This window comes from Phragmites australis, chromosome 4 (assembly GCF_958298935.1).
Source record: "Phragmites australis chromosome 4, lpPhrAust1.1, whole genome shotgun sequence".
Lineage (NCBI taxonomy): Eukaryota > Viridiplantae > Streptophyta > Magnoliopsida > Poales > Poaceae > Phragmites > Phragmites australis.
The window spans coordinates 44,624,218-44,695,787 of NC_084924.1; the positions used below are offsets into that span (position 1 = coordinate 44,624,218).

A 71,570-nucleotide genomic window follows, 5' to 3' on the forward strand; every position below is an offset into this window, starting at 1 on the left:
GATTAATAAATAAACTATTGTCATTTACAATTCCTGGCCATGAATCATGGGCTGTCAGTTGCATCAATTTGGTCCAAGAACTCAAAAGTCTTTGTGACAAGAAAGTAGGCCGAATCCACTAGTTCTTCAGTCAGATCCACACATGCAAATGTGATAAGATGACGAGTTGGAATGTTCTAAAGCATACAGCAGCACCGCATTCTCTGCCTAACAGATTCCTGGCACTCTTGATGGCTCTAATAATTTGCTTACAAAAGCATCCCAGATTACACTGGCCTTTCTCTCTCTATCTTTCCATGCCTGTGAGGCAGTGCCTCGCATTGTACTGTACCGTTCAGTACAGATCAGGGCATCAGGATAACCTAGAATGTTCAGTCAACTGCTCTGACAAGATCGAATTTCACTCACGATGAAACACATTGTTTTACCTATTTTTTCATGACAACACGCCAAGGAATCATAATTTTATGGATACAACCATTGGTCTCTAGTTAAAAGTTCGAGGATATGTACAGCTGAAAATGGCAGCAGGGAGTGGGTCTCTAAAATATCAGTCTGCTAAACTTTTGCGGAAAAAAAGAGTTCAATCTGCTAAACTTTTGGGGAAAAAATTTCAGTCTGCTAAACTGATCGAAAGAATAAGCCATGCTCATTGGCAATTCATCTTAACAACAGCAAATAAGCGATCAACACTTTTTTCACACCTTTTGCGTGATTGCATCTTGTCCAATCGATCTGGTCGAACCAAACGACTGGTTAAAAGTTAAAACGATCACCGAGTTCAATAGAATAACCCTATTGAATAAACCTAAGATTAGTTCTGATTAGCATTCGCAAAGCAGCTTCACTGAACACAAAGAAAGCAATCATCTAAAGAACAGCGAAAAGAAAATTAACAGGGCATGAATTAACCATCTATAACTGCGGTTTTGCCACCCATCAACAAAAGTAAGTTACAACAAAAGAAAAGAGAACAAATGTAAAAGAACAGAGATTTTCTTTTTCTTACTGTGATGTTCTTCTCGATCACTTTGGTCGACCTTGGGACCTTTCCTCCTTCCTTCTTTTCCTTTTGAGTTCCAGGGTCCCACCAATGGAGTATTGTATTGCCTTCCTGATTGAATGGCCGATGGTTGTTTAGAATGTAGACGCAATTGTGGGTCAGGCGATGTAAGTTCCGCTATTTTTTTTTAAAAAAACAAGATGAATGAGAAAGTAGACGGAACTGAAAGGCCGGAGGAGAGAGAAAGTCAAATGTGTCCAGGTTCAATGAATTATCATGGCTGTGTATCTGCTGGCCACGTTGACCTTGCCCGATTATAAGAGGGGATTATGCTGTATTTAAGTGTTTTTAATGGCGTCATCGTAATTAATTACAGCTTCAAGTTGGAAAAACAATTCTGATACACAATGTGCACGTGAAAAATTCATGCACAGAGATGACGGATTCTTGGATGATTCTTGTCTCTATTTAGTGTCCATGTTCACAGTGTTGGTATGGTTCACGGACCATTGACCGAATTAGGGTCGGCGGTAGTAGAGGTGGGAAGAAGGATGGAGACGTTGCGCTCGTTGCTTGGCAATGTCTACGGGGCAAGAATTATGGCCGTCGTTGTAGTCCGCAGGCGGCATTCATCATCCAATCCACAATCCATCAAATGAAAACAAAGTTGGCCCAAGTGTGCTAGGATCATGGATTTTTTCCCGGAAATAGACAGAAGCTCTGCCGATCTCAATTAAGAAAGGGAGTGTAGGAAAGTTACAACATGAGAACCCAAGTTGAGGCGCTCAAGGCTCTAAGTAGGAAAACAAAGAATTGCATGGGCGGAGCGTACTGGAACAAAGGACGTTAGCTCTCTAGAAACAAAGCACTCCTCCGGATTATATCCTCCACAGTGAGATAAGACACTTCTCCCGGTAGCTTTGCCGAGTTATGGAAGATGTGTTGATTACGTTCCTTCCAAATATTCTACAAAATGTAAATCAAAAGGTCATTTACAACATGGCTGCATTGTTTGGACATGACCTTTGAAATCTCGTCCAACCACTCTGCCAACGTGGAAAGTCTAGGCGTGATGTGTAATGGGAGATCGATACGAAAAGCAGATAACACTTGCGACCGAACAAGGATGGAAAATGGGCGGTCGAGTCAAAGATGATTGGCTGTCTCCGGCACCAATTGACACAAAGGCATTGTGGATGATGCGGCCAGCCCCGAACAGCCAAGATTATTTGTGGTTAGATTTTGTTTTGGATAAGGGTCCAAGCGAAAAATCTGCATTTGTTTCGGTCTTAGATTTCCAAACTTTTCTTCAGTTCTTTCTAGTTTCAGTGAGCATCCAACATTGTTCGTTCTTCATAATATGCTACAACTTTCTGTTTTAAATTAAAGTGGATCAACATGTGATTTGGTTGGAAATTCAACTTGTCCAGCCACAAGCCTACAAGTTAGTTTGGCTTTACCAGATAAGTGTGGGGTAATCCACGTTAAGTCAGTCCTACAAAGAGAAGAAAAAGGTTGCAACCTGAGGGGCAAAGCAGAATTTACCTCTTGTGTCAATGGGAAAAAGAAGAAGAGTTCGCCTTTTGCATTGTTGCAAGATAATAAGGGTATATTTGTGCAAATACCAGGTTGGGATAAGGAAAAACCCGGTTAAGTACGGGTCCAAAATCTCCGCCTAAGCCCAATAATGGAAGTTCCATAGCTTGCCAATCCATTCAGTATTTTCCCATGTAACGTGTAAACAAAGCTAATTATCAAGCCGGTTAGAGTCGAGCACATCTTATTTCAAGCTTATCACTTGCCGCACAATCATAGCCCGAAATGCTTGTCACGCTGCGCTAGATTTGCTCAATAATATCACGGGGGCTTTTGGATAAGAGGACTTTAATTTGAAAACTTTCTATTTGGTTTAAATCTAAATTAGATTTGAGAACACTCCCGTAAAATACCATCAGTTCAAACCAACCCTGAGGTCTCATATATTTACCCGACAAGTGGAAGTAGAATAAAGGATATTTCGATCACTTTCTGGATCAAGTAAAAGAAATATACATATTGTTATATAATCGTGGTTATATATATGCTTTCTAAATTAAGGTCTTTATACTATGTATAGGAAGATTAGCCGAACTAACACATTTTTTTGATAAATGTGTCATTGATAGAATTACCAATCGAGTAGATCTTGCTGATCTTTTTATAGGAGAAAAAAATTAAATATGTTGGGGAGGGCGAATATTGTCTTTTTATTCTTTTGTTGAAGTTATGTATCCTTGTTCTTATTCTTTTGTTCATTATTCCATGAATTCCTCAAACCGAAGCTCATCAAAATGCAAAATCTACCATCCAACCTTAAAAAAAAAAGAAAAAGAAAAAGTCTCATACAAATCTCATCCCCGACAGTCCTAGGAAAACAAGAATACCAAGGTGAAACTAGGTCATTTCGCTAAGGAAGAAGCAAAACACATTACGTGAAAAAAGTTATTAATGATGATTGATATTAGTGACGAATTATGTACCATCATTTTTATTGTGTCACTAATGATAGATCATTAGTGATGGATGATAACCAATTACTAATGAGATCATTAGTGATGGATCATAGCCGTGATCAATCACTAATGTTCAGTCATTAGTGATGAGTCGTAATCGTGATATGTCACTATAAACTTAACATTAGTGATGGATCGTTACCGTGACCTATTATTATCGACTGAACATTAGCGACGGGTTGTAATTTTGACCCGTCACTAATGATTGATGAACATTTTTCGTATTTTTGGATTAAAAAAGTCAAAAAAATATTTTTCACCCAAGCCATCCTAACACAGGCCCTTTCAATATGTTTCACAAGCCACACTTTTTTCACATTGTTTTCAAGTTTGCGTTCCATAGAAATCAAACCCGCAACCTCCTCGCACGTGTAGCCACCTTACCACCTCTACTATCACATAATTATAATAGAAAACAGATATTTTATCCTTCTAACATTCTTGGCCAAAAGTCATTAGTAACATGTCATAACCATGACCCATCACTAATAACTAATTTTGTCAAATTTCATCGAGGGTTATAATTTTGCTAAATGATCTTAAATAAAAAAAATTGTCAACTGCAAAGTTGTAGATTTCGCTAAGTTCTATAATGTTTATTTAAAATGTATCTTTATCTGACTCTGTATGAAAAAGTTTGTGTTCAACCCTTGCAATATTCAGTAAAACAGTCATAACTTTTGCATACGGAGTTCGATTTCGACGTTTGACCTCTACTTTCGAAGCTAAAAAGGAGACGCATCAAAAAAATATACATATTTAGACATGTACCTTTCTTCACCCAAAAAAAAGGCTTGAAAAACCCTCGACAGGATCTCTAAGTTTTTTTTTATCGAAAATTGACCTTCTCCGATTTGCCTGATTTTTTTGAGATATAGTGCTACATCTGAAAGTTAGTGTTGCCTAAACGTTTCATCAATCCAAGTTAGCAAACTCACGAGAAAAATCTTTAAATTTGTAATTTTCAACTTTGTGAACTTATGTTTATGTTTTTTTCAATGATTCCTACTTGTTTTACACTAGATCGAGCACTTAAGTTGTGGCCCTATGTGTGGTTTCTTCAATAGTCTTTATATATTTATTTGTGAATCTATATGGTTTTAAATAAAAAAGTGATTAACTACAAAGTTGTAGACCTCAAGCTACAATTTTCATATAAAGTTTTTTCCCATCTAAGTTAGTATAAAAAATTATAAATTCTTTACCGACCAGTAATGACTCGGATCCAACCACTTATTAGTGATGGGTCTTTAGTTAACCCATCATTAATGAGTGTACTTTCTTACCCGTCACTAATGACTCTATCATTAGTGACAAATTTTGAGGTCATCTGTCACTAATGAGTGTTGTCGGAGGATGAACTCCTCAAGCGGGGATCTGGAGGGACCCTTTTGAGATTCGGCCGGGGGATGATTTTGAATCTACCTCGTACATGAATTAAATGCGAGTATGAGGGATGCAGGCGGGACGGATGATCGGATGCTAGTGAGAGTAAATGCTCGAGGGATTTAGACAGGTTCGGACCGCACGGAGCGTAATACCCTACTCCTGTGTGTGCTATTATTGCTCTGAGAATGCCTCTCTATGGATCTCTTACGTTACAAGGATTTTTGTCTAAGTCTAGAGCTTCGGTCTTGCTTCGAGTTTCGTGTGCCCTGACTTCGTTAGCTTGTCTGCTTGTCTGAGTCTTGTTCGTCTTCAACTTGTCCTTCTCCGGGGGTGTCCACCCCCTTCTTATACCGTCGAGGGGGCTTGGCATGCCCAGAAAGGAGGGCACGAGTCCCTATTAGCCATAAATGGAAAGCAACCATCATGGGCTGTAGCTCGGCATTACAGGGGTTGAAAAGTGCGTCCCCGGTCGGTCTTGTCGCCCATTACGCACGGCTTTAGCCGTTTGCAGGAGGGGGCCCCACCGGGCAGCCGCTGAACCACCCCGCATGCCCGCTCGGTCAGAGTGGACCTGACACAACAGGGGGGCAGGTGATAAGCCTCGAGCCCAGTGACGATATCTCCAAGCCGTGCAGGATGACGTGCGATGGGACCCGTTGCATTAAATGCCCCCACGCCTCCCTGACGAGCGGTGGCAGGGACTGACAACAGGCGTGGGGGGAGTGGTTGGAAGTGACAGGCCACGCTCATTTTTAAATGCAGCATTGGGCCTCTCACTAATTGACACCTCACCGTTGAGCCCTTGTGGGGTCCACCGGCAAGGGGCTTCTCAAGTCCTCGGGGAACTCTGGGTGCTCGGGGACTACTGTTTATAGCCCCGAGTGCCCTCTCCCGGATATGTCTCTTCTCGGTCCTCAGGGGACTCGGGTACTCGGGGACCACTGTTCATGGCCCCGAGTGCCCTCTCCCGGAACTGTGTCTTCTTGGGCATCGGGGAACTCAGGTACTCGGGGGCCACTGTTCATGGCCCCGAGCGCCCTCTCCCGGAACTGTGTCTTCTCGGGTCCTTGGGGAACTCGAGTACTCGGGAGCCACTGTTCATGGCCCCGAGCGCCCTCTCCCGGAACTACCTTTCGGGTCCTCGGGGAACTCAGGGGGGGCACTGTTCATGACCCTGAGCGTCCTCTCCCGGAACTGCCTTCTCGGGTACTCAGGGGCCACTGTTCATGGCCCCGAGCATCCTCTCCTGGAACTGTCTTCTCGGGTCCTCGGGGAACTCGGGTACTCAGGGGCCACTGTTTATAGCCCCGAGCGCCCTCTCCCGGAACTGCCTTCTCGGGTCCTCGGGGAAATCGGGGAAATAGTCCCCGAGGGAAGGCGCCACGTGGCATTCTGCTGTCCTGGCCTCGGGACTCGGGGACCCTGGTTCCCATGTCACCGACAAGTGTGTTCTCTCTACCAGTCATTAATAACTCCATTATTAATGATGGGTTTTAAGGTGACCCGTCACTACTATATTTAATGATGGGTTATTCCTTCGTCGTCACTAATGACCCCTCATTAGTGACAGGTCTTGGCCGAGTCCTAACCCAAGCCACATATTAATGACGGGTCGCCATTTAACCTGTCACTAATAGTGCATTAGTGACGCATACTGATCAGCTATTACTAATGACTTGTCACTTCAAAGAACAAACTAAATTACAACAACTCTAATATAGTACAATTCGATAGTGGAGGAGAACAAATGAAAGTATTGATCAGCGAAAAATTCGTGTGTTATCAGGTGCATTTTGAGGAGAACAAATGCAAATATTGACCAGCGGAAAGACCAAAATTTGCGAAATTTCATAGAAATTTAGGATATTTTTCGTCATATGCTTCGTGGGTCCTATGTGTCAGTGAAAGAATATTCCTGAATTAGATATTTCATTTTCTTCCAAAATTCATGAAATTTTGGCAAAATTTTATTAATCCCTGCCGGTGATTGTATGATTGGAACTCAGCTATCAATAATGTTTGTGTAAGGACCTTGATCTCGGATTCCCCTGTACCTCTTGTATCAGTCCCTGAATCTACACAGAATTTAACATAACGATATCAAACTTCAAATAAAATAATTATCTAAAAGGAGCGAGCGATGGTCTCATGGACTAGGATCCACAACTTACCAGCCAGTCAGAAGATATTTATTTATTTATCTATCTAGTAGCTATATTGGTTATTTTATTACATTAATTATACTAAGATTAAATCTTATAGATTAAAGCATGAATTAATAATTTATTCTAAACATTAATTATAAGATTAATTCTTTAATTATTCTAAAACCAAAACTATTCTTTAATTAACATAAAGATTAAATCTACATTTAAGCTAGATTAACATAAGTGACTAATCTACGATTATAAACTAAACATGTCTATTGAAATAATTAAACTCAACTTTATTTAATAAAAGATAAAATCTAATTCAAGGTTAAACATTGAGATATGATTAAATATCAGATGAGAAAATTAAACAAAATTAAAAAATTACAAGGTTTGGAAGGGAGGTAGATTATGATTTTATAGGAACATCGGTGAAAGAATCACCGGAATCAGAGTTAAAACGAAGGAGTTATGGCACTCAGAATATTTGCCGAAAACAAAATCTTGGAAAAAAATGAGGAGCACTGTTTCATGGACTTTGTCTATAGAGCTGTGGACCGGAGGGAGGTTTGTGAGGGGGTCCATGGTGTACTGGATTGGTGGGCTTGGTCTGCATAGTGTTGTGGTCTTGGCCCGTGATTTGGTTGATCGAGGCTGGTGCCAAAGGGCGGCCCATGGTAGACTGCACCAGTGGACTGGTTGGACTGGCTAGTGGGGCCCACCATCAGTCTGAGGGGGTGGATAAGGCCGGAGGCTTCTGTTCGTGCGGCTCACAGAGAAAGGAGAGAGATTGGAGGGAGAGGAGGCTGGAGAGGAGGAAGAGAGAGGGAGGTGAGGGCGCGCCAGGGGAGAGAGGAGCCAGGGTGGGAAGGTGGTTGGCAGAGATGGGGCTCATCAGTAGCGTGCGAGGGCGGGGAAAGCCGGTCAGGGCGGAGGGATCTCTGGTGGTGGCTTGAGGTGCGGGCAGCAGGTGGTGCGGTGGAGCTTTGGGTTGGGAGTGAGCATGACGGTGGAAGGATGTGTGGGCGTGGGTGGCGGAGGGTGTTGCGGCGCGACATGTATGGCAGTGGCGCAGTGCGTGCGGGACACTCGGCTTCAATGCCCACACGAGCGGTAGCATAGGCGGAGCAGCGGTGTCACGGTGGCTGCGCGCGAAAATGACGCGTGCAAGTGATAGCCTGGCGCCATGGCGGGTTTGGCTCAGCACCAGGCAGGACAACGAGCGTGAGCAGCACAATGAGTGGCGCATGGTCGAGCGACGACGCATGAAGGACGATGTGGGTGGCCACACGCGCACAGCGGCAGTGGTCTTGCAGCCGAATGGCGGCAACGTGGTAGAGTGCTCCAGCAGTTGCGCGAACCGAGCAGCAGCGAAACAGCGGGAGGTGACACCAATGTTGGGCCACAGCCGGGCCACGCATGAGTTGGGCTAGCTGGGCGTCGCAGCGGGGCTCGTCGGCAATTTTGTGTGGCTGAATGACGATGTTTGTGAGGCAAGGAGAAAATAGAGGAGAGAGAGAAGGGGATAGAATGGCTCGACTGTGCAGATGACCGATGCTCATGGCAACGGTGCGCATGGCTACGCGCGGGAATGACGTTGGCGTGGCATGATGCCACTACCAAGTGGTGCAAAGGAGCACGACCGAGACTACTGTGCGTGTAGGGGTGCGAAGAGGAGCAAAAGGTGACGCTGGCACTATTGCTTGTGTGATGTGCTTGTGCCTGTTCAGTGTTGTGGATGCTTGTGTGTATGGTGGTGGTTGTGTGCTCTTTTGCAGGTGGATGAAGAGAGAGGAGCAGGAGAAGATGGCTCTTGCATCCCCGTGAAAAGATCAGAGGCGGGGGGGGGGGGGGGTGAATGGAAGAGGAGAGTGGTGGCACGGTGGCATGATAGTTTGGTTGCTCCGGTGAGAAGAATAGGGAGAGAGATGAGAGAGAGAGCGAGAGAGATGAAAAGATCTTGAGAGAGCGAACATATGGAGGTTAAATTCAATGAATATATTTGATTTGTAAAGATTCAATTTGAGTAAATTGAATCTAATTGGATTTGTGAAATGATTAAATTGGAATGTATTTGAATATATCTCAAATGATTCGAATACAATATCAACGAGAATTTGAATTAATCTGGCTTTGGATATGATTTGGTACTAATTCAAATAAGTTTATTTGAATTAGGATTTGGATTAGATTTGAGATTGATTTAAAAAGAATACTTGAAGTTGAACTTGAAATTGAGTTTGATATTAACTCAAATAAAGGTATTTGAATTAGGAAAAAGATTCAGACTTGGAGCCTCGGGATTTGAGAGAGGTTTGAATTCAAAAGAATTGAATTAAATTGACAGTTGAATGGAATCAAAGGAAAAAAATTGAATTCGAGAGACATTCAAATTCAAAACTCCACTCAAGAACCATGAAAACACAATAAACAAAAATACATATGATTCAAATTATTACAGGGGTTAAATTAAAAATTAATTTCGTGCTCTCTGAAATACTTGACCAAAATAATATATTTAGATGTATACAAACAAGTATATATATATATATATATTCAAATATACGTTTTCTTGATTTTATGTGATTTTAAATAATTAGATTTTTTAAAAAGAGTGAATTTTAGTATCTTCTAACTGCTAAAACTTATGATGTTACCATTGTTTACTGCTATTCCGGAGATTAAAAAAAAAGGTGTAACGCTTGAGCTAACTGATTGGCGTGGGGTGCAGGTGCAGTGACTGTGTTGGGGCCCACATGCAGTGGCTGCTGCTCGTCTAACCCACATGCAACGACGTTGCGCCTCGTGTCTGTAACGGGCCGGGAACACGCTTCCCTAGCCCATGTCCGTGTGGGCGGGCCTAATCTAGAGCCCATTTATCGTCATCACGGGCCAGGTTCTATTTGCTTTCGGTTTTAAGTGGCCGGACTTCTAGGACGACAAGGAAGGCCCGCAAAGACCCCTCCGCTAGGGCACCGCAAACCTCGCACTCGCCGAGCCGCTCGTGTGCGTGAGTCACCAGCGCGAGTGCGCCGTTGAGCCTGAGGGATCCCTTCCCCCGCCGCCGCCGCCGCAGGAGCCAGTGGGCACCGGCACAGCCCGCTGACAGAGGATCGCAGCCAGCACGGCGGTCTGCATCTGCGCCCCTAGTGCTCTCCTGCCACAGGTTCAAAAACCTTTCTCGAGCCGAACAACGCCGCCGCCTCTAAGGATCGCTGCCGGCGCCGGGAAGCCATCCAGGACAGGATGGGATACAATCGCCACAGGCGGGGCCGCGGATCCTCCTCGTCGTCTTCACGCCGCACCAAGCAAGAAGCCTCGTGGTAATAACACGCGACCTGTGGCTCTGCCTACACTAGATTTTGCCGGTGTTTAGGTAGTGTTACAGAGACGAATCAATTATAGAGTCCCTTGTTTAGAGACAGTTAGGAGTGCCTTTTTGTTAAATGTTAAATTTTCTGTTGGGATATATGCATTCTTTTGAGTTTATTTGGCATTCTTGTACTGTACTTGCTGCAGAGAGGATAATGTTTACTTCAATTTAAGCAGCTGTGGATTACAATTATAGTGTTTTTTTTAACAAAATGGGACTAAAATGACCCTTTTTATATTCAATTTCAGGGATGACAGTCCTGGGACATCACTTCCAAGGCAGGAAGGTACATATTTTCTGGTATTTATGGATGTTCTGTGAATTAAACATGTGTACGATTGATAAATTACTGTATGATGTTGAGATACGTTTACATGAAAAAACAAAGAACTGTTTGTCTCAACTGTCAATTATTTCAACTTTTGCCTTGTTGTGTGACTCCTGGAGCATAACAGTAAACATGACCAGAGTTATTTCAAGGCTACAAACTACTGGAATTTGGTTAAACTAAAGTAGACTTCCCTAGTTACAACTTTGTAAGTATACTATATAATTAATTCTCAAATCACTAAATCCATTTTAAGGATTCACCAGCTTCATGAAATCACCGTACATCGTTCCTCAGAAGTCAAAACTCGAAGTTTATTATTGATAAGATCATTTTGTTTTTTTATGCAGAAGAAACCGAAGAAGAATTTAAAGGTTCAAGAATCCAGATTGCAATGTGGGTAGGTGCAATTTGCATGCAATCATATGATGCTCATTTGACATTGTGAGTTGTGACAATGCTCTTGTGTTTGTTGTTGTATAGGACTTTGGGCAATGTGATGTTAAAAGGTGCACTGGTCGTAAGCTTTCAAGATTTGGGCTTTTAAAGGTAATGCACCACTTGGTTCACCAATATCCAAACCATTTTCATCCTCTCAGAGCCATTCTACATGCTAAATCTGACAAAGTACCTGAAAAAGTACAAATGCTGCAAACACATGGATATAGGGACATGGGAATCTGAATGTTCGATATCTTCAAGCTCATTCTGTTGGAACTAGTGGCTAATTTGTTCTCGTAAACACACATTTTGTCAACACTAGCACTCTGATATGAAAAATTTAACTGTTCTTGAGACGATTGCTATTTGTTTTCCAGGAGTTGCGAGTGACCAATGGCTTTGGTGGTGTTGTTCTCAGGTACTTCTATAAGCTATGCATTTAAAAGTTTTCCATCATGTATAGCTTTTAAAAGAAACTAATATAGCTCCAGTAAATTTGGTCTTTGTGATACATTTGTTTTCTTTCCTTTTCTTTCAGCCCTGTTGGGACACAATGTGTATCTAAGGCAGATCATCCTATTGTGCAAAGAAAGGGATTGGCTGTGGTTGATTGTTCCTGGGCACGTTTAAGTGATGTCCCTTTTGTGAAACTCCGCTGTGGCGCTCCTCGTCTATGTAAAATCATCTTATCTAAATAACTTTGATAAGACAATGCATCTTTGATGTTGATAATCATTTTTTTATGTGGCCCTTGGGGTTACTCTCCCCTAAGTCCTATCTGTTCTGCATGAAACCTAGCATTGGCATGCCAATAAGATGCTTCCGTAAATTGATTCTGTGTAATTTAAAACCAGCTATTATTTCTAGATTTGGTCATTTTGTGAATCTTTCCTTTGGTTTAAAGTATGATCCCATTCTTTTGCAATTTGGACTGCTACTTTGGCCTGTTTTGATATAAAGAGGTTTTTCCATGTTTTTTTAATCCAAATATCTATGCTCTCAAGAGATAACCTATTTGATTAAGTGGTTCCCGTCATAATATGCTTTACCTCTTGTAAATCAGAGTGGATTCATTAAATGGAATTAGTTTTATGCTTTAATGTTTGCAGTGCCATGGTTGGTTGCAGCAAACCCTGTGAACTATGGCCGCCCATGTGAACTGTCTTGTGTGGAAGCTTTGTCAGCTGCCCTCATAATATGGTAAATTTTCTAGCCTACCTAACAATATTGTTCGGAATATGTAGTTCTTATGAACTTGTAGCTCAGTATGGCAGTTAGTTACTGTCAGGTGTCAGCTTATTTTATATACATATTTGCAGTGGGGAGAAAGATACAGCACATCTGCTGCTGGGGAAATTCAAGTGGGGTCACTCGTTCTTGTCTCTAAACAGGTCAGTCAACTGGAATATTTGAAGTATCATATGCAGACTGGCAGTGAAATTTTTTGTAGTTACTGAAGTTATTGTACATCAATCTACCAGTTAATGATAGAGGCAGTAATGGATGCGTGAACAGTATAACATTTTTTTTCCGAGCTACAACATGTAAACTAAAATGAGGTAGATGAAGTTTTTCTTTTCTGATTCCACATGCTGAATGCTTACCTAATCAAGGATGGCGCCAGGACTATCCACTATGTCCTGTATACATACATCATTGTTCAGCGAATGTTAATGCAGTTAGATTGTCAAGCCTTGATTCTTCATATTAGATATGTCCCTTTTACATAATGTATTTAGGCCAGGCTTTCACACCCTTCCATTGTAATGATGTGCAGAGACCTCCTGAAAGCATACGCCCAATGTGAAAATGGCTCTGAGATAATCAATGTGCAGAACTCCTGGTTATCAAGTAGCTCAAGTGTTCCAAAGCCACCTGTAATTGGTAATACGGTTTTAGCCACAACTTATCCATCTGTAAAATAAAATTGATCGTGCAGGTAATGATTTACTTAATTATTTTGTGTGCCATAGAGGCTGAAAAATCACGCCAAAGCACTGAAGAAGGATCTGAAGGTGATTCTGACAGCGATTTGCCACCTCTCGAGGAGAACTTGAACCACCTGAACCTCAACCAAGATGAAGAAAGCGAGGAAGAAAGTGAAAGTGAATAAAAGGAAGTGCCAAAATGGTAGGATCTTGGAAACTGTTTTACAATAATTGAGCGAAGTGAATTGTAAGCGCCTGCTATGTAGGATCTTTTTGTTGTCTAATCAGAATAAATTTCAGTCGTCTTTACGTCTTTGATCGTGGATTCATGGTTCGAAAAGAATCCTTGTACTCATGTGGTGAATACCTGTGTAGCACAAGCTATGAAAAGAAAAGGTGAATTTAACTAAGAATTGTATCATCCGAACTTCTCAAATGACCGGATTTCCTATTTATTAGACCTCTAGTCTAGGTGTTTTACTTGATGAGCTAAGAGAGTAAGAGGTGTTACATGGATGTGGTGTATATAATTGATCACTTGAAAATGAAAATTTACCTGTGTCCTATGCACCCTGAGCTTGAACGTGGGTTCGCCCCTGTCGATTGGGATAATTTCGTGGATTGGGTAGGAGGCTTAATAGCAACCGACTTACAAGGCGGTACGTAGTTTTTCCCGTTTTTCAGAGTTCTTGAAGCACTAAATTCAGTTCTTCAGGCAATGGACGGGTTGACATGTGGAAAGTATGATAGTTCCAAATTAAGCAATGAACATACATGTGCCATGTATATATAGGACTTGCAGGTCGTGCAATTTTTTTTTGTACTAGTATACGTGTCAGCGCATCATCAGCGCATAGCAATGTTATTGATTACGTATATATGTATATACATACATACATATATAATCACGAAGTATATATATCGGCGTATACATCATCACAACACGATCCGTGACTAGGTATGTACGCATACGTGGGTCCTCAGGCGAGGAATTTCTTGAGCCTCGCGACGGCCTCCACCACCCTGTCCCGGCTGTTGAAGGCGCTGACCCTGATGAACCCCTCGCCGCCGGGGCCGAACCCGCTGCCCGGCACGGTGATGACGTGCGTCTTCTCGAGGATTTCAGCGAACACGTCCCACGACCTGCGCCCCGGGAAGCGCACCCACACGTACGGCGAGTCGGCGCCGCCGTACACCTCCTTGCCCAGGGACGCGAACGTCTCCACCAGCAGCTGCGCGTTCTCCTTGTACACACCGACCACGCGCTGCACGGCGCTCCGGCCTTCCTCCGTCGAGAGGCAGGCGAGCCCACCGGCCTGCGCGACGCTGGAGGCGCCGTTGAAGGAGGTGCACACGATGCGGTCGAAATCGCGGGCCACGGGGGAGCCGTCAGCGTACCGGAGCTCGTCGGGCACCACAGCCCAACCGAGCCGGACGCCCGTGAACCCGGCGAACTTGGAGAAGGACGAGATCTCGATGGCCACCTCCCTGGCGCCGGGCACCTCGTAGATGGACTTCGGCTTGCCTGCCACCTCCGACACGTACCACGCGTAGGACGAGTCGAAGACGATGATGGAGCCGTTCCGCCGCGCGAAGTCCACGAGCTCCCGCAGCTGCGCCGTGGACGCGACGTGGCCCGTCGGGTTGTTGGGCGAACAGAAGAAGATGACGTCGGTGCGCGGCACGCGGGAGAGGTCCGGGAAGAAGTTGTTCTCCGGCGCGCACCGCATGTACGCGATGCCCGCGTACTTGCCGGCCTCGTCCGCCTTGCCGGATTGCCCCATGATCACGCCGTTGTCCACGTAGCCCTGCACATGGAGATCACGCGCGCACACGTGAATCGAGCAACCGAATGCGGAATCTGAAAGCACGGCAACAGGCATCTGGCGACGGAGAATGGATTGTGACGTACCGGAAAGGTTGGATCTTGGACAGCAATGGTCACGTCTGATCCGAAAAGCATCTGCGCACACAGGGAAGGAAAAGGCGAGACTTTTAGCAATGGAGATCGCAAGCTGGGCTGTTGAACACCTCGTGCGTACGGTACCTGAAGGCGTGCAATGTCACACTGCGCTCCGTCCGAAACGAACACCTCATACTCTCTTATCCCCATGTTTGGGTATACTTTCTCCGCTATGGTCTTACGCAGATTCTGCAATTGTTTCGCAAAGCAAAGCAGATCTTGTTTCAGTGAACTGCCAAATGGGCTTGCTGTAGGTTCGTATCGTGTGATAATCTTTTTCTTCTACAGGAATAAGGTGATATGAGCTCAAGATTAACTACTTCAGAGTTTTTATATTACCATTTGACCTTGCTCTGGCCCATAACCCTGGTATCCTTCTGGAGTGGATAACGCAAGTGCATACTGCAAAAATAGGACAGGAAATTAACTTTTAAGCCTCTATAAATCCAACATGACATGGTGCAACCTATTTAAGAGAAGAAAAATATTCCAAATAAATTGTCTTTCAAACACCTATGTAGTTATTCTCGTGTAATCATATAAATCTTGACAAATATTATGCATTGGAATGAGATTGGTTCTTGTCTTCTAGACATGCATGAATCCACACCAAAGTCAAGCAAGCAAGCTTAAAATTGTTCTAGGGTCGCAGTCATGGCATCACATGCTCCTTTTTGTCCCCTGATGTCAACATACGGCATACCATGATCTGAAAACTGCCGAAGACATCCATTGACCAATGATTTGGAGGCGCTCTCTCGAATGTTGTTTATTTTAGGATTGGCCAGGAGCTGTACCCAGTTCACAGATGTTACCAAATGTGCGGGGTCACCAAGAGCAATATAGATACACTAGTATATACTATATATGATCAACTAAAGTAGCCATGAATGGCACCTTATCCTACTCTCATCGATCTTGGAACAATTAGAGATGCATGACTGGTGCTGTTCTCCTAATATTCCTTGACCTGCAACTGTACCTAATTGCAGGAGCAATGGCAGTACATGTGGAAAATAGCGAGAACTAGGAGGCCATGCATGATGTGGCTGCAGTGACGTACATTAGGGTCTCAAACAAGAGGAAAACCAACCGTGATAAAGAAAGGAGCTTTCACGTTTCTCGGAAGAAAAGTGTAGCATGCATGTAAAACAAATGGCAGTACATGTGGAAAATAGCGAGAACTAGGAGGTCATGCATGATGTAGCTACAGTGACGTACATCAGGGTCTCAAACAAGAGGAAAACCAACCGTGATAAAGAAAGGAGCTTTTACGTTTCTCAGAAGAAAAGTGCAGCATGCATGTAAAACAAATGGCAATGGATTTAGGTTCTGACGAGTCAAAAGATGGGTGCATATACAGCTGATTTTCGGGATGATGGAGCAGAGAAGAATCTTGGCACTTACTAGATATCATAACGTAATATTCTTCTCTACTAGGGCGAAAGTTCTTCTGCATTAGCTAGTAAAACGTGTGAGGATCCGATACTAGAGTAAAGATGTAACGTTAACTTGTTGCAGAATTGGTCTGGTATTTTGCAGAGCACCCATGCATGATGAACAGCAGGAACAAATAGTTCGATGATGGTAAATGGCATTATGGCAACCTAGGACAATGGTCTATTCAGAGTGAGGACTAGGACAGAGAACAAGTTAGAAAGATAAATAGCCCAAAAAAGTAGTTCATTTCTTGTTCAAGAGGATGGCAGGTGATAAGAGACTGCCATGGTTATCTTCTTATTCCCAAATTAGTTTTCTTCAAACGTTTCTTGGCATATGCTAAATTAGCAACTTTACTCTGATCCATATCGGTTATATATTTGGATCCGGACAATTTGATTGGTATAGTAGGTCTGGTCGTTGCAGTGTCTGTGCAAAGTTACAAACGAATCATCACAGCTAGAGCCGTCAGTCTTGCACAATATTTCAACATTCCTCTTTGAGTTGAGATCTTACTTTGATGTTATGATATAATCTTATTTATCCAATCAACTTTGTTGACTACATCAAAATAATTGACCAGCCAAGCATTTTCCTGTATAGTTCTGTGATAGTTCCATATCCCTGCTGGGAAGGTTTTGCCTTGCATGCCAACCATTTCCCTTGTTTACATATCTGATGACAAATCTCGTAGTTTTGCTCAAACACCTCATGTACCTTTATCTTCGTTAAGATTAAAGATCGTTCCCATGCATGCTTGTTCAAGAGAAAAAAGAAAAGTGCAAACTTCAGAGAACAAAGAATACCTCGGCCATAGCCGATGTTATGACGCTCGGTATGGGTTCAGTTGTGTCGCCGATACCCAAGCTGATGACCTTAGCATCTGGGTACTTCTTCAGGTGAGCTTCATGCTTAATGCTAATCTAAAGGAGGATAAAAAAATTAACACGTTAGGTTTGTGAAATAGCATGGTGAATTACGCTAGTTGAAGAAAGATTAAGTTGATACCTCCGGGAACAAGTAGCCCTTCTGAAGCTTCTCCATGTTTGGATTGCGAAGCACGCTCGTCCGAGAAGCTGAATTGTAGTAGAAATTAAACGTTATGAAATGTCAAGAATGCAACGAGGAACAAAGACACAACCATGCCATGATCTTGGTGTACGCATGCAGTACCTCCAGTCTTCACATGAGGTGCAACATCCAGTGGATGGACAGCAGCCTTCTCAAGTAGTCTGCATGAAGGATCAAACAAGGTAGAGACGATTAAATGGCTTGAAATCCTTATGCATGCATCATCCACACACTGCATGCATAAATAAACTTAAAAAATAAGTAGTATACTGTATGCAGTACTTGGAGATCATATTTGCCCGTGGCATGAATGGAGCTTGGACTAGCTAGTCAGAAAGCCTGGGAGCTAGAATGTGATGTTGCTAGCTGCTGGGGACAAAAGGATGAGCTCCTTCCTACACGTGTTTGCAGTGTCGAGCGGAGCACAACCAAAGGTGGCAACAGCACAATGTGAGCAATGCCGGATTTATAGAAATCAGAGAGCCTCTATCAGCTGCTAGCTGGGTCGAAAAGGCAGGCGTTGAAAAGTAGCCTGCTCCTCTCTTTTTTTTTTTTTTTAAAAAGAAGGTAGACTGATGCCCGAATGGTCCACTTTGAAAATGTATTCCATGATCGGAAGCAATCTGAGTTGAGTTTCAAACAGATTCTCTAGCTGTTAAGGCGGTCCCGAGCTAGTCATGGTTTGTCCCCTTGGACAAGCTCGGTTTGTGATGTCCACACCTGCATGCCACCTGTACAGTCCTATGTGCATGCTGCACGGAGGAGATTGATTTCGTCGTCAGTACAAAACTGTTCTAATTGGGATTTTCACCGGCATTACTCATGGCTTGCAGTTCGCCGAGGAATTTTCTATGCCGACCTGAGACCCTGATCAAGTCTTCCAATGAGTTGTGTAACCGTACTAAACGAGATTAGTTGAACAGCCCTATACTCCTTGTAAGGGATCATCTGCACCGGTATCTTTTTTTCCGGTTCTGTAAAAATAAAGTTACGTAACCATTGTGAAGATTATTACTACATGGCTAGCTCCTGGGGTAAAATATTCCTATGTTTTATGAAGTCAATACTGATCGAGCTATTAGCTCCTTGTATATATTTGTTTTTAGGGGAGGAAGCTCCATTTTGCCCTCTTGTTCACCAGAAATTCAATGGAACAACAAATGCTGATCTTATATCTATTGCTAGGTCATGACCTAACCTAAAAAAGAACAATATCTCTAAGGTGCAAATAGACCAACTGAGTTGACTCCGAATTCTCCTTATTGTTTTCAGGGAGACCTCAATAGCTAGAGAAGTCTATTCACAAGTTTCAGTTCCTCCGCATGGTCAACTTTAGTGGTAGTAGCTATGAGTTGTTCATGTAGGCTCTTTGTTCTTGTTCAACTTTCCTTCAGATTTTGTATGTGTGTGCTTGTCTGATGACAGTAACTAGCATATGTATGTGTTTGATCATTTTCAGTGAATCTTTTCTTAATTTATCCAAGCAGGAGTCTGTTCTCTGATATATCCAAAATCCCAAACTCAAAGAACAGTCATAAAGAGAAATGTATGAAATGTGAGAAGTATGTACATAGCATTGGACATTACATGGAAAAAAGCTACTCTTTTTTTTGAAGAAAAGAAAATTGTTACTTTTACATGCTGGTTAGTTATCCTGCCGATTGGATCAATGGACAATAAGTTTGACAAGTGGTCTCCAGTTGGGAAGGTCCATACAAAGTTATAAGTATCGTTCCTAAAAATTCCTATTTGTTAGAAACCTTGCAAGGAGAGAATTGCATAAAGCTATTAACGGATGATATTTGAAGAAATATTATCCTAGTATGTGGCAAAATACTTAGATAAAACATAGCCAATGTGTTGCTTACCATCGTTTTGAGGTACAACTGAGGATATTGTTTTGTGTCAAACATGTATGTTTACCAAAAATATGGAGATGTGTTGATGATAAGATTTGACATCTATAGTGGTCATGTTAGCGATGATCGGCTTAATGGAATATTGTTGGGTCTGGTCGAATGCGTGAAGGTGGTTTCTAGCTAAGGTGGTCTCTAGCTAAGGTGGTCTCTAGCTAAGGTGATCTTCAATGGTGATCTTCGACCAGGCGACCACGGTGATTTTCAACCAGGCGACCATAGTGGTCTTCAACTAGGTGACCATGGTGATCTTCGACCACGGTGATCTCTAACCGTGGTGATCCTCGATCACGGTGATCTCTGACTAGGTGGTCAAGACCAAGGAGTTGTTTAAGAGCAAGGAGTTAGTCAAGATCAAGGAGTTGGTTAAGTCCGAGGAGCTGGTCAGATCGAGTAGTGATTGGTCAAATGTGAGCATGTAACTGAGTTGAGCAGTCGTTCTTCAAGCGGATGTTCAGATCAAGCAGGCAGTACGCGAGCAAGATGTTTGGGTTGAGCACGTAGTCGAATTCGGGAAAGCCGAACTACAATAAAGGACATTTTGATAGATATATGGGAGTTTACATTGTCGACTAGGAAAGATATGTTAGTTATAGAAAATTTGGAGATCAGAAGGCATAACTAAATCATATATGTAAGTCTTGTTCAGTTTGAATTAGGAGTCCTAATCTTTTACGGCTAAAACTTGTCATACTTTAAATATGAGAGGGTCATAGCCGATTGAGAATTATCCAATCGATCAAACACAATTTACATTACCTTTCATTTTTATCTCTTTTGTCTAGCTCCTATAGTCGCTTTCTTTTTTTCCAATCTACATTGCTACATGGTCTCAATCTCGACGAACAAAGACAAGCCGCCGGCCATCCACGCTCGGACGGGGTCCCTCTCAAGTGTGGGTGACGACGAAGATTCGATGATGTAGCGCCACAACTGGGGTATCCTGGGTGCTGCTCACCGGATATTGCACACGAGGTGCTTAGTATTTGGCGCGGTATATTTTCATGTCAACACACTTTTTGGCAATTCCGCTGGGGAATCAAAGCTTTCGGCTACCTTTTAACCAAATTCTAAAGCCTTAGACATGTCTACTTTAAAGATTGACAAAGATAATATCATCATGGCATCCTATGACGAGTTACCGGAAGAAGCGTGTTTGGCGATCGAGGCCGACTTGGAGCAACATCGGTAATAGCTACTCTCACGCTATGTAAAGACTCAACAAGGCATGTTCAAGAAGGAAGATTCTCCATCGCCCGCCATCCAAAACCCTAAGGTACCAACCACTGTAAGTGCTCAACCCCATCCCTCATATGATGATGTTGCTAATATGATCGATCAATCTGTATGTGCAACTATGGCTAATAGTGTCCAAAATATGGTTGATGATACGTTGGTTGAGAGGATTAAGCCTTTAGTTTTGCAAATACACGAGGAACAAGGTTTGAAACACCCTGTTCTTAGTAATATTAATGCTTCAATTTCTTATGTTGTCGTTAATACATTACCTAGTGCTTCTTATGCTTACTGGAATAACTCTCATGATGGCTGAAATTATATAGGTAGTGTTGCACCTAATCATGTCACTTCTCACGCTATTAAAACTGATGTGACACAAAACTCGTATCAAACACCATATGTTAAACACCAGGCTTCAACTTTGGCTCAAGCTTATAGAGCCAAAGATTATCACAATGTGCAGACACCTTATTACCAAACCGTGGCATATAATGCTCCGCCTATACCACTGCAAGGATCAGGCATCCCTTATGGGCCGACACCTACAGAATGTTTTGCTGCGCCACCTCCTGTTACTTTCTATACACCGAATTTTCCCAAATCACAGCTTGGGCCAATAGCTAACCCTGCTCAGCCTGTGGCCGATTATGTTGAAATCATGCGAGAACAAGTAGCTACCATGCTAAGGGAACAATTCGGCGTGGAGGTTAGAAGAAAAGCTCATGCATACCAAAAGATTTATCCCGAGCACTATGACACAATCCCATACACTCGTGGTTTCAAAAGTTCATGATTTTGTGAAATTCACCAGGGAAGATAATAGAACCACTAGGGAGCATGTGGGTCAGTTTCTCACTCAATTGAGTGAAGCTAGTTCCAATGATATCCTGAAAATTAGATTATTTATTTTATCATTATCTGAAACTACTTCTACATAGTTTACATCCCTCGCTCCTAATTATGTACACGTGTGGTCTCAACTAGAAGAGAAGTTTCATGAATATTTTTATAGTTCTAACATTGAATTGAGATTTTCACATTTAACATCGGTTAAGCAAAAATGCAATGAGCTTGTGGCCCATTTTATTAGGAGGTTTAGAGATACAAAGAGCCGGTGTTTTAACTTGATGCTTTCTGAGAAAGACTTGGTCGAATTGGCTTATTCAGGTTTATTGTCACATCTTAAGAAAAAGCTAGAATGTTATAATTTTCATGATGTTAGCCAAGTCTTGCTAAGAGCTCTGGTTCAAGAGAGCAGAGTTAAAGAGTCTACAAATTTCTAGAGGCCAAATGACAAAGTGAAAGTTGATCGTTCTAATGTTCACGTACTCGAGTATGAGTTCGAGAACTCGAACGATGACGACATTGATATGTGTGTGGCCAAATGGGCCTGATTTTCTAAGTTCAAACCATTCGTTTGCTCTGCTATTAAGCCGGTGCCTCCTAAGAATCGATAAGAAGAGATTAAATTTACTTTTGATGTAGCAAAGTGTGATAGAATTTTTTATTACTTGCTACAGGAAAAAAAATATATTAAGTTGTCTCATGATCATGTAATTCCACCGTCATATGAGCTTAAGAGATGAGCTTATTGCAAATCTCATAATTCTTATTCTCATGCAACTAACTATTGCAATGTTTTACATCGACAGATTCAATCCTCCATCAATGAAGGACGATTGAAGTTTGTAGATATGTAGGTAGACAAACAACCGTTCTCGGTTAATGTGTTCGATTTCCAAGACAAAAGCATCCTATTTTGGCCAGATCAAGCCGAAACAACTAAAGGAAAAAATGTAATCGTTAGTGAAGAAAGACATAACCCTTTGGAGGAAAACAGAAGCTTGTTAAGAGAAATATTACTTGACAAAACTCCCGAAGGTAAAGAATCAATCAAGATTATGTTGCACACTTCAATCACCGAGAGGCATAATCACAATGATAAGCCAAGGATGATCAAACCAAAAAGGCCGGATGTTGGCAAGTGGAAGGTCAATGAAGTGAGGAGACATGACAAGGCTAAGAAGTTCAAACCCACCTTCGACCAGTTGTTGTCTAAATATGAGAAAGACAAGGCCGTCCGAGCACATATGAGTCGACCAAGTGGGTTTAAGTGACCACGATCACCTTTTTAGCAGGTAGCGCGTGATCATCATCGACAACAGGAAGACTTTGCTACTGCCATGTACCCTCCACTTGGGCAATCAGCATCATTGCTATGGGCACTCCCTCCTATGCCATTTACTCCTTGCCCGACGTGGGGTTATGACGGTATGTGGATGTCTCCTCCTCCCATGCAATTTCCTCTTTTTCATCCCGGATGGATAGCACCACGGAGGCCGAAGTTTGATAGGATATCATGCCCTATCCATGACCAATCGGGAAGCATAAATCGGTCTAGTGATGTTCAACACGCTAAAGTCGTGAAGAACATATACTGGGCCAAAGAGAGAAGTGTTTCCACTGAAAGTTCAGAGTGTAATGCTGATCAAACAAGAAGGATCACTGCTACTGAGTTGTTATTGAGATTGGCTCAATGAGAGTAGTTGCTGAAAAACTTGGCAAAGGACCGATTGTCTTTGGTAATAATTTGGTCAAGTCTAAACATATACTTACTGCTGTCCAAGTTGCTCCAAAGGCTAATGATCATGAAGCAAGCAGCAACCAGCCACTTTCTAAGTACGTACAATCGAGGTGGTGTCCCTCAGGCTTATCTCACACAAACAAGTGAAGATTGCAGTGGCTGCGCAAGCAAGAATTGATGAAGAAACAAGGTGAAAAGTTATGGGATGATACTTTCAATGAGGTCAAACCAATGCAACCCTTGAAATAAGTGCAGAGGCCAAAGCAAGGTACTACAACCATGCCAATATCAGCTCTTACACCAGCTTCTACACCAGCATCGACACACATGCCTATGCGAGATGATAAGGAACATGAAAAACTGATCGATTATGGTAATTCACCGGTACAAACTAATGATGCTTTACCGACTAAAGGTATGGATATCAATATGTTTTTTTATGTTACCTTCGGAGTTTCGTGCTATAGAATAACACTACGTGAAAAAAGTTATTAGTGACGGGTCCTGTACCCGTCATTCTTATCGCATCACTAATGATAGGTAATTAGTGACGGGTGATGACCCGTCACTATTGAGATCATTAATGACGGGTCATAACCGCGATCCTTCACTAATTTTCAGTCATTAGTGATGGGTCGTAACCATGACCTGTCGCTATTGACAAGTTATAATCTTGATGAATATTTTTTGGACATAAAAAAGTCAAAAAAAAATTGCTCGAGCCATCCCAACGCAGTCCCATCTCATATGCCTCACAAGCCACACTTTTTTCACATAGTTTTCAAGTTTACGTTCCATGGGAATCGAACCCGTGACCTCCTCCTCGCGTGTGTAGACACCTTACAACCATTGCTATCACGTAGTTATGATAGAAATTGAATATTTTATTCTTTTAACCTTCTTTACCAAAGGTCATTAGTAATGCGTCATAACCATGACCCGTCACTAATGACTAATTTTGCCAAATTTCGTATTCTAGTGCTGCTGAGGTGAGAAAAAAATAAAATAAAAATAAAAAATATTTGTGAATACCATCATTAATGACTGGAGTTGGTCATTAGTTATGGATTATAAGTTGACCTATCACTGATGACTGATATAGGGCGATCTGTCACTGATGAGTGGATCATTAGTGACGAGCCAAGTTGTGACTCGTCACTAATGACTGGCCTAGGACGGATCGTCGCTGATGACCTAGTCATTAGTGACGGGTCGCAACTTAAACCGTCACTAATGACTAGCCTAGGACGACCCATCACTAATGACCTTATCATTAGTGACGGATCACAACTTGAACTGTCACTATTATCATCCGTGACGGGTCATGTTACGATCTATCACTAATGACCACTCATTAGTAATGGGTCTATATCTGGTCTCGATCAGAAGACACATTAGTGACGCATCCTTATTGGACCCGTCACTAATAGGATATTAGTGACGCGTGTTGAGCAGCCGTCACTAATGTGGTTTCTTTTTTTGTTAGTTTCTTACGTAGTGAAAGGTGAAGTGGCTCAATTGGATTTGGGGCTAAGAGAAGCTATTTTTTAGATAGATCAGCACTTGAAGCCATTATATGTGAAGAGCCATATTAATAGGATGTCGATTTCAAGGATGCTAGTTGATGGTGGAGCTGTAGTGAATTTGATACCATATTCAATTTTCAAGAAGCTTGACAGAGATGGTGATGAAATAATAAAGACTAACTTAGTGCTCACGGGTGATTCTAATGAGACCAAATGTGTTATCTCTATGAAGCTTACTATTGGAAGCAAGATATTACCCACCGTCTTCTTCATTGTCAAGGTGCAAGATAATTATAGTGTTATTCTTGGACGGGATTGGATTCATGCAAATGGTTGTGTTCCCTCTACTTTGCATCAGCTTTTGATTCAATGGGTAGACAATGATATAGAAGTGGTACACGCAGATACTTTGGCCTATGTTGCTTTGACCGATGCTTCAGTCGATTGGAGATATGACAATGCCAAGTGCTTGTTGGGACTTGATCTTTCAGATTATAACTTTATTAGTGTCTCTAAAGATGGTCTTGTACTCGTGGATGTAAAGCTGGTTTGTGATAATCAGTTAAATGATGTAGCATATCAATGTGTAGAGATAGGAATTTAGATTAGTTACAAAAGCGTATGTAATGATATCATTTAGGTAAGAACGATATTTGTGAAGTCATTGAGGACTTAGATGAGTGAGATAAGTTAGGTCAAGGTTTTTCATCGATCGATTAATTAAAAGAAGTTGATATAGGTAATGGTACTACACCAAGGACGATGTTTGTAAAAAAAAATATGAAAGCTGATTACAAAACTAAGGTGATCGAGCTGCTCAGAGAGTACATCGATTGTTTTGCTTGGGAGTATCATGAGATGTCAGGGCTTGACTAAGAGTTGGTAGAACATCAGTTGCCCATTAAAATAGAATTTTGGCCTTTTACAAACACCTAGTAGGTTTAATCCTAAAATGATTGAATTGAAGAGGAGATAGACCGATTATTGAAAGCTGGGTTTATTAGGCCATGCAGATATGCGGATTGGATCTCCAATATTATTCTAGTTGAGAAGAATAATAGCGGTAAGTTGCGAATTTGCATTGATTTTAGAGATTTGAATAGAGCTACTCCTAAAGATGAATATCCTATGCCTATAGCCGACATGTTAATTAATGATGCTTCATGATATAGAATAATTATTTTTCTTGATGGGAATGCTAGTTATAATCAAATTTTTATGGCCGAGGAAGATATGTCTAAAACGCTTTTTCGTTGTCCTAATTTTGTTGGTTTATTCAAGTGGGTGGTTATGACATTTGGATTGAAAAAATACCGGTGCTACTTGTCAAAGGGCTATAAATTTAATCTTTTATGATTTGCTTGGAGTTATATCAGAAGTATGCATTGATGACATAACCATTAAATCGGATGATAGTGATTATCATTTAGCCGATTTGAGATTAGCCTTTGAAAGAATGGGTGGTTTGAAAATGAATCCATTCAAATGTGCTTTCGGTGTGTCGGCTGGAAAGTTTTTAGGCTTTATAATACATAAAAGAGCATATAGATAGATCCTACTATAATAGAGGCTATACAAAAAGTTTAGACACCTACATGTAAAAGAGATATGCAGAAATTTATAGGTAAGGTAAATTATTTGAGGAGATTTATATCAAATCTATCCGAAAAAGTTAGTGCTTTCACGCCCATACTTCGGTTGAAAAATGAGTCCAAATTTGCTTTGGGGGGGGAGGGGGGGGGACAACAGCTTGCATTTGATGAAATCAAGAAATATTTGTCTACTCCTCCGGTGCTTCGAGCTCCTAAAGTTGGATTTCCTTTTCAGTTGTATATTGATACGGGAGAGACGTGATCGATGCTGTTTTGATGCAAGATATTGATGGCAAGGAATACACAATTACTTACTTGAGCCGACGTCTCTTGGAAGCGAAGAAGAGGTATGTCTTTATTGAAAAATTATGCTTATCATTGTATTATGCTTGCATGAAGTTGATGTATTACTTGCTATCTAGTACTTGTGTAGTAGCATGTCAAGCTTATGTGGTCAAATATATGTTGTAAAAACCAATTTTAAGTGGTAGAATTGGCAAATGAGCCTATGCACTTATAGAATACGATTTGACTTATGAGTATTTAAAATCTATGAAAGGCCCGATTCTGGCGAATTTCATTATTGACCTTTAGATTGATGATAAGCATGATTTAGAAATCAACTATGTATTTGTTAAACCATGGAAACTTTACTTTGATGGTTTGTCTTGTGGGGTATGATAAGGTGTTGGTCTTGTTTTTGTTTCATCTAGAGATGCTGTTTTTAAAACACCTTGTCATTTGGAGTATTTTTTCACTTATAACCAAGATGAATATGAAACTCTCTTGTTTGGATTAGAAATTTTCATTTTCATGGGTGTAAAGAATATAAATGCTTTTGATGATTCATTGCTAGTTGTGCAGCAAGTTTCTGATAATTATAAATAGCTATCTTGACTAATGTCTAGACATCATTGCCATCTTGGATGATTTTGCTATAAGTCATGTGTCTAGAGATGATAATTTTAGAGCTAATGACTTAGCACAACAAGCATTTGGTTATCAAGTTGATAGAGGCAAATTCTTTGTGATTGAAAGACTCATGCTTAAAAATGTTGGTCATTGTATAGCCGAACATGAGTTCTTGGGTTCAGTTATGTCTTCTCCTATGAGAGAAAAGGTTGAAGTGGATGAATCTAAGGATCGCAGAAGATCTTTGATTGATTATTTGAAGGATCTAAGCAAAAGTGCTGATAGAAAGATTCTGTGACAAACCTTCAAATATGCATTGTCGAATGATGATCTATATCGCTAAGTTGTAGATGGTTTGCTTCTCAAGTATTTGGATTCAGATCAAGTAAGAATTGCTATAGGAGAGGTATATGAAGGCATATGTGGCACACATCAACCAGCATGCAAGATGAAGTAGTTATTGAAAAGAGCTGGATTCTATTGGCCTACTATGCTTAATGATTACTTCAGTTATTATAAGGGATACAAGGCATGCCAAAAGTTTTGTGATATTCAATTAGTTCATGCTGCTATGATGAATCCTATTATTAAGTCATGGCTGTTCCGGGGATGGAGCTTGGATTTCATTGGTCAAATACATCCTGCATCGTCTAAAGTTCATCGCTTTATTTTGGTGGCTATTGATTATTTCACCAAGTGGGTTGAAGCTGTTCCTCTCAAGAATATGACACACAAGGAGGTGATCAGTTTTATTTTGGAGCATATTGTCCATAGTCACATCAGGTATATGAATTTGCCAAGTCATTGAAGATTAAGCTTCTCAATTTATCTTCATAATATACTCAGACCAATGGTCATGCTGAATCTAGTAATAAAATTTTGATTGAGCTTATCAAAAAGAAAATATAGGAGCACCCAAAAGATGGCACGAAATTCTATTGGAGACTTTATGGGCACACCATATTTATAGATATGGTGTCACTAAAGTAACACCGTATGAACTTGTTTATGGATAAGAGGTTATACTACTTATTGAAATAAACCTTGGTGCTTTGAGGTTGGCCTAGCAGAATAACATGTCGGCGATGGATTACTATGATCTAATGATAGACAAGATTGATGAAATGACGGATGAAAAATTACAAACTTAAAGAAATATTATCCTAGTGTGTGGCAACGTACTTGGATAAAACATAGCCATGTGTTGTTTACTATTGTTCTGAGGTACAACTAAGGATATTGTTTTGTGTCAAACATGTCTGTTTACCAAAAACAGGGGTATATGTGTTGATGACAAGATTTGACATCTATAGTGGTCATGTCAGTGATGATCGACTTAATTGGATATTGTTGGGCCTGGTCGAATGTGTGAAGGTAGTCTCTAGCTAATGTGGTCTCTGGCTAAGTTGATTTTCGATCTAGTGACCACGATGATCTTCGATCAGGTGACCACGATGATCTTCGACTAGGCGACCATGATGATTTTTGAGTAGGTGATCATGGTGATCTTCGACCAGGCACCACGGTGATCTTCGACCACGGTAATCCTCGATCACGATGATCTCTGACCAGGTGGTCAAGACCAAGGAGTTGGTTAAGTCCGAGGAGCTGGTCAGACCGAGTAGTGATTGGTCAAATTTGTGCATGTAATTGAGCCGAGCAGTCGTTCTTCAAGCATATGTTCGGATCGAGCAGGTGGTATGCGAGCAAGCTGTTAGGGTCAAGCACATAGTCGAATCCAAGAAAGCCAAACTGCAATAAAGGATACTCAGGTAGATATATGGAAGTTTACGTGGTTGACTAGGAAAAATATATTAGTTATAGAAAGTTTGAAGATCAGAAGGCATTGCCAAATCATATCTGTAAGCCTTGTTCAGTGTGAAGTAGGAGTCATAGTCTTATATGGCAAATACTTGCCACCCTTTAAATATGAGAGAGTCCTGACCGATTGAGAGGCATCATTCAATCAATCAAACACAATTTACTTTACCTTTCATTTTTGAGAAACCAAGTTGAGATGTTCCTTGATTTATCTAGTGTGATGAGTGATTGACTCATGTGTTGATTTGGTTTGTTGTTTTGCTTGTGTTTATGTGTATGGCTAACCAAAATTGGAGTGGAGTTCTTGTCCCGGGTGCGGGCAATTTTCACTCACCAGATAGTCCGATGTGAGGGTCTTTTGACTTCACCGAATAGTCCGGTGCTTGGGTCAGAGAGCGCCTGACTAACTACTGTAGAAGTAAAGTTTTTGGGCCAGAATTAGAAGAATACACCGGATGATCCAATGTTGGCAATGGGTGCACATTGAACTAATATTTTTAGAGATGTTACAAAGTGGGTTCTAGTGGAGATGTATTCACTGGATGGTCCAGTGATGAGCATGGTTGAACACCAGAGGATTCACCGGAGCATATTTTCCAGAGAGCAATTTTTTTCCAGCGCGGAGAAGAAGTTGAAGGCGTCGGATGGTCCAGTGCTGGCAGTGTGAGCACCAGATGTGGTCGCCGGACTAATTTTTCCAGAGAGGAATGCAAACCAGGCTCTAATAGAATTGTACTCATCGGATGGTCTGGTGTTGCACTGGTGTTAACGCGGGACCATCCGGTGTTCATATTTTTGTCATGTCTTATCTTTTTCAACTTGATTTTGATTTGGACTAACATATGATGAAGTTATATGGTTCTGTAGATGCATGTTTGCTTGTTTCATGGTGTGCAGGTGATGGTTGCAACTTGGCGGCCAAAGATAGGGTGATCAGGGCTAAGCGGGAGGCTTGGTGCCACATGATCAAGGAGGCCGGGCGGAGTCAAAGGGTGATCCTAGCTAGCTGTATACATGGAAGTCAAGCAAAGCATGAGGTGAAGGATGAAGACGGCGTATTGATAAAGTCAAGTAAAGGGGATGCTGGTGTAAGTGACAAGGAGGCCCGAGGGATCGGGAGCGGGAGAGACTTACCAGCGGTCAAGATTGCAAGATGGAGGACATGCGTCAATATCGGAAGTCACGCTTTGAGAAGTGTGTGAGTTGGTTTCCTGGTTTGGCCATAAACCTCTTCACTCCCTCTCATTCAATGCTTGCTGAACCACCAGTTCATTTACTCTCTCTAGAGTATTCAATAGCCCTCCCAAACCCCTCTAGTGCCCAATCTTTGCTAAGATTTGTGAGTTTAGCTTGGGGAGTGAGATTTGGAGCAAGAGAGCAAAAAGAAATTCTTTGAGCATTTTGAGTTCTTGCCAAGCTGCGAATTGCAATCTTTTTTCTTGAAACTTTGTGCTTCTAGATGGCAAGAGGTCACCCGTAGAGCACCCAATTATTGTAGAGTGCTACGGGGAGTTCGTATTACCCACGATTTGAGTAAGAACCATAGCTTGATCTTTGTGGTCGCTTGGGTGAGGATAGGGTTGGAAAAGACCCGGCTCTTTGTGAAATTCTCAACGGAGACATAGGCACTTCTTTGTAAGGTGGTCGAACTTTGGATTTAAATCTTGTCTCAATTTAAATTCTTGCAAGTTATTCATTCAAATTGCTATTTGAGGATTTGCCTCAATTTTATTGCTTGCGAGTATTTAAGTGTACATTTATTGTTAAGTAGAAAATATCCATCTTAGAGATAGTGTGATAGCTCATAGTCTCTAGTAGATTTTCTTAAGCTTACATTGTTTTCGAGTTCCTGTATAGTCCGGATAATCCGGGTGAACTCGGAGTATCCGGACCAGGCCGGAGTCTCCGGACACTGTTTAATCCGCTGCTGAGTTTTAATTTTCAGAAATGACTATTCACCCCCCTCAGTTGACATCAAGGATTTTCAGGGGGAGAAAATGTAACATGTGCATTCATCAAGGGGAGCATGCATAGGGAGAGCATCTTTTGTATTTTTGCATTTTTATTTGTTTTTTGGCTAGTCTCTTCTTCTCTTCGAGCTTTTGGCAATCTTCTTATGCCAAGTGATATGTTCTTTCTCTTTCTCGAGTTTTTGGTCACTTGGATGAGCTTCTTGTGCATTCTTCAAACCTTCCTTTGTTTTTTTGATGTTGTCAAGGCACTCATCAAGTGGGAGATTGAGAAACCAAGTTAAGATGTGCCTTAGTTTATCTGGTGTGATGAGTGATTGACTCATGTGTTGATTTGGTTTGTTGTTTTGCTTGGGTTTATGTTTGTTGCTAACCAAAATTAGAGTGGAGTTCTTGTCTCGGGTGCTGGCAATTTTCACTCGCCGGATAGTCCGGTGTGAGCGTCTTTTGACATCACCGGATAGTCCGTTGTTTGGTAGATATGAGCGCTGGAACATTTTTGGTTTTGAGGCAAAAATGAAGTTGAGCACAGGATGGTCTGGTGCTTGGGTTAGAGAGCGCTGGACTAACTGCTGCAGAAGTAAAGTTTTTGGACCAGAATTAGAAGAATATGCCGGATGATCCAGTGTTGGCAATGGGTGCGCACCGGACTAATATTTCCAGAGAGGTTGCAAACTGGGTTCTAGTGGAGATGTATTCACCGGATGGTCCGGTGATGAGCATGGTTGAACACCGGAGGATTCACCGGAGCATGTTTTTCAGAGAGCAATTTTTTCCAGTGCGGAGAAGAAGTTGAAGGCACCGGATGGTCCGGTGCTGGCAGTGTGAGCACCGGATGTGGTCGCTGGACTAATTTTTTTCGAAGAAGAATGCAAACCAGGCCCTAATGGAATTGTACTCACTGGATGGTCTGGTGTTGCACTGGTGTGAACTTCGGACCATCCGGTGTTCACATTTTTGTTACATCTGATCTTTTTCAACTAGATTTTGATTTGGACTAACATGTGATGAAGTTATATGGTTCTGGAGATGCATGTTTGCTTGTTTTATGGTGTTCTGGTGATGGATGCGACTTGGCAGCCGACGGCGGGGTGATCAGGGCTAAGCGGGAGGCTTGGTGCCAGACGATCAAGGAGGCCGAGCGGAGTCAAAGGGTGATCCTAGTTGTACACGTGGAAGTCAAGCAAAGCATGAGGTGAAGGATGAAGACGGCGTGCTAAAAAATTCAAGCGAAGGGGATGCTGATGCAAGTGACATGTCGGCCTGAGGGATCGGGAGTGAGAGAGACTTGCCAACGGTTAAGATCGTAAGACGGAGGACACGCGTCAACATCGGAAGACTTGCTTGAGGTAAAAGCAAGCAGCCGAGAGTCGTGCTTTGAGAAGCGTTCGAGTTGGTTTCCTGGTTTGGCTACAAAACCGCGGACGAATGGAGTGTACGTGGCATCATCGCGAAGCTAAGTCGTGAAGGTGCCACCCCCTTTGAGCCGTCCATATGAGACTTGTGCTAGGGTTTTACAGGAGATGGAGATGGGTACTTAGCCTTTGTAATGGGTGAGAGTTTTGAGAGATAAATCTTTGTAATCTGCTTAAAATAGGGCTGACTTCTTTAAGTAATAAAGTTTAAGTTTTTACATATGCTTGAATTCTCCTCTTTCTAGTTTTCTTCTATTGGTTTCCTTGTAAGTTTGCAAGCTCTTAGTGTTTTGTGTTGATTTTTGTTTTTCATTTTGAGCTGAAATTTAAACACTTTGGGAAGTTGTTTTTCTTGATGCTAGAGGTATATAATTTACATACACATACATATGTGATGAAGTCTTGAATTCTCTTGCCTCTAGACTATCATCTTGGAGGGTTTACTTGTCCAGTAATCTCATCTTTGTTTTGTTCATCTTTAAAGTTGCAAGTTTTTTAGCACAAAGACACAGAATGGTTTTGAATCGAACCTATGGTTCATATTCCATCCATGGAGTCATATTGCCTTGAAAATTTTCATCTTGCTTTGTTTTTATAAGTATTTTGCTTCCGTTCAAGGTTTGAGGTGCGTTGGGTGATTAAAATTAGCAGAAGGCTATCTATTTCTCAAGAAATTGTTGAGGCACCTATTCACCCACCTCTAGTCGCCACTTTCGGTCCTACAATTTTTATCTCTTTTGCCTATGTCATATAGTCCAGTTCTCTTTCCCAGTCTACATTTCTACATGTTCTTGATTTCGACGACTAAAGACAAACCGCCGGCCATCCGTGCTCCGACGGGATTCCTCCTGAGCATGGGTGACGACGAAAGTCCAATGACGTAACGGCACGACTAGGGTACCCTAGGTACTACTCATTGAATATTATACACAAGATACTTAGTGTTTGGCGTGATATCTTTTCGCACATGCATACATGGTCAACAAACAACTCATCTGTGATCAGCTCGCACATTCACGCAAGAAGTACTCATGCATGCGTTAAAACTTGCATGGCTGCAATGTTGCAACTTCTTCAGCTTTTATTTTATCTATCATCAACCGTCAAGTCATGCACGCCACCTTGTCTGGCCTCTGGGGCATGTTTTCTCCTTGTTGATCAATCTGAAATGAGTACTTGTTCCATTTATATATGCTTGTAGCAGTTAGTCTTTGATATCACACATATCAAATTATTAAACTCAGCAAAAATAAATACAATCGGCATGACAATATATATAGGTTGTTGGAAGTTGCTTTGTTTCGCTCTTCATGCATATGTTTAGATATCATATCACTATGCATGATAGCTAGCGCTTATCGTCAACTAGCACGTGCAGAAACACACTGCCCGGGTTTTACGTTCGGATGCAATGAACATATAAATAAATATTAGCAGAGAAAAGGAGGACTTATGTGTCACAGCAGTTAAAAATAAAAGAAATGAAATGAACTTGTTTTTACCCTTTTTTGCAATGGAAACTTGTTTTCACCTTGGATAACAAAAATGCAGTTGCGTTGTTTGGTTGGACTTGGACGTTCTACGTTTGGAGTCATGGAAGAGTCAAGGCAGGGAGATTTGATCCCTCGTTATTTCGTTTTCACTGTGTGCATGTTTTCTTCGTCCATGTAGAGTTTTTCTTGGTTGGGAACTCTCCGCAGGTCTACACGCCCTGCAGTTTCGTCAGCATCAGTATTTATCTTTGATCTGCGAGAGCATTTCATTTGCTCTTCCAACTGAATAAGATGAAAATTCAGGATGGTGCTTCATTTTATAATCAAACTGGTAAATTCCAAAAACACGTAAGAGAAATGAGTATCCTTGTACTAACAGCAACTGAAGTTTAAGATATATCAAGCTACGGCAACTGCTCAGAAATCGTCTGGTCTCAGTTTCCTGAGGTTGGTACTGCTTGTTAGATTAGTGGTTGACTAATTTCATGCTTATATGTTATAGTCACCATTTCCTAGATATGAAATGTTCATTAGTCATTTTGTTAAAAAAGAAGAGAAATGCCCACTATAGATTTCATACTTCTGACTTTTTTTTTTCTAGAATACGCATGAGAATTGCGTATCTTTATATCAAGAGAAGAATCATTACAACGTGATTGTCTACAACACCTCAACACCCGATGACATGTAAGGATTATACAAGAAACGTTACAACCGGTCATAAATTAGTTTATTTTCTGCGGCAAAAGAGCATTCCTTGCCTATTTGTTTATTTTCTCAATAGAGCATAATCAAACTAAGCAAAAGTCACAAATTTGGTTTGGAAATGAGTTAATTCTCAGGGGTAAGAAAGGAGGAAACCCCCAAATGATGCGAACTCGTATGGCCATAGATTTAGCTACATATGCATTCTAAAAGAATACATTTTGGTACATGTTCCTGCAAATGTGTATGAATATTCAGGCTCTATCCAACCTTGCATACACACGAACTTCCTGGAAAATCAGTTGCAATTGCGAAACTTGTTATTTTTAGGCAAACGAAGGGGTTGCATGGCAATTGGCAAATGGTGGAGTGGTGGTCCAAGCTGTGAAGCATTCATTATTCAGAGAAGCGTTTCAGTTCTTGACAAGCGTATGCATGTAGTACTGGTAATGTGGAAGAGGCAGTGAAGGCAGCGCAGTACGTGTAGTGCGAGCTAGCCATGAATTCAAAATGATGATACGAATATACGATATGCAAAGGGACTTGAGTTGCTACTAGTTCGTACAATGGTTGCAAATGGAATGACATGTGCAATACTAGACCAAACGAATTATATATACAACAAGCCCTAGTTTGTGGTGTTCAGTTCAGTCTAGCTATATGGTCATGTTCTGTCGAAGTTCAGATGAGATGTGTTCTCAAAAATTTCTACGGAGTCACGTGAACAAGATAAGATTGTTACATGACATACAGTGACTGTGGGAGTTGGCCGACTGAGGTTGTCACTGGCGGATGCAAGTGCAACTGCAGTGTTCGAATGTCCATGCCATGTTGGCTCGACACCTCATCCAGTGGAGGTTGCAAGTTCATTTGGGACCTGCAGACTGCGAGTTCCCTATCTGATTTTGTCTACCTGTGTTATCCGTGTAGTTCCCGTCGCGCATGTCTCACTCGAAAACTATCTGTAACTATAAAAAAGTTTTCATCCCTTTTACGCATTTTTACCAGGACCATTTTAAACCAGGTTTTGTTTTCTTACCAAGACTAAAGTTGGAAAAGTTAAATCTGACAAGCCATGACAGTTGACAAACATGAGACCTGAACAGCAGGTTTGGCGGTAGCAAAAGTTCCAGTGGACACGAGATGCAGCGACTGCGAAATTCAGCGGAAAAGAAGAAGCGGGTAGCGAGAGATCCCTTTTCAGGACGAGTGTCGACAAAAGCCGAGTCTGGTGAGTGGAAGTTGCGGCTTGTCTGTCCCTTGTTACAGGAAGCCTTGTTATTCCATCTGTTCGTACAAACGGGCGGCGACGTCTCTACTACTATCCGAGCAAGATATCGCTTGAATAGCAAACCGCGGTGACAAATTTCCATGCAAGATGCGCCTTCTCATCGCTGGTGCGAGAGCGACTTTTCCAATTGAGATTTGCATGGAACTGATGCCGAGCCCCTTGAAGATGTTGATGGCCAGCCATGCCCCGTACGTGCACGCATCGGCACGCTCTCCGCGGTGCCGCGTGCGGTTCCGGACGAGAAAAAGGTGTCCCCTCGAGCGAAAAGAGGAGGGAATGGAAGAGGAGACCGGAACCCGAGTCGCCGTCCAACCCGGGGCATGTTTCCACACAATTGGAACGGCGCTCGACCTGACCGAGAATGCGTGAGCGCGGCTGACCGAGAACGCGCTGTTGCGCGAAAACCCAGCGCAAACTTGGGTGCTTGACTCGTGGTGGAATGGCTCGCTCGCTCGCCAGCGTATCTAGAAGCCTTCCACGGTCCTACACCGAACTCGATTCGTGGGCATGTGCCAGAATTTCTCCGGATGGGACTGCAATGCAGCACATGTAGCATTGAACCTGCTGAAATGGACCGATTGAATGTAGGTGGTTGTGTAGACCTAGAAAAATGTAGGCGGTTATGCAAAAACTGAAACCATGTTTCTCGAGTCGAGGAGGGACTTGAAATTTGAACGTGTCGTCCAATTGGAATTACGATCTTCAAGGTAACCCCTTCAGGGGTGTTGGCTGAATTTTGTCTTGGTCCTTTACTTTACCCTTCATGGGTTCAGAGGTTGGTTAGACTAGACCATAAGACACGTTAACTGTAGCTCCTGATGTTGTCACATTATTTGAGGTGCTGACGTTGTCATACTTGATGCAATAATGGTTGGTTAGCATCTAGTACTAGTTTCCTAGCTAAGGGTTAAAGGTGGCCAGAGCACCAAAGTTTAGGCCATAATCTAGAGTTTGTTCTTGGACCAATTAGTACCATGTGAGCCGTGGGCCGTGACCGTTGATCTTCAACTGGGCGTGTACATATGACAGAGGCGAAGAGCCCATAGAAGTGATCTCAGAAATAAAAAAAAAACCATAAAATATAAAAGGCTCCAAATCGTAGCAACTTTTTTCGGAGGGCCCAAATCATAGCACTTCCCAAACGTAATATATATATATATATATATATATATATATATATATATATATATATATATATATATATTAAGATTACATGCCCGTTTAAAAAATAATAAGATCTATCCTACCGTCATCCGTTTAACGGATGAGAACAAGATCTCGAGCGAGACTTTGTGGGCCCCGGCTCCTAGCGAATTTAATTACCGGAGAGAGAAATGTCTCGCTCTTTTAGCGGATGAGAACTTGATCTCACCCGTTGAATAGACGATACATTCATTTTGCCCATACAACGAGCGACATATTTATTTGTATCGTCCACCTACCGGGCAACATATTCGATTTAATTCAATTACATTATATATATATATATAATTTGTTTTTTAATATAGATTTTGTATTCGGTAAATAGAAAAATATTGCACATTCATTCGGTAAAAAATGGTAGCTGTACATACAGTTATCCAAACGGTTCATTCTATCTTTAATTTTAGTTGGATGTCATTTTGTCGATATTTGTTTATTTAGTTGGTATAAAAGTGTGTGGATTTTTTTTATGAAGTGACTTTGTGAGAATACAAAATCTAATTTGTCGAACAATAATAGTTATGAAGCATAACTATCATATAACCCAGCACAAGGTTCACATACGCTGATAAACATTACATTGGATATGGGTTTTTTTGTCGCTGTGCGAATGGACACTAATCATAAAAAAATGACAACAAATGTTGACATATATGATACGCATAAAGACTAACATAATAGCGTACCACTGTTAAACCTAACATGCTTTAGGGAATAAAAATATGTCAGGATACAATAGATACTCTCTACTGAGTGCACCTAGGATATTTGCCCTTTCTCAGCATATCGGGGCTCTCCGCCTTAGCGTGACGGGACATCTCCCACTTCCTTTCCCTCTTTGCTTCGCGTGCTTCAGTCGTGGCTCACTCCTCCGCTGCCTTCCTCATGCGCTCCTCCTCTTGACGTTTCAGCCTTAGTTCCTCCTGCTGTTGCTCGTACTTCTGACGTTCATAAGCTTCCCTCCTCTATCACATCTCCATGTCAACCACCGCTTTTGGTGCTCATTTTGCTCCATGTCCATCCATTCCATGAAGTTACAGATAGGTGAAGGAGAATAGACAAATAAAGTAAGAGGGAAGATTAGTAAGATATTGCATGAAACCATATGTAAAGTGGCACATGAGTGATCTATGTCGTTATACCGGTGGGTACTCATATGGTCAATATTGAGGTGGATCGTATTGGTAGTTGGCACACATGAAGAAGCGTTTTGCCATAGCTGTAGCAGATGTCCTAAGACTCGTGAAGCCTACAAGGGTCATCATGGAAGCACATCGGTGGATTGACCCTTGGGGATGAAAATCCCCTAATGTTTCTTCGGTGGGTTTGGTGGAGCTGAGGAAGACATTGCAGTTGAGAGAGCTGAGGAAGTAGTGGTCTATCTATGGTTTAGAGTGGGGTTATTTATAGTAGCTAGGGGCTGGTGCATGTAGTAAGTGCATGGGTATGGCTAGGGCTAGAGCATGAAATTTCCTGTGAAAGCTGAAAAGGTTGTATCATTGATGCTTGGCAGAGATTTATTGTGAAAGCTGTTGCTTGGTATGGTCATTTTATTCTGCAAAAGTTTTGCAGGGAGTTATTGTTGTCTCTACATGGAAGGCATAGAATCCTATGAAAGAAAAAACGTATTGGTAAAATGATAAATCCCAGCCAACAATACGGAAACGTATTAAAAATTAAAAATATCAAACACAACTATTACGCATAAATTATCGCATAGTCCTTACATCAGGAACATTAATAATACACAACTAATACAACTTAGTTCTCACATCACGAACATCAAATTATAACTTTCCGACATGTGTGTCGTATGACAATGTTACTATATTATGTAATCATACTCGAATGAATTATCACCGGTCATTATTGTACATACCTTTTTACCCCACATATTCCTATCTCCCTCCGATGATCTGCCTTCATCAGCTACGTGACGAAGGGTATATATGACACGTCTAGTCTTACATATTCGTACATATCTATTTTCTATGTATTGCATGTTCAGACGTTACTACTTACAATGTCATTACTATAATTCTTAATCCCATGTGACATCACGCTACCAACTTCTCAAATTGAAGTCACCTCTCGCTACCACCTTTTCAGGGAAATGCGACCCCTCGTTGTCAGAGTTTCAGATTGATGTAACCTCTCGCTGCTACCTTTTTAGTGTGATGTGACCGCATGATGCTGACTATTCAGAGTCTAGTGGTCGCTCGCTACAGGAAGGCATCCAATGCATGCACTATATCCAAATTACATACCTACGCTTGGTCCATACACTAGTGGTCCCTACTTATAAAATGCGAGGCCGAGACAACAAGAAGGTCATGACATCACAATTTTCCAAAAAACCACTATTATCTGATACTTAATACCACACCATGGTTGCCTCCTCAAGTAGACATTTCTTGTGGACATCTAAATTCTCAATGATAGCCCTACAGACTATGCGGGAGACCCAGACAAAAGGTGACGATGTGTTCAAGGAGGAGAACCTGAACAAAGTACTGTCGAAATGGCAGACCATGACCCATTGTCCCTGTTTCACCACAGATGAATGACGGCGAATGATAAACTCTATGACCTCCATGGACCTAAAGACTCACTTGTTAGAGCGCCACCAGAGATATATCAGGGTGTGCAAACTTACCGACATAACAAAGTGTTTTAGCAAGCGAGCACACACCATATTTATGCACCCTCAACAGTACGAGGAGCACATTAATGTATGTTCATTGTTATTACATGTCTCAGTTATTTGTTTTCTTATACCGTGTTGTTCATAATTGAATAAATTGTACCTCATCATATAATGTTTTATTGTAGTTGCAAGTGTTATAGTAATAGGAGTTTTTTATGCGAAGGGTTTTTATTAGGAAGTTGCAAGTGAACAATTTGAAAGGGGATATGACTGCACTATGCTATGCTTTGGGATGGATCGAGAACACCGTTAATAAAAATATGGCTGATAATAAAGATCCAACATAAACATCCAACATGATATGACAACCACATAATATAAATACTAGCACGGAGTACACGTAAAATGATAGCACGGAGTACACATACATAACACCATGAAACTAACAATGACATAGAATCCTACAGGTTACGTCCCCTCTTAGGGATGAGGCCCCTAGTCGCATCTGTCCTGGGGACTCTATGCCTCCTTGCTCGCACCTCGTAAGCTGAGTATGTTAGGCAGTCCGATGGAACGAGCGGTGGCTCAGGTTGGCCAGCTAGCGGTGGAGTGGTGTACTCGTCCTGGGAGGGTTGAGTCCCTGGGAGTGGCATGCCCAGTAGCTTGCAACGTACCGAGATCATCAATCTGTCTGAAGATGAAGTCGTACCCAGGGAACTGACTAACGTCCCTGCTAAGCAGCTCCATCTAGCTACCTTGTGCCTCTACTTCCCGGAGATCGTTGATCTTTGTACATGAAACAACAAAGAAAACATGTTAGCACTGGTAAACTGTGACATATGTAACAATAAGGCATGCATGAAGTGAGTGTCGTACCTGCGCTGGAAGAGCGAGAGCTTGAAGGACCAGGGTCCACAAATGAAGGGTGCGTCGCACCGCTGTTGGCGTTGAAGTGGTCATCGGCACCGATGGTGGGTGGCCTAGACGATGTGACACCGTAGTAGGGGTCACTAGCGTCGGAGAACGAAAGCCGAGGTAATGTGCCACTGTAGTGGGGGTGACCAGCCCCAGTGAAAGACTGTCTCGCCATTGGGGGGGGGGGTCAAAGAGGAAGTCGGTGTCGAAGACATCCTCGATGGCTCGATGGCGAAGGTCAGAACTACTGGTCGGTGCGGTGGCCCGGTGAAGGTGCCAAATGGTCGTGCCGGGATCTGAGCCAATGCTCGTGGTCTCGTTGTAAGGTCTGAGGATGAACTGGAGCTCATCGATCTGAAGGCCTTGGCCACATTCTGGATAATCTGGCCAAATGCCACGCTCATCTCGGCCCTGGGGGCCTCATCGCCACTATCGAGCCACAGTTTCGATGCATGTGTCTCTGCATAAATCTGGCGCAATATGTCTCTCTGCAAAGAAAAACTTCATTTTGGTTCACAATTTTGTAACTAACCATTGAAGTAAATGAGGAATCGTGTAAAGTGTGACTTGTTCCATTGCACTTGCTACACCATTTCACACGACGTCCAGTTTCTGCTTTATCCATGTCATTACGGAGCCTCGTAGTCCTGCACTGCCCCTTCTTCTGCTTCATCTTGTCGGGATCAGGTATGAACACAGCATCAGGCCTAGGTTCCTTCGTGAAAGAACCATAAATCCTGAAACCATAGACCTCATAGTTCCAGATTTCGAACAGAGCTTCCTTCTTGAACTAGTCAGAGACGTAATTCTGAGTCCTCATCCCCGTTACAGCACATGCAGCAATCACATGGGAGCATAGCTTATGCAGTAGCATTGGCTTATAGCAGGTGCAAACACACCTGTCATTGAAGATGGTGCACTCGTGGATAACTTTCTCACGCTTGCCCCCTCTCCTTCCTTTGTCCCTGCATGAAATTTTGTATTTGTGTTGTGCAGTTCCCATGATCTTTATCCGATGCATCTTTGCCTTCTCTGGCTTTTCTTCCATGTACTTAGTCATCTTCGTCCCATAAATCATACTAGCATTATTCAGTATCGTGTGCGCTACTACATAGCGGTCCCTAAAATACTTGCATGTCCCTTGAAGTATAAACTCTACAATCCCCACCAGCGACAACCCCCTCACACATTTCATCACTCATTTGTAAACCTCTGCTAAATTTATAGTCATAATGTCGTACCTAGCCCCATTTGTGTCGTAGAGAAGAGCCCACTTCTCCTTAGGCTCATTCTCAATCCACTCGCTAAATGACCTAATAGATGAGCCATTTCTCCGCGTGATGTCAGCTTTATTATCATTTGGCAGGGACGCAAGAGGTACTGGTATGTCCTCCGGTCCCGTCACGGGCCTCCCTGCACGCTTCTATGTTTGCTTCTTCATTAGCTCATCCAGTGTCTTCCAAAGAGCATCAAACTTCGGCTGCTGGTTTTGATTGCACAGCCTCTTAAACATGTTCATGAGGTTCTTGTTCTTGAATTAGCGGAAGAAATTTGCACCTAAATGTCTCATGCACCACCTACTCTGCAGATCTGGCCACATAGGTCCAATCAAGCCATCATCCGTTCCATTTTGCAACTCCACAATTGCCTTAAGCATCCCTACATGCCAGTCATATATAATGCACATGTTCGGTCGGGCACCAACAATTATCATCTTTACACGGTACAGGAACCAATACCAACTGTTGTTGTTCTCACACTCCACAAATGCAAAGGCCAATGGTAGAACTTGATTATTCCCATCAACCCCAATAGCACTCAAGATCTGTCCCGTGAACTTGCCGGTAAGGAAAGTGTCGTCAATGTGCATGATAGGTCGACAATACTTGAAAGCTTTGATACATGCCCCTATTGCGAAGAAACATCGCTTCAGGACGTACTTGTCAGGTTTGGACAATAATGTGTACTTATCAATATTGTAATACTTCCTCGGGTTCCTTCGAGAAATGGTCTATAGCAAATGCAGAAGATTATCATATGACACTTCGTAGGTCCCAAACCTCATCTCAATTGCCTTCCTCTTCGCCCTCCATGCCTTGTTGTAGCTGATAGTGTACTTATACTTCTCCTCAATTTACCTAATTATGGACTCTGGTTTGTAGTTCAGGTTGTTCACAATCTATGCGTATATCATATTAGCGGCAAAGGCTGAGGTGATGTTCCTGTGGCTAGGCTCAAGTTCGTCCATCATGCAAGTATGGTCGACCATAATTGACACCTCCCAATAGTCAACCTACTTTCCCTTGAAGCCGTGCACCCGCCATGGGCAACCCTCATTCGCGCACATCACATCATATTACTTCTTGCTTGACTTGATAACATAAAACTACCGTCAAAGTGAGGTCGTCCATTGAATCACAGCATCCTTCATGGCCTGACTGGTAGGATACCTAGCACCTTTGGTCACCTCATTCCGCTTATATTCCCAGGCCACTTGATTCTCCTCATTCACCATAAGATTGTTGAAGTTTGGATTGTTCCAGTCCATGAGAACCGGAGCATCGTCCACATTATCCGAGATGTCATATTCAGGAGTTTCATCAGCCTGAAGATCATCCAACTCCATCTATTCAATTAGAGAAGGGATTCGTTTCCCCTCGTCTGCCTCATCGGTCGGTTCAGTCGGATAATCCGATGAATGTGCACCATCCGAATCGACATCTTCATCATACTCTTCCTCATCACCCTCCTCCTTCACGTACCCTTCACCCTTTATCTCCCCAACTGCATCCTTATTCTTTCATTGCACAAGCAACATAGGAGGCCAACCTCTATGCACAACATCCTGCATGAACCTCTTCCACACTTCATCTTCTCATAGCAGGAACATCTCCCAGTACACACATTCTCTAAAACGGTTATCCACAATGCTAATGGTCATCTCTTGAACCTCGGGTCTATTTTGAAACCCCGCATCAAGCAGATATACAAGTGTCCGACACTTTTGTGTATTGGTCTGGATATACACTTGTCCATTGACTTAAATACAGAAAGTACTACCCCTTTCGGACCATATAAGACTTCACTATCCCGTAAAAAATCCTAAACTGTCACATATCCGACATACCTGACAACCATCAACAAAAACTATGACATTATTGCGACAGAACAAAAAGAATCATGTTAAACTACATCTACAATGCAAAATTCATTACAAGCGTAGCCTAACATGTAATCTATACTGCAACAACATATTCCCGATTCGCTACATCAAACACATATAAATCCTACATATATCATATCAATTATGACTACACTATATCTAAATCATACATCTAATACCTAACATATGTCTAAATACTACATCTAATTGCTAAAATATACGTATAAACATGATCTAATTGCTGAACTATATCTAACCATAATTCTAAAACTATATCTATATTTTAACTTATGTCTAGTGGCTATCTTAACAGATTTGTAAAACAAGATCTAGATCTAACATTTAACCTATGTCAAAACTTAGCACTAGTTGCTATCTTACCGGGTTTATTAAAAAAATAAGAAAAAATTTACCTCTTTATTCCAGTAGGATTTCGCCGCACAAATCTCCCTCCCCCTACCCTCCCCTCCTTGTCCTCTCCTCTCTTCTCCTCTCCACTTATCTTGGCTGAATATGAATGAAATAAGATGCTGACGTCGGCAGGGCCGACCGTGCCAACCTAAATACTAAAAAGATCTCGCCCGCTGAACGACGAGACCTTTTAGGTAGGCCCACGCGGCGTCGCAGCCTTACAGGTCTCGCATGTTCAACGAGTAAGATCAAATTCTCACCCGCTGAACGAGCGAGATCTTCATCTCTTCGGTTATTAAATTCGCTGGTAGCCGAGGCTCACAAAATCTCATCCGTTCAACGGACGAGATCTTATTCTCGCTGGTACTTTTTTAGAATTTTTTAATATATTTTTTCTCAAATATTTCAAGATTTGATCTATCCCGTTCTCGCTGTTCAAACATAATCTTGAAATATTTGGAAAAAATATATTCAAAAAATTCTAAAAAAGGTACCGCCACCTGCGGCTCCAGCATATTTTCTGCAGGCCCACACGCACCATCCGGTAGTCCGGTGCAGACCCGTGCCATTTGCCAATGCGCCAAGGCCTGTTCAACTGTCTAGCGGAGCTCCACCGGCATGGAACACGGGCGGCATGCCCATCTCCATGACCCAATTAGTTCCTGGGCCCCGTTCCGCAGCGCCGACCGGGCGCAGACGCCTAGGCCTGTGTTAAGTAGTCTACGTCACTAGAGAGTCATGCTTGCATACGCCATACGCGGAACGCGGACGACTGTTTCCACCGAGAGACGATTCCTGTATGCCATTCAAAATTATCAAAATTCTCAATCTGCTACTTAAAAAGTTATCGTCCCTGGTACTACTTAAATTTATTCTTATCATATATACCACTGCTGTCATAACAGCGTTAATTCTAATGACACATAAAAAATAAAAAAACTAATTTTTTCTTCATATATATAGACCGGATAATGGGGTGGGTCCAGGTCGGGTGCAGCGGGCTGAAATCGGATCTGGCCCCGATTTGCCTAAAGGGTACAAAAATATCCTCACCCCAAACCCAATGGGGACCCAAAACTCGTACGAGGATCCACGGGTGCGAGGGCGGGAGTGTCGGCGCAGGCGACGACTGGGAAGTGGGCGCAGCGTGGGCTGCGCACACGGGGCGGATGGCGGCAGGTGAGCAGTGGTTAGGAGGCGAACGCAGGGTAGGTGGTAGGAAGCGAGCCATGACGGGAGGCAGGTGGGAGGTGATGGGCGAGCGGCTGGCATGGTCACGCGTGCATTGGTGGCCAGGAAATGGCAGGCATGGCCAGGCCGGGGACGACGGCCTGTGTTCGGAGACCGTTGGCGTGGTTTTTTCAAGCGCCCACCGAGGCTCATGGGTGAGCATCTACCTCCGTCCCCGACCCAACCCAAAATCGGGACCCCAACCTGCGAACCCCACAGGCGAAAACCCAACCTTGACCCTGTCCCCGTCGGGTGTAAAACCCACGGGACCTCAACGCAACCTGTCCCATTACCGACCCTATTCATGTGTGCCACTATCATTAGCTCCATTATGACGACAATGTTACATAGGGAAAAGGAAAATTTCAAGTAATATCATATGTGGAACAAGAATTTTTTAGTGTTGAATTGAGGATTTCATAATCTTTTGATAACACACGAGGAATTATCTGTAGGACTGAAATGCATTGGCAGATTGATCCTACGCTGGCGTGTCAACCTTCGCAACTCATCAGCTGCAAGTCTGCAACTGTCCCCTGAGAGGCCATAGGCATTTTTTATGATTAAAACCAAAATAAATACTGGTAAAAAAAAAGACCCGGCACCTAGGGTATCCTAGCCGTCCAGTTTCGATTTATCTAGTTGTTGAAAAATCGTATAAAAAATAATGTCTTCAGGGAACTAGTAGGTGAAAGTTGTGCTACTCAACGTTGGGCTCTAGGCATTAAGCAATCACATTTTTGTTTCCAACTAACGGCCGGCATTATATGCACAATCACACGTTTGGATTTGAAAGTGCAATTGCATTCGCTATATAACTTTAGTGCCTATTGATGAAATACAATTGTATTTGCCATACGATTCTTACACTTACGACTGAAATATTTGTTATAGAAAGGGAATATCTAATTAATATGCACACCATTTACAACGTGGACCCACCAAAGTAAGCGATGCAAATCTTTTCCTCTCTTTCTCCGTCAATAAGAGATTTATTTGGATTCGTTATTGTCTCAATTTCTTTTTCCTAATTCAAGGAATATATTGGTGCCTGAAGTCCTACATATTATCTCTAGATATACAGAGTATTTCGTTTTCAGCCATCCTGTGACGCGCTAAAACTTAACCAAAGGGTCATTTTCAGAATCTTGTCTTGAGTGCATCTTTCACCAATGTTTTCATATCTCCCCTCTATGTATGCTACAATGTCGTCAAATAGTAAAGGACAAAGAAGATAGGCTCTAATTTTCGCTGCGTGATGATATCCATCTAGAAAACTCCCCCTGTTGTTTTCACGTCTTCTGGTGGGTATATGACCAAATTTCCAATAGCTGGAGCCTGATGGAGTTGGCCGAAAACTACAGTTCAGTCATTTTTGCCGCGGTGACAGCAATCATATAATGTATCGATCAGTCAAAACAAAAATTGAAACGATACCAATCAGTCAATTTAACTTCAGCAATAAGAAAGCGGTCATCTGATCGAAACCATACACTATGCATATAAATAAAAAGTAACCATACATCAATGATCAGAACAAAATATTTGTGCAAATGCCATCATAGAGCCGTAGAATAGAAGAAAGAAAAAAATGACGTATTCTACAGAAGCAGTAACAAGAAAGATACAACAATATCTCAGAACAACGTCACATCGCTCGCAGCAAAACTAGCACACACACGGACTGTGCGATGCACACGGAAATCTGGTCGTTATACACCCTGCTGCCAGCCGGCGTCGTTGGCGCCGCGGGCCGGCGACTTGTCGGCGTCGCGCTTGCGCCTCCGGAGGACGATCAGCCACGTGATGGGCTCGAGGCAGAGGGCGATGCCGCCGAGCGTCGCCAGGACGACGATGTAAGCCGTCCTATAGCCGCTGCCCGGCTTCAGGATGTTGAGCCCCTTGAAGATGTTGATGGCGCTCAAGATGATCACGGAGTACCCAACGGAGTGGTGGTAAATGTTCCAGTAGAACCTGTACTTGTTCTTCTTGTCAGGCCTCAGCAGCAACGCGAACACCTGAACATGAAAAGAGACGGCGAGCTCTGCAGTCAGCCTCTGCCGCGGCAATGTAACAGTAGCAGGTGTTAAGGGGAGTGTGTGTGTGCAAAGTACAGACCTGGAGAGTGGCGAGGCAGAAGATGGCAATGCCGATGTTGCGGTGGGGCTGGTAGGTGGTACCAATGGACTCGCTGCCGAGCTTGAGGCCGAGGCCCCAGCCAGCGACGCCGAGGACGTAGCCGGTGCACTGGCAGGCGATGTGGAGGTAGAACCATGCCGGGTCGGCGGACTCGAAGACGCGCAGGTAGCGCGCAATGATGGCGCCAAGGGGGATCAGGATGCCCCAGCTCACCGCATTCAGCACTCCGTGGGTCTGTACATTTGCGAACGTGTGAAGTTAGAGTTGGCAAATCTGTGTTACATCAAAAGCAAGAAATTTGACATGAACTTTTGAGGTGATTAGGTCCGTTCAACAACTCTCATCGTCATTTGAACTGGCAGCATGTATATATGATAGCAAGGTGTCTGTGTATTACAATAAAAATATAAATATTGAATATGGTAACATTAGATACAAACTAAGTATAAAGATATGAATATGTCATAAAAGCGTTGTCGAACAAATACTTCAGGAGCGATGCTGTAATTTGATTTCAGATTAGATCCGAAAAAAGGAAGAGATCATCCACTAATTTTCTCCTAATTTATTTATTTATTTATATTAGTAAAATCAATCTCATATCCGTAACCGGTAGTAAGACAGAGAAGTTGAAGGACAAAGGTAAATATCAAAAGTGAGTAAATTATTTGAATTTTAAAGAGATTTATTATATAAGAGGAGAATAGAAAAAGATGTGATCCGAGATCTAACTTGTGTTTTATATAGGAGAGATTATCGTGTTTTTAATTCCACACCTATCCGGTTGGTGAAGCAAGCATATCGTGTTTTTCATAGACCTAGAGCGTCAAAGTAAACCATTTGGCAGATATTATATGCCACGTCCAAACAGATCAGTCGAGCAGCTCTCACAATTTCAGTCACCTCCGAGTCAGCGGAAATCATTGATCCTGACATCTTAATCAACTCAGAGTCGCCGTGTCTACTTGACCACTTATCCTAACTCACCTAACATCTAACATTCCACAACGAGACGAGCCAATCGATTCTTTCAAGCAAAGAACAAGCAAAATGTTTTCTATTGGAATCAAGCTGGAGGGGGAGAAGAAGAGTAACTCACATTACGGCGGTGCAGCCTGGAGTTGGACGCCCCGGCGCTCGCCCCGGAGAGGAAGTCCAGCCTCTGGGTGCTCAGCAAGTTTGGCCCCGATGTCGGGTGCCGCGATATGGCCCCGCCGCTGAGCGGCCCTGCCTGCCACACCGTGTTCTGGTTCGTGTTGTTCCCCGGCAGCGCAATCGTCGCGAAGATGGTGTAGGCTCCGCCCGAGTACTCGGCGCTGGGCGCGACGGGCACGTCGAACTTGAGGCTCCCGTTGGTCAGGCTGGGCGCCGTGCTCTCCAGGTTGGTCATGAGGACGGACACAACGCCGTTGCCGTCCTGCGAGGCGATGAAGACGCTGCTGCCTGGCATGCTGTTGGCGCGGTCGGGGTTGATGCCCCACCCGACCCAGCCGTTGGTGCCCGACGGCGCGCGGAACGCGACGTCGGCGGTTCCGTTCTCCGGGTGGTACGTCCAGTGCAGGCTGGCGCCGAGCACAGGGAAGAAGTTGCACCGCCCGAAGGTCCGGCCGGAGCTGAACGTCGCGGACAGGCAGTCCTGCGCCGTCGCGGCTGACGCGAAGAGCAGCACGGCCCCGAAGAGGAGGAGCCACGCCGAGTGGCCCGCCGACCGCGCCATGGCTACTAGTAGTAGTAGTTTGAGCAACTGGAGCCTTGCTTCGTTTCGTGCTCAGATGATTCGAGGTGCGAATGCAACGGGAGGTGAAGGCTTGAAGCAGCTGCAACTGGTGAGGGAGGGAAAGGGCCGAGGTGCTATATGTAATGGCAACACGGGGAGCACGGTTGTTGGGAGAGGTTGGCGTGTGCCCGGAAGGTTCGAGGTTGACCTGGTCAATCATTTTGCAGTCTCATCTGGGGATTTCCCTCCCATCTCTGTGACAAAATGATCCGGCTGCTACTTTTTAAGTTTATATGACAGGGTCTTCTCTTAGGTGCTGAATAATCTAGGAAACTCATACTATACCAGGTTGATTGGGGGTGTCTACGCCGCATCCATTTTTTTCATAGTGCATGATAAAAAAAGTTAAAAAAATTGGATTCACCAAATTTAGACATGTCAAAATTTATTTATGAATTTATCAATATTTAGCGCATTCACTTAATTATAAGGAAAACAGTAGTACTTTCATATATGTATATAATTTTAACATGCAGACGACAGTAATACAAACCTAATAAAATTTGATTCACATTTTTTTTGAGTTTTAGATATTTTTCTTTGTATTTTCGATTATTTCAACCAATTGATCAATATAACTAATATTCCATTCGACATTTTTCTAGAATTTTTCAAAAATAAAAATATATTATATGTGTAAATATACATATATATATATATATATATATATATATATATATATATATATATATATATATATATATACTCTATTCTACTCCCTACGCTAAAAATAGCTATCTAACACCCCAACCCTACCAACCTGTTCTGCACCCATAAAAAACATCCCGTAACTTTAAATTCCAATTTATCGAGACCATAAAATGCATATGACCATAAAAACCATTCCGCAACCGTAAATTCCAATTTATCAAAACCGTAAAATGCGTATAACCATAAATACCATTTCGCAACCGTAAATTCCAATTTATCGAGATCGTAAAATACGTATGACTGTAAAAACCATGCCGCAACCATTAAAAATTGGCTTCTGTAATCACAAAAATGACTCTTGACAATAAAAATTGTGTAGTTTTTATTGTCAAGAGTCGTTTTTACGGTCATACGCATTTTACGGTCTCGATAAATTGGAATTTACGGTTGTGGGATATTTTTTTACGGGTGTGGGACTGGTTGACGGGGTTGTTTTGTTGGGGTGTTAAATATATGCATTTTATGGTCTCGATAAATTAGAATTTACGGTTGTGGAATAGTTTTTACGGTCATACGCATTTTATGGTATCGATAAATTGGAAATTACGGTTACGAGATGTTTTTACGGGTGCGGGACCGGTTCACGGGGTTGGGTTGTTAGGGTATTAAATAGCTACTTTTAGCGCAGCGCTAAAAATAGCAGTATACACAAGCGAGAGTCACTGTTACACCACTGTTACAATAGCTACAGGAATCAGACCCATAAGAGGCCCCAAATTCGTAACCCTTTAATATAGGCAAAATTAGATGAATAACATCGCAAAAGTGCTTATATTGGAAAATATCGTCGGCCGTGAGGATGACATATGGACCTAGGATCCACATGTCATCCTCACACTAATGATATTTTTTAACTTTTACAATTTTTATGATGATACCTAGTAAATTACCCCAATATATATGTTATAGAGTAGTTTAGATGATAAGTTGTACTACCATACAACGCAGATGCTGTAAACACGACAGGATAGCAGGGTATATATGTAATGAATATTTTATTCGCTACGGTGTCTTATAGACCAAACAATACTCTTTTAGTACCTTGTAGACATTTCTCTATCTAAAGTCATCCTCTTCTCGAGGCAATGTAAGTAGTAGCTTAGTCTAAAGATGACTAAATGGGTGGTCCGGTTCGGCCCGGCTCGACATGGGCCCATTGAGGCACGGCTCGTTTAGGCACGTTAGCTAAATGGGTTATGCCGTGCCGGTCCACGTATCGCGTCTCTAGCCCAGGCACGACCCATTTAAGATCGGGCCGTGCTGTGCCGACCCGTGGCATGGTAGGTCTGATGACTTTTTTTGCCTGTCAGCCCACAAAAAATTAGAAAAAATCACAAAAAGTTGCTTTCACTCGGAATCAAACACCTAACCTTATACTTAGGAGTCAAACACACTACTATTGCACCACATATCATATATAATATTAGATCTAAATAAATTATATAAAACATTAAAAAAATATGAACAGTTAAACGGATCGTACCGTATCGTGCCAGCCCATCGTGCCGCGACTCCGACCTAGACACGATCCAAGTCGTCGTGCCGTGTCGGCCTAACCCGTTAGCCGTCGTGCCATACTGTACCTGGATCAGACCAAAACAACCGTGCCCCGTGTTGATCTGACCCACTTGATCATCTTTAGCTTAGTTACAAGGCTATGGCATGCTATCTGATAGTAGTATAATCAGAGCTGAAGAACAAGTGTCGAGCATTAGAGTAAAGTCCTACTCTATATACGTATGTAACATGTCCCACCTCAAGAGACATCATTCTCTGATGTTTATTTAGCAGTCTTGATCACCATTTCACGCAATTGAACTATTGAGCACACGTCTTTGTCCATCTCCCTTCAACGTGTGAACTCTATCTGACGAGACAATCCATATACACAACAAGAAATCACCTCGTTGGTGTACCTGACAAGCCATTTTCATTAAAAAATGAACATGGCAAGTGTTGACAAATCATCGTCTATAGCTAGTATGTTTGCCTATTTCTTTTTTTATATCTTTCCGATGAAAACAGGAGACATATCCATCTGCTAACTTATACATGTTCTCCTATTTTGGAGCCTCCGCTAGTCCCTTTAAAAACACGTCGGTGGCAATATGCATAATTTAGACATGGATAACCGTAAAGATGTCTAAATGGCTCGTGTTTACTGGACCGGTCCGAGGCACGGTATTGTAGGCACAGTCCAGGCACGGCACGGCACGAGGCCACAGACCGTGCCTGGGCTGAGCGCGCGGCACGGCGGGCCGGCACGGCAAGGCCTGGCCGAGTCGGGCTACACGGGCACGGTCCAGCCCAGACCGGCACGACCCGGCACGATCAGGTCTGGCAAGCATATGCCCGGTTATTTTCTATTATATATATATATATATTTTTAATTTTGTAGCTATTTTTTATCTATTTTTTTATTTTATAGCTATTTTTTTTTATGTTTTTGGCTGACTGTGCCAACGGGCCACCCGTGGCACTGTGCCCACCGGGCCGACCGTGCCGCCAGGCCAAAATCGTGCCCAGACCGGCCCGGCACAGCACGGTCACCGACGGACCGTGCCGTGGGCCGAGAGGGAGGCACGCAGGCTGACACGATACGACCCGTTACAGTAGATAGATCGTTCGGACCGTGCCGAGCCGGATCCGTGCCGAACCGATCCGAATGAACCATTTTGCCATCTCTAGATAACTGGAAAAAGAACCGAGTGATGTGACAATCTCAAAGTGAACCACATTTTTTTAATAATGAAAGTACAATTTTTAACCTACGTACAAATAAGACATCAAGACAGCTAACATTTATACAACGTACAAATAAGACATCAAAACGGCTAACATTTATACAACTATTTTGTCAAAATAAGTACTCAAATTCACGTTAAGAGAACTCAAATTTAAATAATCTAGACGTACATCAACATCTTCAATCAACTGTATTAGACTCGGTTCCTAAAGAGGTGAAATACAAGGTTCATATTCAAAGGATTGATGTTAAAACTCGATGAGTTAAACTTCCAGCGACATGTTCAAAACTGGACCAAAGCTTTTGAACATGGACGAACAGAACAAACAACCATGGTTGGTGGCAACGCTGCGAAACAATTAAACAAGAAGGTAGGTTTCCAGCTCTGCCTTCTCACTGGAAATTCAGATACTTGCTGAAAAAAATCAGAGAACAATTTGCCCGGGAGAAAAGGATTCGGAAATGTATACTCCTTATCAACATACTTTTCTGTGCATCTCGGAGAGCAGTTTTTTGGGTTATCTGTGGCCTAATCGTTCTACTTCTCATGCTTTTGCTTTCTTGATTCAGATTAATAACTAACGTAGGTAAGACAGGAAAAAGTTTAAAGGTGATGTGCATTATTGACTTTCTTCAGGTGTCAATTCGCTACTTATTTGGAATTTTACTCGTGCTAGTACACAAACACCTAACTCGCTCGTCTTGTTTACAGATCAGTACTCTTGGTTCTTGGTTGGCACAGTTCAAAGGACAGGCGTCTATTTGAACGCACGATGGACGATACGGCAGCATGCACACGCAATGACCAAGGACTCGGACTAGTTCTTAACACGAAGTATCATTAGTGACATAAGGTGGTCACAACAATGGATAATACAAGTGGAAGTGGTTCATCTCCCATTAAAATTTTCTCTAACTTAAGTGTGATAGTACAGATCTTTCGGATGCACTAGTACAAACAGTACATACTTTTGACCAATCTTACCAAGCAACCATGGAGAAACGAAGGTGCGAAATAGGGCGCAAATATGAGATGCAGGAGTTTGGCGGCGTGTACCTACTCAGAGGTCGGAACCTTATTTCATATTGAAATAAAGTTTTATTTATCTAAAAATATGTGACTCAGGAGTTTGGATAAGTACATAATACTCAGAACAGTACATATGTACCACGAGCTGCTGGTCGTTGGAATTTGACTTTCTTCAAGCTGTTCAAAGAGACATGTGATGCAGGAGTTAGGATAAGTACATAATACTCAGAACAGTATGTGTGTGTATATATATATATATATATATATATATATATAATACTGTGAGAGAAACGTAGTTGTCCTAAAAAAATTGTTGCTTACATGTCGCTGCGAGTTGCTAATGCATGGTAGACTGGTAGTTAGGTCTCCGAACAAGCAGTTGGTTAGTTTTATGGCTGCTACCTGCTGTTCATACCTTAAACTAATCGTCGCAATCGAACTTCTGTAGCACGAAACACGCTTTCATTGCTAATAGCCGCCTAGCGTGTTCATTGTTAAATGCTCAACTGTGAACAATTTATATTGACTGTTTATTCAGGGAATTATTTCGTCAACTCGTGTATCTATTGCTGTGTAGTTTGATTATAGCTGCTTGATTTCTTCCTCTCTTTTTTTCTTTGTCATTATTCCGTTACTATGAAGAACTGTTGGTTCACTACGGCTCATAAAACCACTTCTAATACTTTATTTTTTATGTGATATCTTATAGGTGAGAGGGTAAGAAATTGATGTTAAAAAAATAAGTTTTTAATTTATATATGTGTTACTTATTCAAAGAGCTAGTTTTTTATATAAGAAATAAGCTTCATCTCTCTCATGTCACTACCACATAACAAGCCATTAGTATCTGTTCAAAATCATCATCAGTGACGGTTCTAGAACCGACACTAATTACTCGGTACTGATATTCACTGACTATCAATATCGGTTTTGGAACCAACACTGAAAGTGCTATTAGTGTCGTTTCTTAATTGGAACCGGTACTGATAGTTGGTTCTAAAAATCGATGATTTTAAGCAAAAAAAGGAATTTTTTTCTTGCAACCAACCAGTGACCGAGGCCCGAGGTAACCCACAAGCACACGTCGTCATCGCGTTTTTTAGTGCCGGTTCTTAACAGCTCAGCCATTGTTCACACGCGGGAGTTTAACAACCGACACTGACATGTGTTTAGTGTCGGTTTTTGCACAACCGACACTGATAGTGCACTACTTATGACATATTCTGTAGTAGTGTGTTTTAGATAGCTTGTAACATCAGCTTTTTACATAGACATGTAATTAAAATCTAAGAAAACAATTATATTGGACCATTAGGAGATGCCTAACAAAGCTTAACTAAGTGAGACTTCTGTGTGTTCAGACTTTAGAAGCATCGGATGATTCCACTATCGTATGGTGTTGGAGCAAGAGATCATCTTACCCCAGCAAATACGGCGAGAGTTTCTTCTAAAGATGAGACTCAAGCTTAGAGACGAAGTTTAAGAGAAATGAACACCACAAATGTATTGATAGTAAAAATATGGACTGGCTAGGGGGAATATCACAGGAAGACTTTGTGATTGTGCTCCTCCGTGCTGTGTTGAGCGTGCTTCTTGTGACCTCTCCTCTTTTTCCAGATGACCACGACCCCCTATTTATAGGGTGTACATAATTTAGTGTACAAGTTATCACGATGTACAAATATCTAGGACCTGGCCGAATTACTGGGTATTATCCTGGATAACTACTTTTTACCCTACATAGAAAATAAATATCTACTGTAGTAACTATTGTGGTACCTGCCCCCTAAGGGGTGAGCCGGTTGCCAATTGCGGCCCGACGCCGCTCTGCCGGAGGTGTCAGGACGACTTTCATCGCGCTGGGGTGTAAAGATAAGCACCACTTGCACCGACATTAATCGCCCATCACCTTGCGTTAGGTTGGCTGCAGGGGGTGTCCTTTCTTCCCTAATATTATCTACAGAGGCAGGCTGAGTCTTTAGGCTTTGGAAGGCCGCATGGGCACTAGAGGAGTGGCCTGAAGGGGTCCGCAGCCTCCAAGGATAAGGCCTACTGCTGAGTCCGAAGGCCGAAGGCTCTGGAGGGACTTGTTGTAGCTTCGAGTCTTCGGAAGGCCACGTACGTACCGGAGAGGTGGTCCGAAGGGGTTTGCAGCCTCTGGGGATAAGGCCACCTGCTGAGTTCGGAGGCCGAAAGCTCTGGAGGGACTTTTAATAGCAATCATCAACCATTATCCTCAGGCTGGTCTATTTTCTACCAACAATACCCCCTCATTCTCTGTCCTCGATATTGGCAGGGGTGAGAGGATGTAGAGGAAAACCAACTCCAGCTTGGGTTTGTAACAAGAATGCCCGAAGCCCATTCCCCGTCCCTGAGGAGTTTTCGGCGGGAACTGTTGGCGTTGATGGTGAAGCACAAGGCTGACGGTGCATCGGTGGTGGCGGCACACCCTGGGGTTATGCTGAGGTCAGAGGTGCAGCCGGCGTTGAAGTCGAAGTCGAAGACCGAAGACGTATTAGCAGAGGAGCACGCGCCGGAGCCTATTGGAGTTGGTGTATGCGGTATCGGGAGAGACCATACGAGACATGAGAGGTGATTGGTTGTTGCCTGGGGAGAGGAGATCAACAAATTTGAGTTGTGTGATTAAGACACATGAACGATAGATATCAAAAGCTCATGCATAACTCTTGCATTCTATATCTAATTATTTTAAAAAATATAGATTGATTCTAGTTACTGGATATAGATGAAAAGAAATAATAGTGTATTAATACTTTGTAATGCTGATAACGCCTATTAATTATAGATTTTAAATTGATTGGTGGTTGTAAAACAATTATTTTCATACATGGACATGACCGATTATTTCCATACGTGAATAGGTAGGAAGACAGGATGCAGTTGGAGGTATTGGATTCGATTTGGAGATGTTGGATAGGGTGCTCAACACCAAATATATTCGTGGCTATATAGTTTAGATAGTATGTAATATGAAAATAGGAATACTTGTGTAGTCATAAAAAATTATCGCAAAGAGAGATACATATTTATACAGGTTTAGGTCTCCCAAATTAGATAATAACACTATATCATGTCTTGCTTTGATTATTCTCAGGATCACATAGTATAATAGGGTTTGTAAATGGATCTAATCATAAGAATTAGGCGAATTTCTGTGTATCTACTACTAAAGATCTAGTCGAAAAGGGAATTGCTTATGCTGTGGATCGTGGATTTTCAATCGGTGTTGATTTTCTATCCGACTAGACTTGATGGGGTTTGCAACTTCAAAGATCTATAGACACAAGTTGCTTATGTCGGCTTATGCTTCTATAATTGGCATGTCTTGCACGTGCCCCTTCCCTGACTTATATACTCAAAGGAACTCGGACATAACCTACCTAGACTCCTCTAGATATAATCTATTCAAATTGTTAGACTATCAAATATTTAGTAATCCTTTCAAAATAGGGGATAGCTTTCTATTCGGTACGATTACTTTTCTTGTACCTTATCTTCATACCCTACTCTATAGCGGTTACGACTAACCACGTATCAAATAGGATAGAGGCGATATTTGTATATCCTTTATAGGTATGCGGTATTTATATAACATATAATATTAATTATATATCCTCATTACCCTCTCTTCTTGCTCCAAATAAACAAAGAGTCCTGGAAAAAAAATCAAGACAGAAAACCAACGGAAACAAAAAATCAAATTGAAACAAGCAAAATGTTCCAAGTGAGAAATTCTAGGTCAAAACTTTCAAGTGGAGAATTCCAAGCAAAAAGTTTCAAGTGGAAAATTCCATGTTAAAAAAAGTTCCAAGTGAAAAGATTCAAATCAAAATCTAGAAAAAAAATTAGGGTTCGAAGTTTACCTAGAATCTAGGGTTACAACCTACCTCCTGGTGGTGGCAGTTGCAACGCCGATGGCAATCCAACACGTCGAGTGGTGCTCCATCAACAACGGAGGGCGAACCCCGCCTCTTCCTCTGACACGCAAGGTGGTGGTGTAGGCTCTTGAAAATAGATCCTCTGACTTGCTAAAACAAAATCATTTATGAACAATATCATTGATAGTAATTTGGGAGGTGAGCTACAGGGATTCGAATTAAATCATTGTAGCACGAAAGCGGATTTACTGTAGACCATGTACTGTAGCATTGCTGGAGATACTGTAGTGCTGAATCTTGATAGTCCATTTCCATCCAACTGCTCATGACAAAACTTAAGTCACGCTAATGTTCCTCCGTAACTTAGGAAAGTACTATCAGTTTCGGTTTCAATTAAGGACCGGCAAAAATCGATATTCTGGAGAGAAAAATTGATGTTCTGAAGTTAAAAAAAAATATTTTTTACAACCAACCAGTGATTGAGGCCTGAGCTACCCCACACGCATACGTAATCATCGCATTTTTTCGCGCATGTGTGTTCCGTTGGATTCAAAACCACGACCTTCTTCCTCGTGCGTACATTACTTACCATATCTCTCATTGCTGATAGCACTATGACATATTTTTCTTTTAACCCCTCATGCTGAAAGTTTGTCATGATTATTTAGCATCTAAATTACTTCAAATGAAAAAGTTATCAACTACAAAGTAATAGATCATATCGAAAGCTATAATTTTCATATAAAGTTTATCTCCATCCAACACCGTATGAAAAAATTATGAATTTTGAAAAATCAGTTGTCATCAACTATCAATGTTGGTTCGTGATACGAACTAAGTACTGATAGTCCCTTCATTATCAGTGTTGGTTGTGGTACGAACTGTCACTAAAAAGTCACTATCAGTGTCGGTTCGTAGGTGGAACCGATACTGATGTATCAGTACTGGTTTTAACCACGAACTGACACTGATAGTGACTTTTTAGTGCCGGTTCTTAGCGCCTCAGCCATTGTTCGTGCGCGGGAGTTTAACAACTAGCATTGATACGTCTTCAGTATCGATTTTTGCACAACTGACACCGATAGAGCGCTAATTATGATATATTCTGTAGTAGTGTGTTTTAAATAGCTTGTAACATCTGTTTTTTTACATAGACATGTAGTTAAAATCTAAAAAAACAATTATATTGAACCATTAGGAGATGCCTAACCAAGCTTAACTAAGTGAGACTTCTGTGTGTTCAGACTCTAGAAACATCGGATGATTTCCACTGTCGTATGGTCCTTTTCATCTGGAAGACAAGTGACCATCTTCAGGGTTTTGTTTTAACAACTGCAAACCTACTACAAGGACATGACGACTTCATCTTCGCCATGCATCTATCAATCTATCCGTCCTCGTTGGTATTGCGAAGCTGATCATTTCTGCCACATGTCATGCATGGCTGATGGAAGACATGCCTTGGGAGGGGAGGTTGCAGTCTGCAGAAGTTACACATGAAGAAAATCTCAACAAAATTAAAGCTGTGTCGTGTACGCAGTTAATACCACATGAAGAAATCTCAGATTGGGTTGCGCCCTATACGTGAACCCGTACACGCCGTAGGAGGTGGTGCTGAAGTCACCCGCATCCTTTTCACGTACATGAATCGTCACATGAACTGAGTCTAAATTATTTAAGTTTGAGTTATTTTGAATCCAAATTTGAGTATCTATTTTTAAAAAATAATTGTGCTATCTTAAACGTCTTAACATCTTGTTGGTGTATGAACCCAGAGTTAAACTTCTATTATAAAAAAACATAAACCCGCATTGATACACCAATGTAACTCCCAACTTTTTGTTGTAAATAATGCGATATTAAATTGAGCAAGTATTTCTAACATATCTCCTTTAATACAAAACTGATGAAACAATCTATTGCATACTGAAATGACATATACATATGTATCTCAAGCATATTATAGAGTATAGCTGCTATGTCAAGGTAGCAAAGAATTAAATCAACGGGTACTAAAACAGCTAGCATAAAGCTCAAGATGGCATTAGCCATACGTGCTCTCAGATGACTAGCTAATGTAAAATAAGAATTGACCTCCTCCCCATAAGGTGTTGGTCTGCTAGAGATTTCTATCTCAACAACAATAGGTCTGGAAATAATCACAAGTTGAAATGGACAAATTTCTAAGCAAATAAGACCTTGAACCCTGAACTTCCTAATTCATGCTTGTAAGTACCAAGAAATTACTGCTCAAAGTGAATTACTAACGAAGAGCTAAGTACACCATAAATGTACTGCTCGGCCAAACAAAACAGGTTCCAGAACTTGCAGAATTGCACAACCTTATTGGAAAGGCTAACAGAATGTATGAAAGGACTAAACCATGTTCTGAGCAGGAATTAACCCTTAATACTTTCTATGATAACAGGAAACAAGTGATCAGAATACTAGTTCAAGGCCAAATTTGCAACTGCAACCATCCAATCAATTTCTACAGACCTATGTGTATCATCTAGCTTGCAACACTTAGCAACAAATAGAAAGAGGAATTTGCTCAGAACACTTATTAAGGAACAAACAATTGAAGTGGTTCAGAAGGCCGGGCTAGGCACGGCAAAGTTATCGCTGTCCCAGAAATCCAATTGCCGCCGCTTGTGCCGCAGTCTCACCGGCGAGGATGACGGAGATACAATGCACTTTCCGCACAACGTGACACACTGTGATGCGGAGTCAAGCCTCGGATGTAGCTACTCAAGATTACTCTTCCAAGACTCAATTAAGCCTCCTTCCGTGACTCCAATGCAGACCAGCTACCCTTGAAGCAGGTTCTCATGCACACACCCAAGTGAACAAAAACAACCAACCAAGATGCAGAGCACCCAGCTAGCTGAGCTTGCACTTGACTATGGTGCCCACATTGGTCAGCCGTAGAATCGAGGGAAACTTTTTAGGAAAAAAAGAAGAGATCGAACTTGTTTATCCTAAGAAGAGCTCATGGGAGAGAGGATATATCAGAGAGCAAGAAGTCACCATCCGTGAAAAACAGGCGCATGGCACAACCGCCGGCAGCGCCGTTGCCACTCCCATCGATGAGAACTAGAGGAACGAGTCCTCTGTTCTCGTTCTCATCCTCATCAGCCAAGCCCTACTGGGCCTCTCATAAGGCCCATTATAATTCTCAAATCCAATTAATTTTCCAAATTAAAATTTCAGGGAAACCCATTTTCCACAACACTTATCAACCGCAGGTGCTATCAGCTATCGTGTTGCGGCTGCAAAGCCGCATGTGGTGCGAAAGGGTTCGTCACTTCGTCCCCATAAGTCACTGCCTTCTGTTTTAAGACAAGAACATTGGAATGAGATGCTCTGATTCACGCCGCGTATTTATCATGATGTTCATGTGCCAATGTTCAAAGCATACATGTAAACATATTGCCCTGTTGTTTTTCTAATGCTTGATTCTTTCGTCCAGAGATGATGGAACATTCGGCGGCGTGGTGGCGGCTTTACAGGGTAGAGAAGTTCTTATTATAGCTCACAGGAATGATGCTTAGTGACACGATTAAGCAAAGGTTGCGGCGCTAAGCAGAGTCAAGCAGATGGCGACCGTGTCAGTTTCAGAAGACCTTTCCCAAGCTTGCCTGCAGATCAACGGAAATTATCAGCAAGGTCTCTCATGCTCCAGTAAACTAGCCGAACATCCCGTAGTGATCATCCGTCGCGTGCGATGGGAGCTGCCGGACGTTGGGAACCGGAAACATGGGCAGCCCGAACCTATGCGCGGCCGCGGCTCCGAACCGAAACTTGCTGACGAAACGTCCCAGGTGCCGGAGCCCGGAGGGACCGAAACCCAGACGGACGCAGCGTGTGCCCGAGGCCACCGGTGCCGTGTTCTTCGGCGCTGGCGCGGAGGGGGCAAACGAACCAACTGACCCAAGTCAGGTGGGCTGGACGGGCTGCGGGGGACGCCTGTGGGCTGTGGCTGAGAAGTCCTAGACTAAAGGGAGGCGGGGCGACCTGCTGGACTAGGCCCGCTTGCATCGAAACCGGTTTCTGTCTTTTAACCCGATTGGAACGAGGAAATTAGAGATTCTTATGGGAATTACGTAGTAACCTCTGAAACTCATACGAAATTTCAGGATTCCATGCGGGTCCTCAATATACAATGTACATATGCAAATGGTCGTGTTTCATATAATTTAAAAACATACTTTTTATTTAAGAAAAAATAAATATCAACAGTATACAAGGCCACGTAATGTTTATAAAACACATTAATGAACACCTAATATGCAGTATCTACAATCGATTTGAGACTGGAACATTGTAAACAAGCACTAACAATAGTTTATTTGGCATTTAAATTAAATGGACGCGGAATGGGATTTCTTCACGAGTCGCATGGGATAGCCGGTACCACCGGATTTTTATCCTGGAAACCCCTCAAGTAACGACGGGGCAGCCCGGAGGTTGGTGCTCCTGTGCTCCTGCTGCCGGACAGAAAGTCCAGCCTCTGGGTGCTCTGCAAGTTTGGCCCCGATGTCAGGTGCTGCGATATGGCCCCGTTGCTGAGCGGCCCGGCCTGCCACACCGTGTTCTGCTGCGTGGCGTTCCCCGGCAGCGCGATCATCGCGAAGATGCATGGTGTAGGTTCCGCCCGAGTACTCGGCGCTGGGCGCGACGGGCACGTCGAACTTGAGGCTCCCGTTGGTCAGGCTGGGAGCCGTGCTCTCTAGGACCGTCGTGAGGATGGACACCACGCCGTTGCCGTCCTGCGAGGCGATGAACACGCTGCTGCCGGCCATGCTGTTGGGGCAGTCCGTGTTGTTGATGCCCCAGCCGACCCAGCCGCTGGTGTTCTACGGCGCCCGGAACACGATGTCGGCCGTGCCGTTCACCGGGTGGTACGTCCAGTACAGGCTGGCACCGAGCACGGGCAGGGTGGTGCACCGCTGGAACGACCTCCCCGCTTGGAACTTGGCGGACGCGCAGCCCTGGGCTGCCGCGGCGGCCGCAAACAGCAGTATGGCCCCGATGAGGAGCCACGTGTTAGCAAATAAACCACGTCATGGTCCGTTCCAGGCGTGTGTGTGCGTACGTCGCGTAGGCAAGCTGCAGGAGTGCGTCTCGGAGTTGGTTGGCGTGGTGGCACGTTCTGCGTGAGAGGCGGCCGCATCATGCGCAGGAGCGAGGAGCTCGTGCATGGCGTGAGCCGAATCGTAAGGATCGACGTGTGAAGACCGGGCAATGGAGTTCGTGCTCAGCGTGCGTCGCCCCGAGTCTATAAAGTCCATGTACTGCTCCGTTCTGAAAAAAAAAGAAAATAGCCAGGGCGTTCGTCGCCATTGCCGAGAGCTTCGAGTTCCTGTTCATCTTCTTCCTCGAGCTCGTGTGTGTGTGTGATCCTGGTTCCAACAATTGGTAATCAGAGCTAGTGTTTGTGCGCAAGGCGATGTCGACCACCCCGAAGAAGCTCGACGACGACTTGAAGGCCGGCGACAGCGGCACGCCACGAACCGTCGTGGTGGAGCGCGTCGTCAAGGAGTCCGGCGGCTCGGTGGAGTTCCCCGTGTTAACGCGGGCAAACTACCATGAGTGGGCTCTTGTGATGCAGGTCAACCTCGAGGCGTTGGGGCTCTGGCACGCGGTAGAGGCGAGCGACGTCGAGCGCCGCGAGGATCGGCTGGCACTGGCCGCCATCCTTCGCGCGGTGCCGACCGAGATGCGCTCGGGGCTCGCCGTCAAGAAGACCGCCAAGGAGGCGTGGGCGGCCGTGAAGTCGATGCGGATGGGTGACTCGCGCGTGCAGGAGGCCAACGCGCAGAAGCTGTTGAAGGAGTTCGAGAATGTGGCGTTCATGGACGGCGAGTCCATCGATGAGTTCGCCATGCGTCTCAGCTCGCTCGTCGCCAACCTGCGGGAGCTCGGGGAGAAGATGGAGGAGGTCCGCGTGGTGAAGAAGATGTTGCGCGTGGTGCCGGCGAGGTACAACCAGGTTGCCGTGTCCATAGAGATGCTCATGGACTTGAAGACGATGTCGCTCGAAGAGCTCGTCGGGCGGCTCCGTGTGGCGGAGGACCGTTGTGGCGTCGAGGCGGCTGCGGACGGCGTCGAGCGCTTGCTGCTCACCGAGGAGCAGTGGGAGGCGCGCCGGCGTCAGCGTCGCGGCAAGGAACGTGCGCACGGAGACAACATGAAGAGCAGTGGCTGCGCCAAGCGAGGTGGCCGGAACGTCGACGACGACGACGATGACGGCGGCAGCAGCGTGAGCTCAGAGGCAAGTCGACGTCCGCGCCGCCCAGGAGGGAAATGCTACAACTGTGGCGTTCGTGGCCACTTCTCCCGTGACTGCCGCAAGCCGAAGAAGGAGGAGGCCCTGCTCGCCGACGTCGATGAAGAACCAGCGCTTCTGTAGGTCAGAGTGCGCGGCCAAGTCGTGGTTTAGGGGGAGATTGTTAGCAAATAAACCACGTCATGGTCCGTTCCAGGCGTGTGTGTGCGTACGTCGCGTAGGCAAGCTGCAGGAGTGCGTCTCGGAGTTGGTTGGCGTGGTGGCACGTTCTGCGTGAGAGGCGGCCGCATCATGCGCAGGAGCGAGGAGCTCGTGCATGGCGTGAGCCGAATCGTAAGGATCGACGTGTGAAGACCGGGCAATGGAGTTCGTGCTCAGCGTGCGTCGCCCCGAGTCTATAAAGTCCATGTACTGCTCCGTTCTGAAAAAAAAAGAAAATAGCCAGGGCGTTCGTCGCCATTGCCGAGAGCTTCGAGTTCCTGTTCATCTTCTTCCTCGAGCTCGTGTGTGTGTGTGATCCTGGTTCCAACACCACGCTGAGTGGTTTCGTCGCCCCATCGCAAGCAGAATGTAGAACACGTATGTGCGCGCATTCTTGTGCTGCGTCACTAGCTCTTGAGTGCGCGCCTTTGTGATCTCACTCGAGGCGCGAATGCAGTAGTGAGGTGGTCGGAGTAGGAGGCGTGAAGCTTGTGAGTTGTGAGAGCGGGAGGGAAAGGAAAGTGTGCTATATGCAGCGTTTTGCCATTCGTACTAGGTCAGGATCTGTGATATTTTTAGACTCTTCTACACTATGCATGGGATACACCGCCGTGTCTTATTCTTCTACACTATGCATTAGATACACCGCTGCGTCGTATTATTAATAGAGATAAAAACGGAACGGAAAATTTTCGGATGCCATTTTTTATTTTTTTCTCTGACCATTTCTGTTTTGTTCGGAGCTTACCCAAAATCGGATGGAAATCGGAGTGAGAAACCCGAAATCAGAGTAGAAAACAATTTGGGCCTTTTTCCGTCCATTTTGTCGGAGTACCATATTTCATCAGAATTTCTGATTTTCTCCGAGTAGCCCATACCTTAAACTATGGCTTGGTCCATCTGCCTCTTCCCGTGGCCCGGTGGCCACCATGGAGCTTGCGTTGCCACGTCTCTACACTCTGCCGCTGTCGCCCATTGCCACCTCGCAGCCTCCACATGCCGTCGCCACCCTTATGGATCCAAGCCTCGGACCTCTTGAGGAGTCGCCATCCTCTTCCTCCGCCTCCATCCCGGAACCAGTTGGCAGTATAGCTGGGTCTTGGGCTAAGCCAAATCTGGGTAGCCCATGGCACGGTACGACACGAGAAAATTTGGGTCGGATCGGCATGACCGGACACGTGGGTTGGGTCGTGCCTAGGGTCTGGGTATGGTGGACGGCCCGGACCAGCCCAAATATTGGGCTGTGCCTGGGTCGACACGGCACGAAAATGGTCCATCAGCACGGAAAATGCCCGTTGGCACGAAAATGGCCCATCGGCATGGAAAAGGCCCGTTGGCACGAAAACAGCCCGTTGGCATGCAAAGAGCTCGACAACACGCAAAGAGCCCGTTAGCTCAAACAGCCCATCGCTCGCATTTGAATAGCCCGCCGCTCGCATTTAAATAGCCTGCCGCTCGCATTTGAATAGCCCGCCGCTTACATTTGAATGCGTACTAACGCTTGGTCGGCGTTTAGATGTTAAGCAGCCTTTAAGCATCGATGGCCTTGAGCAATAAAAAAAGAAATTACTATTGGATCAAGATGTTTTCATTCGGGTGAAGTTTATTAAGATTGCATTTTAATTAATAATGAGATAACGGTATCCCGACCTCTGCACAATCATATATTTGAGTAACTCAATGCACTAAACCAAACACTAATTTTGCACCTATTGCACAATGCATACATGTTAATCGATGTGACTGATGAGTAACAACAGTACCTCCTACATTAGCCACCCTCCATGGGAACCAGCTCGGAGGGAAAGGGCACCAGAAGGGCAGCACCGCACCCCATCGTTTCTTTGTTCCATGCACAGAGAAAAAGGAAGCAAGGATCCAAAGCACACATTCCCATCACACCACACGGGCACACACCACTCCATGGTAGGCATGCACCACTTCCCATGCTCCTCCTGCTTTCCATGTAGTCACAGTCACAGCTGTTCAGTTCAGTCGCTTTATCAACATGCATGAGTCACCTTGCTATGCTTTTTTTCCTCTCTTTTGACAGGAAACAATAGTGAAGAGGGAGCTAACATGATTAAAGAGGGAGCACATATGACTAGAGAGGTAACAGGCAAAAAAGCAGGCAAGGGGGAAAAACCAACGTTCACATAATGTCTATATAATCTATGTTTTCGCTGCTCATTTCGCCATCGAGTCACCAGCTCATTTGTTCACGATCTTCACAGTTCATAGTTTCACACTAGTAACAACATCAAATCCTCACACACAAAAATATGCTCCTTGGTGGTAGAACTAGTAGGAAAAAAGAGAGTAATAAGACGCTATGTGCGCAACAGCTCTCTAAGTCCTGGTTTGTCCATGCCTGAGGCTCCTGATCCACGTCATTTGTCCCCAAGCATGGGAGACTATAGGAAGGACGACTGTCATTTGGACGGTGTGGACGGCTACGAGGAGGAGCAACACGAAGGCGAAGGCTATTCCATGCTAGAGGAAGCAACGACCAACTACCCTGTTTGCGGAGACGGTGACAACCAATGATACTGCCAGGCCATCTACTCTACAAACGGGGGGAGCAGAATCTTTGAAGCATTTCACTAAGAATAAAGAAATGTGCAATGGTAAGTTGGTTGTAGTGTCTGCAACTTGTAATTATTGCTAAAAAGAATATTCTACAGGCTCACGTGGTGGTACGGGGCATCTAAACCGCCATTATCTGGTATGCTTGGAAAAGTTTGCCATGCGAGAACAAGGCGGAAGAGTGCAAATTCAACTGAACATCTCTATAGATGGCTCTGTAAGTACATGGGTTTATGATCCTCAAATAGTTCACGATGAAATTTCTAGGCATATAGTTATAGAAAATCTACCCATTAGGATGGCCAAAAGTACTAGCTTTGAAAGAATGATACAAAAAGCCTTTTATCCATAGTACAATAATATGTCTAGGAAAACCACCAAGAAAGATATAATGAGAAAGTACAAAGAAAAAACAGATTTTTTGAAACAAAGTTTTCGGGCCATAAGCTTTTCTGTTGCCTTGACATCAGACATTTGGATGTCTTCACACCAGAGGACATGCTACCTTAGTGTTGTTGCCCATTACATAGACAACGCGTACAAGCTAAACAAAAGGGTCATAGGATTTAGGGTTATTGATGAGTTGCACACTGGAGAGGCTATAGCCGCACTCAACCTAGAGGTTATCCAAGAATATAGGATAGAAAGTAGGATTGTTTCTATTACATTGGATAACGCATCGACGAACACATCGGCCATGAAGACACTAGAACAATATATGCAGAGTTGCATTGGTGGATATGTTCTCCACCAAACATGTACATGCCACATCATCAACCTCATGGTACATGCAGGTATGTCGCAGGTAAGTCAATATGTAATCAATATCCATAGTGCTATTCACTTTCTTTCGAGGTCCCCATTGGCGTACAACAAATTCAAGGAGTACTCCAAGATTAACGGTTTGAAACCAAAAAAATTCGGCCAAGACATGAAAGTCCGTTGGAACTCAACATACACTATGCTAAAACAGGTAAAAGGGCACGAGAACATTTTCAGCAATTTTATCAATGCTCAAGGTATAGGCATATTGCTTACTAACACAGATTGGGAAGTTGCTACAAGTTTATGTCGTCTCTTAAAACTATTCTATAGCGCATTAACACAATTGTTTGGTATTTACTACCCTACATCTCCTCTAGTTCTTGAATGGCTTATGAAAATTATTGATATGTTTAACGAGCATAGTACAAAAGAAATGCTAGTCCCTATTGTTCATGCAACGAAGGAAAAATACTTAAAATATTTCCACACTTATATTGTTTTGCTCTTGTCTTTGATCCATGTAAGAAGTTGGATAAATTAGATCTTTCTTTCTGTTTTATTGGCTTTCTTTCTGTTTTATTGGCGATGCACTTGATCTTGATTACTCAGTTGCTTACTCACATATTAAATCTGAGATATTTTGAGTTTTTGATATGTACCAGAAGAGGTTTGGTCAACCTCACCTGAAGTCTGAACCAGCACAAAATGAGAAAAGAAAAACTATGGTGGCTAACATGTGGAAGAAGCTGAAGTGCAAGGACTCTTCTTCCTCAACTCAGCTAGCTAAGTCATCTTGGAACCCTAACGCAGAGCTTAACCACTACTTCGAGTAGGATCATGTCTCTCATGATCCACTACTTCAGGATGATGAGCAGATCGACCTCCTTGGATGGTGGTAAAGATGGCCAACTGAGTCGTGCCTATTGGGTCGGTCCGAGGCACGGCTAGCCAGGCCATTCCTGGGCAGACACCTCGGCACGATGGCCCGGCACAGCACAACCCAGTTTAGATGGGTCGGCACGGGCGCGGCCCACCCCACCTCGCACCGGCCACCTGCCCCTGCATTGCCTCGCCGCCCCGCTCTGCACCGGCTGCCCGCCCCTGCGCCACCTCCCTGTGACGCTCACCTCCACCCCGATAGCCCGCCCCCGCCCCGCCGCGTCGCCCGCCCCCGCACTGCCTCGCTGCGCCGCCGCCGCCGCCCCCGCCCCACCCTACCCCGCGCCGCCCGTCCCCGTGCCACCCTACCCCGGCAGCAGGCCCCGCCCCGCCACCCAGCCACACCGCCTAGTGGCCCGGCACGGCCCATCGTGCCGCAACCGTGCCTGGGTCGGCCCGGCACGATATTGTGCTTCATGGGCCGTGCTGTGGGCCGAGGACGCGGCACACGGGCCAGCACGACACGACCCGTTACAGTATCCGAACCTATTGGGCCGTGCCGTGCCGAGCCGGGCCCGTGCTGGGCCGACACGACTGGCTCATTTGGCCATCTCTGGTCTCGACTCCCTGGGCGCCGCCCCCCATGCTGAGGTGTCAGCCCAGGAACGGCATGGCTAGCCGTGCCTGGGGCGTGCCTACAGTGTCGTGCCTCGGGCCGGCCCAGTAGGCACGACCCATTTGGGCATCTTTAGTCGAGACGGACGGAGTGCACTGTGCGTGCGACGACGGGGGGAGAGGCCACAACTAGAAATCAGGTAGGAGACCGTGGGTTCTTCGGCGGCGGGGGTGATGGAAGAAAAGATAGCAAAGAAAGCGCTGAGAGGGAGGGGGAAGCGGTGGCGGTAGACAGCGACCAACATTGGGTAGGTCGTGGACGGGACTGCAGCAGTGGTGGCAGGCTGGTGGTTGGCTACGAGCCTGCAACGTGGAGCTCAGGTCGTGCCCGTGCTTGGCCTGGCCCGACGAGGCCCGACGTGCTATTGGCCAATGCTGGGCCTCGCGGGAGACAAGTCGTGCTAGCCCGGTATGGCATGACATGCTGATCATGCCGGAGAAGCGCAACCCAACATGGCCCTAAGCATGACAGGGTCGGGCTGGCTCGGCCCGGCCTAAGTCCCACCTCTACTCGGCAGCACCACCCCTCGAACACGCGATGATGCCACCTAGGGAGAAGCGCCCTCCAGCTCTGGCCTTTGCACCGCTTCGTCTTGGCAGCCCGACCGTCATGAGCAGCTCGGCCGATCTGGCCTCCTAGCCCGCACTGAGCTCCCATAAAGCTGGCCACCATGGCTCTCATAGCCCGCGCCACTCTCACCAGCAGGCCACTGACGTGGCCTGGCCACCTTGTGTGGCCCGGCACGGCCCATCGTGCCGCAACCGTGCCTGGGTCGGCCCGGCACGGTACTGTGCTTCACGGGCCGTGCCGTGGGCCGAGGGCGCGGCACACGGGCCAGCACGGCACGACCCGTTACAGTATCCAGGCCTATTGGGCCATGCCGTGCTAAGCCGGGCCCGTGCTGGGCCGACATGACTGGCTCATTTGGCCATCTCTGGTCTCGACTCCCTGGGCGCCGCCCACCGTGCCGAGGTGTCAGCCCAGGAACAGCCTGGCTAGCCGTGCCTGGGCCGTGCCTACAGTGTCGTGCCTCGGGCCGGCCTAGTAGGCATGACCTATTTGGGCATCTTTAGTCGAGATGGACGGAGTGTGCTGTGCGTGTGACGGCGGGGGGAGAGGCCACAACTAGAAATCAGGTAGGAGACCGTGGGTTCTTCAGCGGCGGGGGCGATTGAAGAAAAGATAGCAAAGAAAGCGCTGAGAGGGAGGGGGAGGCGGTGGCGGCAGACATCGACCAACATTGGGTAGGTCGTGGACGGGACTGCAGCAGTGGTGGCAGGCTGGTGGTTGGCTACGAGCCTACGACGTGGAGCTCGGGTCGTGCCCATGCTTGGCCTGGCCCGACGAGGCCCGACGTGTTATTGGCCAATGCTGGGCCTCGCGGGAGACAAGTCGTGCCAGCCTGGTATGGCACGACATGCTGATCGTGCCAGAGAAGCGCAACCCAACATGGCCCTAAGCACGACAGGGTCGGGCTGGCTCGGCCCGGCCTAAGTCCCACCTCTACTCAGGAGCACCACCCCTCGAACACGCGATGATGCCACCTAGGGAGAAGCGCCCTCCAGCTCTGGCCTTTGCACTGCTTTGTCTTGGTAGCCCGACTGTCACGAGCAGCTCGGTCGATCTGGCCTCCTAGCCCGCACTGAACTCCCATAAAGCCGGCCACCATGGCTCTCATAGCCCGCGCCACTCTCACTAGTAGGCCACTGACGTGGCCTCGCCAGCTTGTGTGGCCTTCCATCATTTCGTTTCATCCCGAGAGAGAGAGAGAGAGAGAGAGAGAGAGAGAGAGAGAGAGAGAGAGAGAGAGAGAGAGAGAGAGAGAGAGAGAGAGAGAGAGAGAGAGGACATCAATGCAGTTGGATGAGAGGCTGAGAATGACAGGACTGGAATGAGGTAGAATAGGATAAGGACGTGATGCATTTTCTTTTCGTTTTTAACCCGAGGCGTGATGTTTGTTAGGAAAGAAAAGATAAGGTCATAAATACAATTGTAAATTGGTCCATCTATCAATTATTGATTTTTTTTCTTATTATTCCCTAATGATTTACGGCTTATTTGGTTGACAACCGCAACTTGCCACGTCGCAAGCTAGGTGTGCCACACCATGTTAGGCTGCTATTTGTTTCTCTACCAGATTGTGGCGTGCCAAACAAAGTTAGGCGACTAGTACATTCTTCACCACAACAAATCTCGCC

The 71,570-nt window shown here is 43.9% G+C and overlaps 5 protein-coding genes and 1 pseudogene across 6 annotated transcripts in view; 2 read left to right on the forward strand and 4 right to left on the reverse strand.

Annotated features, from left to right (window-relative positions):
* The window catches only part of LOC133916732 (sulfate transporter 1.3-like), a 9,211-nt gene extending 8,179 nt beyond the window's left edge, over positions 1-1,032 (reverse strand). Inside the window, exon 1 of the mRNA XM_062360543.1 lies at positions 1,010-1,032. The gene's annotated coding sequence lies outside the window, so the exon portion shown is untranslated. The remainder of the gene's footprint in view (positions 1-1,009) is intronic.
* A 9,011-nt stretch (positions 1,033-10,043) lies between these two features.
* Positions 10,044-13,585, forward strand: LOC133916733 (uncharacterized). Of its 2 annotated transcripts, none has more exons than XM_062360544.1 (10): positions 10,044-10,417; positions 10,716-10,753; positions 11,146-11,195; positions 11,279-11,344; positions 11,614-11,654; positions 11,775-11,911; positions 12,346-12,436; positions 12,556-12,627; positions 13,014-13,120; positions 13,210-13,585. In XM_062360544.1, the coding sequence occupies exons 1-10, from the start codon at positions 10,341-10,343 to the stop codon at positions 13,347-13,349; spliced, it is 819 nt and encodes a 272-aa protein (XP_062216528.1). In that variant the 5' UTR covers positions 10,044-10,340; the 3' UTR covers positions 13,350-13,585. The 2 variants fall into 2 exon arrangements, with proteins under 2 accessions (XP_062216528.1, XP_062216529.1); XM_062360545.1 differs by having other exon boundaries at positions 11,149-11,195.
* Positions 13,586-13,934: 349 nt separating this feature from the next.
* Positions 13,935-18,059, reverse strand: LOC133914456 (aminotransferase ALD1 homolog). Its single transcript, XM_062357559.1, has 8 exons — positions 17,921-18,059; positions 17,741-17,799; positions 17,576-17,643; positions 17,374-17,490; positions 15,467-15,529; positions 15,212-15,316; positions 15,077-15,127; positions 13,935-14,972 (listed from the first exon to the last, which is right to left on the reverse strand). Exons 1-8 carry the CDS (start codon positions 17,944-17,946, stop codon positions 14,145-14,147), a joined length of 1,317 nt encoding a protein of 438 aa, XP_062213543.1. The 5' UTR covers positions 17,947-18,059; the 3' UTR covers positions 13,935-14,144.
* Positions 18,060-47,149: 29,090 nt separating this feature from the next.
* Positions 47,150-49,649, reverse strand: LOC133916734 (cytochrome b561 and DOMON domain-containing protein At4g12980-like). The gene is made up of 3 exons (XM_062360546.1): positions 48,910-49,649; positions 47,790-48,044; positions 47,150-47,689 (listed from the first exon to the last, which is right to left on the reverse strand). The coding sequence occupies exons 1-3, from the start codon at positions 49,525-49,527 to the stop codon at positions 47,384-47,386; spliced, it is 1,179 nt and encodes a 392-aa protein (XP_062216530.1). The 5' UTR covers positions 49,528-49,649; the 3' UTR covers positions 47,150-47,383.
* Positions 49,650-62,363: 12,714 nt separating this feature from the next.
* LOC133914837 (cytochrome b561 and DOMON domain-containing protein At5g35735-like) lies at positions 62,364-63,030 on the reverse strand (annotated as a pseudogene).
* A 2,365-nt stretch (positions 63,031-65,395) lies between these two features.
* On the forward strand, positions 65,396-69,374 carry LOC133914838 (SH3 domain-containing protein C23A1.17-like). The gene is made up of 2 exons (XM_062357834.1): positions 65,396-65,600; positions 68,812-69,374. Exons 1-2 carry the CDS (start codon positions 65,396-65,398, stop codon positions 69,372-69,374), a joined length of 768 nt encoding a protein of 255 aa, XP_062213818.1.
* The last annotated feature ends 2,196 nt before the right edge of the window (positions 69,375-71,570 follow it).

Coding starts and splice junctions, on each gene's coding strand:
- LOC133916733 (XM_062360544.1), top strand. CDS start 10,341: ATGGGATACAATCGCCACAGGCGGGGCCGCGGATCCTCCTCGTCGTCT. Junction 10,754..11,145: donor ATCACTTCCAAGGCAGGAAG/GTACATATTTTC, acceptor TTTTTTATGCAG/AAGAAACCGAAGAAGAATTT. Junction 11,912..12,345: donor CTGTGGCGCTCCTCGTCTAT/GTAAAATCATCT, acceptor TAATGTTTGCAG/TGCCATGGTTGGTTGCAGCA.
- LOC133914456 (XM_062357559.1), bottom strand. CDS start 17,946: ATGCCACGGGCAAATATGATCTCCAA. Junction 15,128..15,211: donor GTGACATTGCACGCCTTCAG/GTACCGTACGCA, acceptor CTGTGTGCGCAG/ATGCTTTTCGGATCAGACGT. Junction 14,973..15,076: donor TCCAAGATCCAACCTTTCCG/GTACGTCACAAT, acceptor CTCCATGTGCAG/GGCTACGTGGACAACGGCGT.
- LOC133916734 (XM_062360546.1), bottom strand. CDS start 49,527: ATGGCGCGGTCGGCGGGCCACTCGGCGTGGCTCCTCCTCTTCGGGGCC. Junction 48,045..48,909: donor CCAGGCTGCACCGCCGTAAT/GTGAGTTACTCT, acceptor GCAAATGTACAG/ACCCACGGAGTGCTGAATGC. Junction 47,690..47,789: donor TCTGCCTCGCCACTCTCCAG/GTCTGTACTTTG, acceptor TTTCATGTTCAG/GTGTTCGCGTTGCTGCTGAG.
- LOC133914838 (XM_062357834.1), top strand. CDS start 65,396: ATGGAGCTTGCGTTGCCACGTCTCTACACTCTGCCGCTGTCGCCCATT. Junction 65,601..68,811: donor TCTGGGTAGCCCATGGCACG/GTACGACACGAG, acceptor GGCCCGGCACAG/CACAACCCAGTTTAGATGGG.